The 72,089-nt window shown below is 43.8% G+C and overlaps 1 long non-coding RNA gene across 2 annotated transcripts; it reads left to right on the forward strand.

Moving 5' to 3' along the window:
* The first annotated feature begins 221 nt into the window (after positions 1 to 221).
* LOC123836879 (uncharacterized) lies at positions 222 to 48,162 on the forward strand. 2 transcript variants are annotated; one of them, XR_010413412.1, is made up of 6 exons: positions 25,439 to 25,566; positions 26,308 to 26,402; positions 34,051 to 34,184; positions 40,334 to 40,493; positions 46,411 to 46,484; positions 47,358 to 48,162. It is a non-coding gene; the product is annotated as an uncharacterized LOC123836879 (long non-coding RNA). The 2 variants fall into 2 exon arrangements; XR_006789100.2 differs by lacking the exons at positions 25,439 to 25,566; positions 26,308 to 26,402 and adding an exon at positions 222 to 297.
* The last annotated feature ends 23,927 nt before the right edge of the window (positions 48,163 to 72,089 follow it).

The raw sequence follows: 72,089 nt of genomic DNA on the forward strand, positions 1-72,089 counted from the left end.
AAAGTGAAATACAGGGCACCTGGGGGGCTCAGTTGGTCGAGCATCTGACTCTTGATCTCACCTCAAAGTGAAATACAGAATTGGAATCCTGTTAAAGAACATGCCGTTTGGTAAATCCAAGAGCTAGCCCTCCCCAGAGAGAATCCAGGAAATGGGGAAATATTGTATTACTCAATGTTTTCTAAGTCTTGGCCTGGGTGTCATTTTCTCCATGAAGCATTTCTTGAATCCACACTCTCTCCCCAAGAATTGGACAACACTTCCTCCTTTGTGCCCAGGAAAGACCTGTACACATAGGTATGAGTGTCTCTGATTTTATTTTTATTTTTATTTTATTGCAACTGCTTATTAACCCATTTACTTTCATAAGAACTCTCTCCCACCACCGAGCTTCTAGAATACGGGAATGGTGCCCCATTCATCTGTATGTCCATAGCACTCAGCATCTTTTCTGGCAAGATGTTCTTTGTGAAATGGCCCCAAAGAGTAATTCTTTCAGGACAAAATGAAATACTTAATAGTTTTAAATCAGGTCTCATCTGACTCATATGACTGTGAGGATAGGTGGACTTGGACCCCGATGTTTAAGAATAATCTAATTGATGGCTAAATGTAGTATTGATACAATTCTGTCGCTGATTGAGCTTTTTTCCTGGAGAGTGAGAAAGATTGTCATTATTCAAATTTTTTTTTTTAAGGATCTTATTTATTTATTTATTTGAGATAGAGTGAGAGAGAGAGAGAGCACAGACAGGGCGGAGGGGCAGAGTGAGAGAGAGATGTAGACTCCCACTGAGCAGGGAGCCCAATGCGGGCTCGATCCCAGGATCCCCGGGATCATGACCTGAACCAAAGGCAGATGCTTAACCAACTGATCCACCCAGGTGCCCCATCATTGTTCAATTTTAACAGCAGGCCATCTTCTGAAACATTATGCTATTATGATATTACATTTGGGAAGTGTTGTCTTTTTTTTTTTATTTAAAGATTTTATTTATTTATTTGAGAGAGAGAATGAGATAGAGCATGAGAGAGGGGAGGGCCAGAGGGAGAAGCAGACTCCCCGCTGAGCAGGGAGCCCGATGCGGGACTCGATCCCGGGACTCCAGGATCATGACCTGAGCCGAAGGCAGTCGCTTAACCAACTGAGCCACCCAGGCGCCCTGGGAAGTGTTGTCTTAACAAATCAGTATTCTTCTATAAGTAATATTCTGACCTTAAAAGTAATAAAAACAAGGATGACATTTGTGTATCATTCTACTGCTTCCAGGGGCTATCCTATCTATTCTATGATCTGACCCTGAAAAGCACGGTCAGAGGCAATTATTGTAATTATGACCATTTAAATGATGATGCAAGAGAGAATGAGTGAGGTTGTTCCAACTCACATATCTAGCAAGGAGAAGAATTGGGACATAGGCCTACAGACCCAGGCTCAAAAACAACAGGTGCTGTTCTGAGTGCGCGGGCGTGCATGTGCGTGCATGTGTGCATATATGTATGTAAGGGGTCTCCCAGCGGCCGGAGAAGGGGACTGCTGATATCAGGAGGCCCTTCCCAAGTGGCTGAGCTTCAGAGTGTTTCCGTAGTTCTAATGAACCTGTGAGAGTACGTGCAGACCCAAGGAGTCTGGCGGGGATGCGAGGCAGGGCCAGAAGGTGGAGTCGAGCTTGTCTTCACTGTGATTCAATCTGCACCCGTCGTGATGCGTCCTTGCTGATCTGTGGTCTCTGGTGGACCATGATGGTTAAGGCTAAGACCCAGAGAAGGGGAGGAATTAGACCACATGCTAGACCCCTCTCTCCAGCTGACTTGGCTCGTTTCCCTTGCCCCAGGCTGGTGATTTTACCTGCCCCGACAAAGATTTTTCAACGACCATAACCAGGCCGAGCCCAGTAGAGCTCAAGCGAAGAATAAACGCAGCCCCAGAGAACGCGGTCATTAAAAACACCTGTGGCAGGATTGTAGCAACCACTGGCCCACTGTGCCACATCCAAAATCCTCGGGGCCAAATGGGTTTCAGGACACAGAATATTACCTAACACCCCTCGCCGAGAGTCTTGCGGCATTGTGTAATCAGGCATCTTATTAAATCTGCGGCCAAAAGGATGGATTGCACACTGAATGAGGTAAAGGCTATTCATAGGCTCACATCAGTCCTAGTCAGCCCTTGACAGCCAGTGGGTTACGAATTAACTCGTGGTTTGGGGAGCTTCTTGAATTTCAGAAATGTGGATGAGGAATGACAGACCTGTGTCCTATTTTTTTTTTTTTTTTTAAGAAGGCTCCACGCCCAACACCCAATGCAGGGCTTGAACTCACAACCCTGAGATCAAGACCCCCCCAGCCAAAATCGAGTTGGATGCTCAACCCACGGAGCCGCCCAGGCGCCCCAGATCTGTGTCCTCTTTTTTTTTTTTTTTTTAAAGATTTTTATTTATTTGAGAGAGAGAGCATGAGAGGAGAGAGGGTCAGAGAGAGAAGCAGACTCCCCGCTGAGCAGGGAGCCCAATGTGGGACTCGATCCCGGGACTCCGGGATCATGACCTGAGCCGAAGGCAGTCACTTAACCAACTGAGCCACCCAGGCGCCCAGATCTGTATCCTCTTTATGCCATCGCCACCCCCCTTTCTCCTTGTCATTCATCTCAAAGACAAACATATTCTTTGGCTTCCTGGGGTTGACAATGGTCGACATGAGTCTCCTTGGAAAGATACTACAGCACCAACCTCCAGATACACCTTGACGTGTGAAGGCCAATTTTTTGAGCCTGAAGAATAGCCTTTAGATGTTAATAGCGAAAGGTGGTTTTATGGAAGTTTGGCAAATGAGCGGCTTCCCCAAGAATGGTTGGACTTCTGTAGCTGGAGGAGGTCTTGGGGGGTGTCCTCCATGTGAGTGTGCCAGCAAGAACCTGTGGGCAGGAGTGTGGCTCTCCATGGAAGGTACAGACAGGGGACATGAAGGCTGCAAGTGCAAGCTTTGTGTTGGGAAGAAGTTGTTGGAGCTGGATAACTGAGGGCTGGGATTCAAAATGAAGGCTTGGGGTTGTAGGTCTTAAATAATGAGAAGTTGGTGAAGGTTTTGAGCAGAGACTGACAGGATGGAAACGAGGCCCAAAGAATGAAGGGCTCCTTGTTTGCTGCACTTGTCAACTTCTTCCAGCATCTGGAGCTCGGCTCCTGTTCTGTCCTTTGCCTGAAATGCCCTTCCCGGGCTCCTTCCTGCCTGGGCACGCTCCCACTCATCTTTCAGGACCCAGCTCAAATGTCACCTGCTCCGTGGAAGCCTCTCCCTGACCCTGGGGAGCATTAAGGTTCCTTTCTCTGTGACCCCATAGGCCTTTGTGTGCACCTGATGGCACTTGTCTCATTGACTGTGATTGTCCTGAGTCTTTCACCCTGAGCTGACCCACAGCTCCCCTAGGGAAGGCACTACATCTGTTTTTGGGCTGGCACCTGGTATAGTGCTTGACCCACAAGAGTTCTAAGCAATTGTTAATTGGAAAAACAATTCTTCTATGTCTTCTGCCATCCTATAATACTTTCTCCATTCCCGTTTTCCTTTTTCTTAAAAAAAAAAAAATTGATAACGGGGGCCTGGGTGGCTCAGTCCATTAAGCATCTGCCTTTGGCTCAGGTCATGATCCCAGGGTCCTGGAATAGAGCCCCACATCGGATTCTCTGCTCAGTGGGGAGCTTGCTTCTCCCTCTCTCTCTGATGCTCCCCCTGCTTGTGCTCTCTCTGTCAAATAAATAAATAAAATCTTATTTTTATTTATTTATTTTTTTAAAGATTTTATTTATTTATTTGACACAGAGAGACACAGCGAGAGAGCGAACACAAACAGGGAGAGTGGGAGAGGAAGAAGCAGGCTTCCTGCTGAGCAGGGAGCCCGATGCAGGGCTCGATCCCAGGACCCTGTGATCATGACCTGAGCTGAAGGCAGACGCTTAACCACTGAGCCACCCAGGTGACCCTAAATAAAATATTTTTTTAAAAATTGATAACATCTATGTAATTGCGGTAACAGATTTTCCATAGTCTAAATTTTGGGATGTAAGAGTTACCACCATCCTCCGGTGAAGGACTGTGGGATTGTGGGGAAAATAAGACTCATGAAATAGTCAAGGGTGGAGGTCATTGGAAGTTGCAGGGGGTTGTCCCCCCAAAGATGTGTCTGAGTCCTAAACCCCAGTACCCGTGAATGTGATCTTATTTGGCAAAAGGGTCTTTGCAGATGTCATGGAGGTAAGGATCCCATGATGAGATGGTCCTGAATTGGCTGGGCCCTAAATCCCATGACAGGGTTCCTTATAAGAGGCAGAGACACAGAGACACAGAGTCACATGTGAAGAGGGCAGAGACTGGAGATATGGGCAGAGGAACACGGAGGATTGTCAGCAGCCATGGGGGCCTAGGGGACAGAGCCTCCAGAGGGAACCAACCCCACAGACACTTTGGTTTTGAACTTCTTGCCTTCTGAACCATGAAAGAATAAATTTCAAGGTTGTGGTAATTGTGGCAACAACATGGGGAATTTAATACAGATGCCACTGAGGATTTCAAACAGAGTCACCTAATGGCTGGTCACCCATTCTGGAGGGCTCCGTCCCATCCCCTAAGGGGATGCTGAGGAGCCATGTCGCATTATGGTTAGACACTCAGGATTGGTATTAGGCGGTCTGGGTGTCGTCCTAGCTTTACCCTTAGCGCCTCAATTCCTTTGTCTGAAAAATGGGGATGATGACATATATTAGTACCTTATCAGTGCCTACCATACAAGGCTCTGGCAGGGAAGGGATGGGTAATTGAGACAATAGATGAAAAGTACTTAGGGACGCCTGGCTGGCCCAAGCAATAGAGCATGTGACACTTGATCTTGGCGTTGTAAATCTGAGTCCTGTGTTGGATGTAGAGATTGCTTAAAAATAAAATCTTAAAAAAAAAAAGTATTTAGTATGCACATAGGAGACACCCAGTAAATGTTATAAATGCCAGATGAAGACAAGAGAATAGTTTAGTGGCCTGCAAATGTTACCTGCACAACAATGGCAGTGTATTTGAAAGTGGTATTCAACTTTCAAAACTGCTGAAAACCAAAAGCATCCCAGTTTTCCACTTTCTCATAGGTGTACAGCCTGCTTCCTTTAGGTCCCATCTTTGTGCCGATTTCCAGGCATCTGTTAAGTTATCAGAATAATTTAACTTTAGAGTTTATCAGTCATCAGGTGAAATGTTTTCTACCCAGGATGTCTGGAGGGCTCCCGTCCTTAAGTGTGGTAATGGGAGTCCTGAAGCTCTTTTCAATCTGTCAGGAAGTCTAACAGAAACTGCATCATTTATCTGGGGGAGGAGGGCACAGCATAACTGAAATGCTAAGGGTTTGTTTTGTGTGCGTGTGTGTTTTTAGCTCTTACTGGAATGATATTTGCTAAGTGTGGTAACACTGGTTATCTTATGGGAAAATGAGTTTACATATGAAGTTTGTTTCAGATAAAAGTTTACAAAATATGGGGAACACAGGGGAAATAATAAAAGTGTCTTTCTAATATTTGCCAACCACTTAATGTTATGTTTTATGTTCTGTTCTCTTCCATTATGTTATGTTTGTTATGGTCTCTCTAGGACAAAATAGAGGCCCTGAGAGGTTCAGCAAATTGTGTATGGTCACAGTTGTGTAGTAGTGGAGACAAAATGGTTACACAGGATTTGACTTCCATTCCCAGACTCTTTCTCAAAAAACCTCCTATTTTGCATGTCTTCTAAGGATTCTCAGATGTTTGGTCTTTATTGCATATCCATTTGTTTGGCATACAAGTGTGAATGGGACCACCCCACTCCACCCCCCATTCACAGAGCTCATAGTCCAGGTGGAGACACACCATAGGAATCCTTGGGCAACAAGTAGCAGAAAACCAGCTTTAGTAAGAATGGGGATTTATAGTGAAGATCTTGGGGGTACCTTGTGTCATCCTGTAGTAGGATGGGGGACAGTTACCAGGAGCACCAGAACCAGGGACTCCCACTGTCACAGCTTTTCTCTGTCCCTGGCCTCTGACCTCCGTGTGGCTGCTTCATTCTCTACCCTCTACTCTCCCAAAATTGGTTTTCTCTAGCTCCCAGGTTCACATGGTAAATATATAGCTGATGCCAGCAACAAGGTGACCTCAAAAAAGGTAAAAAATTTTTTTTCTTTTTAAAGATTTTTTATTTATTTATTTGACAGAGAGAGAGAGACAGCGAGAGCAGGAACACAAGCAGGGGGAGTGGGAGAGGGAGAAGCAGGCTTCCTGCCGAACAGGGAGCCTGATGTGGGGGCTTGATCCCAGAACCCTGGGATCATGACCTGAGCCGAAGGCAGACGCTTAACGACTGAGCCACCCAGGTGCCCCAATTTTTTTTTTCTTAAGTAGATTCCAAGCCCAGTGTGGAGCCCAACACAGGGCTTGAACTCACAACCCTGAGATCAAGACCTGAGCTGAGATTAAGAGTTGGATGCTTAACCAACTGAACCACCCAGGCACCCCTGATTTTTTTTTTTTTTTTTTTAATGGGGACTATATGGAATGCTATTTAGAGAACCAGAAAAGGGCAATTAACTTAGATTTGCCCTGAGATCTGATGTTTGGGTCAGGGATTTATACTGTGTATTTTGTAATTATGTTCCTGTGGAAGAAAATATTGGGCCACATCCAATTACCGTTCAGACCCTGTTGCGTGTTGAAGGCAAGAACCTACTAGCCCATTGCAGGCAGGGACTCCAGGCCTGGGGTGAACCAACCAACCCTGCTGCTTTCTCCTGAAATACTTTTGGTGCTGATTAATCAACAGGGAGACTTGCCCTCTTTGGAAGTGAGGGAAAGGCCTTCATGCTACACAGTATCTGCCATTCTTCTGGGATGCTAGCTGTCACCAGGGAGGGCTGATTCTAGTCTTTTGAATTTGTCAGTTTGATTCTCCATGTCCAGACAAAGGTGATCCAACTGGACCTGGTTATTCCTTCCTTCTTTTCTGACCTATTACATCATTCAGTCAAATCAGCCTATGGTATACTATTCTTCAGGAACTCCAGCTGATTTACAGTTCTGGCAATGGTCCTATGACATCACTGTCCCCTTGAGGGTGGCAAATACTGGAAAATGTATTTGAATTTTCCAATTATTATGAGAAATATTTTTCAAAGCCATTCATTCAAATCTTTTTTAAAAATAAATTTTATTTATTTATTTGTTAGAGAGTGAGAGAGCTAGAGCACAAGCAATGGGAGGGGCAGAGGGAGAAGCAGGCTCCCTGCTGAGCAGGGAGCCCGATGTGGGGCTCAATCCCAGGACCCTGGGATCACGACCTGAGCTGAAAGCAGATGCTTAACCAACTGAGCCACCAAGGTGTCCCCATTCATTAAAATCTTAAGTGCATAGTAAGAGCTTTGTGTTTTTTATTTTTAAGATTTATTTATTTAATTGAGGGGAGGGGCAATGGGAGAGGCAGTGAAGCAGGCTCCTCACTAAGGGTGGAGCCCAATGTGGGACTTGATGCGGGCCTCGATGCGGGGCTCCATCTCATGACCCTGAGATCATGACCTGAGCAGAAATCAAGAGTTGGATGCTTAACTAACTGAGCCGCCCAGGCACCCCTTGATGTGATTTTAAAGGAGCATTTGTAAGGCCTTTCTGTTAAAGCTATTTTCCAGGGCGCCTGGGTGGCTCAGTCGTTAAGCGTCTGCCTTCGGCTCAGGTCATGATCCCGGGATCCTGGGATCGAGTCCCATATCAGGCTACCTGCTCGGCGGGAGGCCTGCTTCTCCCTCCCCCACTCCCCCTGCTTGTGTTCCCTCTCTCGCTGTGTCTCTCTCTGTCAAATAGATAAATAAAATATTTAAAAAAAAAAAAAAAAGCTATTTTCCACACTGGACAAAATTCCCATGTTAGGATTCTTTTTAGGCACCGAGAGCCACCATGAAAATGCAGTTTACACCTTAGAAGAACAATCCATCCCATCATCTGCCATTATCATCTAGGTTAAATATGGTTATGGGCTTGGTCCCCATCCCCTTTGAGCAGTCTGGCTACCCCCATGTCCCCGTTCCAGGCTGCAGTCATCCTTTCATTTCTGGTTGGTACAAGAATCTCTTCCCTTTTTCCTAGGGCCTCCGATTTGCTCCCTCAGGTGAGAAGGGTAAGGCTTCAGTTCACCTGGGGGGAAGAAAGGCATCTGCCCTGTAGTTTAGCAAGCTCCAACTGATAGCCCAGGCCCAGCAAGAAGTGCTTCTTCTAGTCTTCAGAGCCTTGGCCAGGTCCTCTGCAGACCAGCCCCTGTCACAATGCAGGCCCCAGTGAGGCAGGATCCTGGAGACGTTGCTTGGAAAGGGGGAGTGTCAGGAAGAAGGAAACGGGGCCACCCCAGGCCTAGCCTAAAGTCACGGAGCATGTTTGAGTCAGCAGAGCCCATATCAGAACAAATGGGGCAGGCAGGGGATGTAGGGAGGTGGAGAGGCAGGGGCAACTCTCCCTTTCTCTGTGATTTTGTCCAGTGCCTGCCCTGCATCATGTACAGTGTGGATTCATCCTGCCCATTCTTTTCCTAACTGGAATCCAAGGCGGGGGGCTGTCTTATGTTTGGAACCATACACAGTTGTACACCACATAGATCAGAAGTGTCCTTGGAGACTGAAGTGTTCTGTCATCCCAGGTGGACATGATTCTACAAGCAATTTATGAGGTTTCAATGTCCCTTTCTCTTGGCCTACCCCCGCCTCAATGCCACTCACATTTCTTTACACCGTGTTTTATATGATAATCCCTTGAGTGTTTAACACTATATATGTTTTTGAAGCCCGAAGCAAAACACATTTTTCTCTCCCCTTCATTTCTAGTTGTCAAAGCAGTGAGGCATTTGATTCAAAAGCAAAACAAAAAGCAAACACACAAGGCCAAATTATGCTCTCCCTGGACAGGCCCCGTGTGCGTGTGGATTAAAGAATTGACTTGGTTCACAGAGAGAAAATGACATGGATTTTTTAGAACAGACAGAAGAGAAAAGTAGGTCAAATTTTTCAACCTCTCAACCCTGTCATTGTCCCTTTAAAGCTCTTACTGTAGTGTTGGGGGAAGTCAGGGCAAAGCCACGGGCTGTTGAACTCACGCTCCAGTCAAATAAGGAGCTTAGTGTTGGAGGAAGTGAGCGGGAGTCCTGGGTCTCCAAAAAGACATGGTACCGGAGAGTCAATTACTTTTTTAGTTGTGATTTCAAATCACGGCTGTGGGGTCAGCAACGCACATTTTGCTGTTTTGGTTGCCTTATCATACATAGTGGGAAGAAGAATTCAAATTCAGTCGTAAGAAACTCGGGCTTAGACAAGTATTTTAATGAGATATCCTCTCTTTCTGAATGAGAGCTAAGAGAGCCAAGGACATAGTCATTCAAACACCACCAAACAACCCACCCACCTGGCCCCACCAAATATTGCATACCTACTATGTGTCTATTCGTTTCCTATGTGTGCTGTAACGATTTACCACGAACTCCGTGGCTTAAAATAACAGAAATGTTTTCTCTCACAGTGCTGGAGGCCAGAAGTCCAAAGTCAGTGTCAGTGGGGTGACATTCTCTTGGGAGGCTCTAGGGGAGAATCCTTCCTCGCCTCCTCCAGCTTCTCATGACTCCAGGCTTTCCTTGGCTTGTGGTGGCCCCACGCCAGTCTCTGTCTCTGTGGTCACGTGCCCTTCTTCCCTATGTCCCTGCCCTCTTCTCTTCTGTCTCTTATAAGGACACTTGTTATTGGCTTTAGAGCCCACCCCAATATTCCAGGAGAATCTTGTATCAAGATCCTTAACTTAATTACATCTGCAAAGACCCTTTTTCCATATAAGGTCACACTCACAGAATCTGGACATGGACCCCTCTCTTCGGGGGTCACTGTCTAGCCCACGACTATGTCTGGTAGAGTGGAAGGCAGCTGCGTTCTGCAGCGTCTTATTTGGTCATGTAGTCAGAGCAGGGAGACACGACTGTAAGTGTGTGCTTGGCGTTGGAGACAGATATAAATGTGTCTACATTTAGAAGCGGGCGATGACATTTCTGGATGGGCTTTTCTCAGCAGAATTTATAGGAAGGACATCACCTGATCTGGGCCTTCAGTAGGATTTTTGTTTTGTTTTTATTTCATAAGAAATGTGTATTCCCCAGGGGCACCTGGGTGGCTCAGTCAGTTAGGCGTCTGCCTTCAGCTCAGGTCATGATCTCAGGATCCTGGGATCAAGCCCCACGTTGGGCTCCCTGCTCAGTGGGGAGCCTGCTTCTCCCTCTCCTTCTGCCTCCCCCCCCCCCGCACACCCCTCCCCCACCCCGGGCTCGTGCTCTCTGGCTCTCTCTATCTCTCTGTCAAGCAAATAAATAAAATCTTAAAAAAAAAGAAAGAAAGAAAGAAAGAAATGTGCATCCAATGCAGAAATTTAGAAGTTACACATAAGCAAACAAGAAGCAAAATTCAGTCACTAATATTCTCACCACTTTGAAATAACTTCTATAAAATCCTTCCAGAGTTTTTCTCTTTATGCAAATATATTTAAAAATGCAATTTCCAATTAACAAAACCAGAATATAACACACCATTTTGTGACCCAGTGTTTTGACTTGTCAATATGGCAAGAACACGTTTCCATATTAATACCTTTATAATATGTATTCCAATATTCAGTTGCTAGTTAGGGTCCCGCTAATGGCTGTATATAACAACTATTTAACCAATCTCTTATTGGTTATGTAAGTCGCTTTCAGACTTTTGCTATTTTGAAGAATGTGGCAATGAATATTCTGTAACATCATCTTTGTGTGCTTGTATGGCTATTTTCCACAGGGTAAATCACTGGAAGTGGGGTTGCTGGGTGCAAAGGTATATACTTCTATAGTTTTTTTTTTTAAGATTTTATTTATTTATTTGAGAGAGAGAGAGAGAGGGAGAGGGAGAAGCATATTCCCTGCTGAGCAGACAGCCCGATGTGGGGCTCAATCCCAGGACCCCGAGATCATGACCTGAGCTGAAGGCAGACACCTAACCAACTGAGCTACCCAGGCGCCCCCACTTCTATAGCTTTTGATAGTTATTTTCAAAGGGTAATCTGAAAGGTTATAACTAGGGAAGCCAATTACATTTTGTTTTTGTTGTTTTTGTTTTCATTTTTTATTTTTTTGTGAGGTGTGACAGCCATTAAGCCTCTTCCAGCTTTAAAACTCTGTGACTCCTGGATTTAGGAATGTTGGAAGGTCTCAAAGGGAAAGTTGTTGGCTTGGAAGAATTCTAACACTTGCAGAGGCTGCATATCCACGTGGACCTTGACTTTGCCCAAGATAACACTAAGAAGACAGACCAGAGAGCAGTACTCTGACCGAGGGGTTAAATTCCTTAATTAGCGTTTGGGGCTGATCTGGGGTTCAGTAGGGACCAAAGAGGAAGAGGGGGATTGGTGGGAAACACTCTGCTTGGTCCTGATGTCTGCCTCAGGGGTTCTGCTCACAGGATGGCCTATCTCTGTATTGTTTGGTCAGTTTCCAGTGCCAGGGGATTCTCTCTGTGTCGTTGGTTCATATTCTCTGACTCGAAGAAGATGGTTGCATTAGCCAAGCACAGACTAGCCTAGAGCCTCCTGCTCTGCAGGAAACTTCTCTGGTTGCTGACTAGCCTGTGAACAGTTGCTTCTGAATCCAATGCCCTTCTCCCCTGACCCCGGTCAGTTGTGCTCAGAACCCACCGGGCACCAAGCATATTAACTCTTGTGTGAAGAACCTATAGGAAGAGGCGGGATGTGGCAGACATTTAGAAACTTAGAAATGTGGGGGAATTCCTGGTGGGTTCTTTGAATTCCCAGTGACAAGAGATTAGTTAGGAAGAACTGACATAAAGCAGCCACGTGGTACCTGATGGAGCTGAAATAGGGTGAGGTAGTAGGAATGGAAAATCGGAAGACGATCGTAATAATGATAGTGGGCATTTATGGAGTGCTTTCAGTGTGCTGGGCCCTGTTCTCAGCACTTGACATGTATAGTAAAACCAAGTGATAAATCAATATCCCATAAAACACAATGGCTAATTATCCCCTGTCCTCTGCCTGCCGCCATTCTCATATGGAAGCTGAACAATATTCTCTTCTTTTCGGGAGGAGAACCCTTTATAATCCACAGTCCCGACCTTAACCTTGATCTTAGTCCCTCTCTTTTCCTGGCCCTTCCCCTTTCCACTTTGCGCCAACCTTCAAACCAGCTCTCCTGCAGCTGCCTTGTCAGACTGCCCCGCACAGAGTCACTTCCTCCCCCTTCTTGCCCTCCCTGCACCCCTCCCCCTCTCCCCTCCCCCTCTCCCCTCCCCCTTTCCCCTCCTGCACCTCTCCCCTCTCCCCTGCCCCGGGCACTCAAGGAACCATTTTTGGTCAGTCGAATGCAGCACATGCTTTATCAGCTTCACATTCATGCTTTTGGTGATAAGGCAGACCCCCTGAAAATACTGTTTTTCATTCACTTCACCGTAACAGAAACCCTCATTTTACACCACTGAATATTTTGGGTGGTTCTTCTCACCTGTGTGTTATGGGGGGGATGGTTGTCGTGTGTTCACTCATTTGCTCCTTACAGCAACATGTGAGGTAGGCATTGCATTCCCCGCTCCCTGCCCCCCCATCTGATAGAGGAGTTAACTGAGGCGAAGTGAAGCCATTAGGTCAAGGTTCTACAGCTGATAGTGGAATCATTGGGACTCAAAGCAGGCGGGCGGACTCTAGCTTGCATGACGACCACGCGCCGTGCCCTGGTCCCACCTCCCAGGGACAACCGCTACACCGGAGAACATTCACTTTTCACCGCTCTGATTGGAGTTTTCTTTTCTTCCCAACGCATTTATTCCAGGAGCGACTCCTATTTCTTGGCCCGCTTACTTTCCTCCTCTGCCATTAGCATCTTTCTTGTTCTCCTTCCTTTTCCGACACAGCCTATGGCTGCTCATGGAGGCTCATGTCCACCGTTTCTCAGGTATGAGTTTTCAAACCAGAGTTTTTTGTTTTTGTTTTTTTTAAAAGATTTTTATTTATTTGTCAGAGAGAGAGAGCACAAGCAGGGGGAGAGGCAGAGGCAGAGGGAGAAGAAGGCTCACCGCCGAGCAGGGAGCCGGATGCGGAATTCAATCCCAGGACCCTGAGATCATGACCAGAGCCAAAGGCAGATGCTTAACCGACTGAGCCCCCAGGTTTCTCTGGGTATGGTTTTATAGAAGAAGATTCTTGTTTGTTGGAATTATGTACAAAGTATTTCAGGGGTGAAGTGCCTCAATGTCTGCAATTTACTTTCAGGGTGTTGAACAAAAAAGAAATTATAGATGAAGGAAATCTGAAAAATGTGAACAAATGGTAGAACTTCTGTGGTGGGGATATGGATGCTCACTGGACAACTCTTTCTATTTTTTTTTTTAAGATCTGAAAGCTTTCAAAATAAAAAGTTGAAATTAAAAGTGTACTTCCTCTTGCCAACATAAATGGAAAACTTCTATTGCTTGCCATACTGAGAAGATAACTCTAGAAATAAATGTATTGAAAATAAAACAGCATCTTTACATTCTAACTAAGCGGACCTGCCTGATCAAGGCTCTGTGCCTATTCTCTTAGCAAATAAAGGGGATTAGTGAGTATTAGCGAAGTGTTAAAGAAATTGAGTCGCAACCTAAGAATTCTCCCTAAATGATTAAAAGAGAATCGAGAAGGGAAAAACTCCTTTGTTACATATTTCGATATTACTGAATGCCACGCCCTTGTACCTCTTAAGTCACCAGAGATATTCATGCTATAGCTGGGAAAATACTGTTCAAACTGCATTTTCTCCCCTTCCTTCTATTAAACTTACCCTGAAAAAAAAAAACAAAACTAATCCAATATCCGTCCAGCTATTCAGTCTCATCATCTTAGGCTGTTTGGGCACCAGAGGAAACACACATATTAATAAGGGCTTGATGGTGGGAGACAGAAGACATTGGAGAGATTTCTAGCAGAAATGGATTTAATGCAAGGAGTTGGGTACTGACAAAACTGTGAAGATGGGAAGGTGTGGAGGTCGGGGCTGCTTCGGATTCATAGTCACACCTGGAATTTTGGATTCACTTGGAATTTTGGAATTCAGTTGGAAGGAATTGTTAACTCTGTTGCCAATGTCCACCACTGCCTTACCCATGGCAGGCTGGTGACCAGGTGATGGAATGCACTGGAAATGCCCACATCTGCTGAGCTTGCCAATCTCCTGCTGGGTCCTCCAGCTTCCCAGTATCACAAAGGGGCCACCTCACTGCACAGCTTATGAACAAGTCACATTGAGATTTCTACTTGCAAGGGAGTCTGAGGAATGAGGCTTTTACTCTTCCGGCCCCTGGAATGGGGCGGGGGGGGGGGGGCGGGCAAGTAGAAGGAAGAGGAAATGGGTGCTGGGACTCAGTTGGTTAAGCATCCTACTCTTGATTTCGACTCAGGTCATGATCTCAGGGTTGTGAGATCAAGCCCGACATGGGGCTCTGCACTGGGTGTAGAGCCTGCTTAAGATTCTCTCTCTCCCTCTCCCTCTGCTCCTCCCCCTCCACCCCCCCCAGCATACCCTCTCTCTAAAAATACATGAGTAAGTAAATAAATAAATAAATCCTGTCTCATTATTTTTTTTTTTTAGCCCTGCTTTGTAATGTTTAGCATTCGATCCTTTCATCTGAATTCAGCCACAAAAATTTGAGGACATTAAATAATAAACACATTCTAGCCATTATTATTACTTTATTCCTGATAGCTAGCACACAGAATGTATGTGTGTGGGTATATATATATTTTTTTGTTTAATGCATGTGACAGAATGTATATTTAAAGACAAATGGCCAAAGCAGAATTTGCAAATCCATTCAGTAAAATATCCATCAAAGACCTCTAGTTTCCCCAATGCATGGGAAATTACAAATCTTCACGTATGAAGAACAGAACAGTAACTTCTATGCAGTCAACTGCAGACAGGACTTAAATTTGGAGCCAATTGAGTGATGGCAGCAAGGAAGTCCAGAGGACTGGAAAGATGATTCTAGAGAACGTATTCCCCTGGCGAAAATAATCATTTGCCCTATGAAGAGACTTAGCACAATTATACTTTTAAACCCATCATTTAAGATAATCTCAACTTGCCCATTCTTTACCTTTGTTCTTCTGCCTTTATAGTTTGCCACGAACTCCAAGGGGGTGGATTTCCTGAGGAACTGAGTTAAGTACCACCTCCTTCCCTCCTTACGCTACGGAATCTTGCCATCTGGCCATGGAGGGAAGTCAAACAGATAATGTTTTAAGTGCCTTATCTACCCCTCCAAGGCTCTATGTGAAGTCTATCTTTGACTCATAGGTGGGAGGATAGAAAATGTGGGTAAGTTGTTACATTTTGTAAGAACAAGTTCTTTCCCCTTTACACTTGTAAATTATATGGCAATGCTGCAGAGAGTTATACCTTTGGTATCTCTTTAATGCCATCTAATCCCTGTAAGCAAAATTAATAACAGTAAGAAAAAAAATTCTTTAGGAGCTTGATGATGGCCTGTCCCTTACGAAAGGATTCCTTGCTATGAAGATGACAATTTTACGCAATCAGATTCAGTCTCTAGTTCCTCTCGGGCCAAACACCAGAAATAGAGAAGAGAATAGTTGAGGTAAAGAACATTATCATTACTTACTATAGTTAATGGATGGAAGGCTATAGAACCGACAGATAGTATGAATTTGAAATCCAGGCCCACGGAAGAAAATGTTAGCTTCTGGAAACGAGGCTCAGAGAATGGATGGAAGGAACTGGAATTCATCCCCCTCTGTGATTTGGAGATAGCCTACTTACGAAATTAAAGTGCCAGTAAGCAACAACCCTAAAATGTAACTAATGTCAGATAAGATGTAATCTAGGAAATTGTAATATGCCCATCATGAGGTAATGTTGTAATGGCAGCAGCTTTTGGTGGCTGATAAGGAATATTGGAAAAAGTGGCAAAGTGTGAGAATGACAGTTTTTAGTTTCTCCGGCAGGGACCCTGCATGCTGTGCCCTGACCGCCGACTCAAGTACACTTTCCTGGGTGGTGGGCATACTGCTGCTTTGTGGGCAAGAGCGGACCCAGCTATCAGCTGGAAGCTGTCCCGGGACCTCTTCCCACTCCTCCCCAGCCACACCTGTACTCCTCCAGTGGCTGAAAAATTTTAAGTGGATTTCCCAAGTTTTAATTCACCTGCGGGCAGGAGAAAGTGCTGAGCAGGCTGGGAGGCAGAAGCAGGAGTGGAAGGAGTGTGGTCAGAATTTGGGGGCAGATGGTCTTCAGTCCACTCTCCCAGTCTATTTTCCTCTCTCTATGAAGTGAAGATGACACTATGTTCCACATGGAGTCCTGTGGAATGTTCACCAGGTAATGCATTCAGAAAGCTCGCGGCCTCCCCCAGCTCCATCCACCTGAAGATGTCAGTTAGTTTGGCAGTGTTCTTTCTCTAGGCGGATGAAACGGTTCGCCCTCCGCTTTTGTTCATTCCTTCTTTTTCTCCTCCCTCACACATTGACACAGCAGACATTTAGTAAATGAGGCTCCTGTGAGTTTGGGCAGAGTGAATTGACCTTCCGGCCAGGGTAATACCACCCTTTTGACACACAACGAAGGCCTTTGGTCGCAGTGGTGGGCGTCGGAAGGCACGAGGCTCATGGGGTTGAGTTCCTTCTGGAAGCCTTTTCTGAGCATCTTGGCTCTTCCTCTGTGCCTTTCTGAGGCGTGTCAGGATAGAGGTGGAGAGCGTAGATTCTGGGGCCAGGTTGCCTGCATTTGAATCCTTGCCACTTCCTAGCAGGTGTTTACTCAGCTCTCTCTATAATGTGGGGAGAATAACAGTACCCACCTCTTGGGGTTGCTATGAGGATGAAGGGAGTTTGCGTGCAAAGAGCTCAGAGCCTTGCCTGGCACATAGGGGGTGCTGGGCACGAGTTAGCTAGTGTTACATTAGGTTGAACCATATGAAATTTCTGCTTTTGATGGGCAAAAACGACCCAATATTGGCAACTTCATTTGGTTCAACCTGATGCCTGGCACACTGCTGCGTGCTTAAAGCTTGTCTCCCATGTTGGGGCTGCTGGCTCCACGGAAGTGTCTGTATGCTTCTCTGCCTTACCCTGGTGACTTCCAAGGCAAGACCAAGGTCAGAGTCACTTTCACTCTGGCCAGTTTGGCGATAGAACAGGCAAGGAAGTTTCACAATGTCTTGCCCAGCATCATGTCACAGGGTGCAGGGTGGTGGTAATTCTGGTGCTTGGGGGGAGGGGAGGAGAGGGAGGTCCTGGATGGTTTAGCCACCAGAGAGCTTCGCCCTGGCAGGAGGCCAGGTCACCAAGCCAGGCTGTCATTTGAGTACCTAATCCTCCATCTGTGCTCCCTGTCAGCTGCCTCCTTGCCTCTCACTGGGGGCAGACCCTTATCCCCGGGCATTCGTCCTAACCTTGGAGCTGGGCACCTCCAACCTTATCACCAGAAATGTTAAAATATCCCTCTCAGACGGAAATCCAGTGCAATCTTTCCTCTGGCTCATGGCAAGAACAGTCCAGACCTACACCTCTCTGTCCAGAAGCAAATCAATGGACAGCCATACAATACAAATAAGGGGCGCCTGGCTGGCTCAGGCAGAAGAGCATGTGACTCTTGATCTCAGGGTCACGAGCTGAGCTCCTCATTGGGTGTAGATATTCCTGAACTAACTAAATAAATAACTTTAAAAAAATAAGTAAAGTTTAAATGAAAAACACACACGTGATAGGTCTTTATTTCGAGACACGGGGACCATAGCTATTCCACAATGTTTAGTCAGGGACAAGAAGAAACCCGACACTAGTCTGGTGGCTCAGCTGTCACATCCCTTGATGTCCCCATACTTGTTCCTTGGGGGCAGGAGTGTCTTAATCATGCTTTGTTTCTGTAGTGCCAACTCTAGTGTCTGGCATAACATATATGATCAATAAATATTTATTGAAAGACTGAAGAGCAGGTACTCCTGAAATGTTTGTTGGCTGATCCTCATGAACTCTGGTGTAACTACCTTCTCCCCTGACCTGAAGCCTGGCAACTTTTGGGTGTATGGCCAGGGGAACCAAAGGGTAATTAGGTTGTACTTCATCCCAATTCATGTATCAACATGCTCTGAGCATGAAGTGCTCTGAGCACGGACTTGGGGTTTCATGGCTCTTCTCCTCAGGCTGTGATGGCCACTCATTTTAGAAGGTTCTCTTCTTAGCTTTCAGAGAGATTGGGGGAGATGGAGGGAAGGGTCCATCTCAGCCTGCCTCCCCCCACTCAGGCCCTTCTCATGAACTTCCCTCCTCCTGACCCCATGTCTCCAAGAAAGGGGAGTCATTCGTTCTCACAACAAACATTTTTAAGCTTCTGGTATGTGCCAGACTCTGTAGGGGATTGAAAAGAAATGGCCTCTGTTCTCAGAGGGCTCAGCGTCTCAAATGTGGGAACATAGGATTTTGGGAAGTTAAGAGTTCCTGTAGAGTCATGAGTAAGGAGGCAAAGCAAAGCAAAACAGCCATTGTGAATACGAACCTACAATTGGAATAACAATGCACATAGTAAATTTATCCTGTGCTTTCAGTGCTCAGCTTTAGTACTTGTAAAACCACATCTGTTCCTAGACTTTAGCTCCAGAGGATATGCAACACAGTCCATATTTTGAGTCCAGAGCACGTAGGAGAATGTTATGGACTGAACAGTGTCTCTCCAAAGTTTGGGTGTTGAGGCCCTCACCCTCAATGGGACTGTACTTGGAGATGGGGCCTTGAAGGAAGGAATTACAGTTAAATGAGGTCATCAGGATGGGGCACTCACCCCATAGGACAGGTGTCCTCCTAAGAAGAGGGAGACACCAGATGTCTCTCCCTCCTGGTGAGCACACAGAATGAAGACCATGTGAGGAGAGCAAGAAGATGATCGTCTGCCAACCAGAAGGAGTCCTCCCCCAAAACCCAACTCTGCTGACATCTTGAGGTTGGGCATCCAGCCTCCAGAACTGTGAGAAAATATATGTCTGTTGTTTGAGCCCCCCAGTCTGTGGTATTTTGTTCTGGCCGCCAGAGCGGACTCATCTAGACCAGTTTTAACTTTTCCATCAGTGTAGATGCAGAAGTAGATAAATTTATGTCTTTTTCTCTGCAAAATTTGTTTAGATTGGAAAGCTATTTGCGAATATCTGAAAGGTCACTCACTCAGCTTAAGTTTTCAAATAAGGGATGCAGCTCAAAAACCTTTCTCTCCTTCGTCAAAAATGCTAACATCTTTCCCTGGTTCCCCCAATCTCTCTCTTTTTTTAATACATTTTTTAAAGTTTTTATTTATTTATTTGACAGAGAGAGACACAGCGAGAGAGGGAACACAAGCAGGGGGAGTGGGAAAGGGAGAAGGAGGCTTCCCACTGAGCAAGGAGCCCGATGCGGGGCTTGATCCCAGGACCCTGGGATCATGACCTGAGCCGAAGGCAGACGCTTAATGACTGAGCCACCCAGGCACCCCATCTCTCTCTCTCTCTTTTAAAAGATACTTTATTTTTTTAGTAATCTCTACACCCAACATGGGGCTCGAACTCACGACCCTGAGATCAAGAGTCACACACTCCTCCACCTGAGCCAGCCAGGCGCCACTTCCCCCAATCTCTTTAAGCTTTAAGATGCTTTCATAACAAATGTGTTTGGAAATAAAGATGCAATTCCTGCATCTTATATGTATTTTCGGTGGCATGTAATGCATGTTGATTTAATGCATGAGCACAGGTTTTATTTATCCACTGCACTGTGAGATCAGGGATGGGCACAGGGGAGCGCTAGGTGAATAATGTGATGGTACTCAAATAACATCTGTTCCCCAAAGTCAGACAGCCCAGTCCCAAGGCAGGCATTGATGGGGGCCACCGGCGGGACACACTGCCTAATCCTGACCAGCTTCTCTTCATTTTGTTCTTGCACGTATTGATACATATTTATACAATACTATGTATATACAATCAGAATTTGTTGAATTGAATTATGTAAATGTGCACTTGCCCATAGTATAAAAATGATACTACCAGGATAGGCACTCTCCAATCCCACAGTAGGTCTTATTTATACACCTCATAAAGAATGCTAAGCTCTGAGGTATCTGTAGAATCACAGCTTTCATTTATTGCAGGGGGAAAAATATTTACAAGCAGAGATGTGGAATTTCATTTGTTTTGACACGTTGTGGGAGGTGTTCTCAGAAAGGTGCTTTGAGAAAGCACCATGTTATCTACCATTGATCTTATTTGGGGATCACCAGACTGTGCAGGGAAAATGAACAGCCTGTCTTTGAGGACCCCTCTGCAGCGAGGCGGTGGCCCTTCCCTCTGCTGCACGGATCGTCCTGGTCTTTCCTCACCTTCTTTCCTTTATCTCTTGTCTTTCCTTCTTCTTCATTCTCCCTTTTTTTTTTCTCTCTTTTTAAAACCTTTTTATTTGTCTTTTGTAAAATAGGAAATTGTTGGGTTGTTGGTCAAGCTCAGGGGTGAAGGTGTAGTCATGTTTTTGGGAGGCAACTGTGTGCTAGGAACAACCTAGGAAGTAGGAAGAATGAAAAAATGAAAGTATGAGTATACATAACTCTACACGTGTATGTTCCCGACATGAAACTCTGTATACGTGTTTCCTCTGAACTTTTGGGGAAGATTCTGTTTCTTGCTGCTGGCCTAGTTGCTCCCCATCCAGGCTGATAACTAGAGGAAGCCTTGACTGATTTATTCCTGAAAGAGCTTCAAAAGGGGGAGAAAAAGAACAGCTCCTGGGGGATCCTGGGGCAAAGGCCCAGAAGGGGAGAGGAAAGAGGATTTGAATAGGTTGCTTTCCTTCCCTTTAGCTTTTATTTTTCTGCTTATTTATTTATTTTTAAAGATTTTATTTTTTAAAAGGTTTTATTTATTTATTTATTTTAGAGAGAGAGCATGTGTGTGAGCAAGCTTGAGCAGGGGGAAGGAAAGAGGGGATGGAAAGGGACAAGCAGACTCTGCCTGAGTGCGGAGCCTGTCATGGGGCTTGTTCCCACGAGCCTGAGATCATGACCTGAGCCTAAACCTAGAGTTGAATGATTAACCAACTGAGTCACCCAGGCTCCCCTAAAGATTTAATTAATTAATTAATTAATTAATTTTTAAAAGATTTTATTTATTTATTTGAGAGGGAGATAGCAAGAGAGAGAGAGAGCACAAGCCGGGGAGAAAGGGAGAAGGAGACTCCCTCGATCCCAGGACCATGAAATCATGACCTGAGCCGAAGGCAGATGCTTAACCAACTGAGCTACCCAGGTGCCCCTATTTTTTTGAGTAATGTCTATAGGGCGCCTGGGTGGCTCAGCCAGTTAAGTGTCCAACTCTTGGTTTAGGCTCAGGTCGTGATCTCAGGGTTGTGGGACTGAGCCTGCCTGGGGCTCTGTGCTCAGCATGGAGTCTGCTTGAGGTTCTCTCTCTTCCTGTCCCCCTGCTCCTCCCTGCACCTGCCCTCCCTCTCTCAAATAAATAAAGTTTAATTAAAAAAAAAACTAAACACAAAACACAACCCACCCCCACCCCAAACCATGGGACTCAAATGATATGGAACCTAGAGACTGTGTGGTTTTTTAGAGAGAAAGAGAAGCAGGCCCTGTAACATAGTGCTAAACCTGGACTCTGAGAGTTGTTTAGAATTTGCTGTGCAGGGCGCCTGGCTGGCTCAGTAATGTTAAGCGTCTGCCTTCATGCTCTCTCTCTCTCTGACAAATAAATAAATAAAATCTTAAAAAAAAAATTTTTTTTCTGGCCATAGGTCCCTTGGTTTTCCCAAAGCCTTCTCAAGGTCAAGTGATAAACGTGAAGGCAGGCCTGGCCCATTTTGGGGTCAAGAGGAAGTAGGAGAAGCTGGTCTGAAGGTGGCTAGAAGAGCAATGGGTTTGAGCCAGATGCTGGTTGGTGGCAAGTGACAGCCAAGGTGGATTTGTAGAACTTCTTTGCAATCCCTGGTGTTGTCAGATGCCCAGAAAGGGGAACTTGATAAATAATTGAACCTAGGATGGGCAGACAAGTTAGGTGGGCAGTGGAGGGAAATGTAATCTCACAGGGTTGGAAATCATGACTGTAAGAATGATTGTCAGAGTAACATTAATTCCCATTTAATGAACACTCACTGTGTCTGTGGTACAGTGCTTTGTCTGAGTGAACTCATTTAATCCACCTTGACACCTTGGGAGGTCTCTTACCCACTGTACAGATGAGGGAACTGAGGGTCAGAGAGGTTATGTAGCTTGCTTAAGATCACACAGATGGTAAATGTTGGAGCTAGGATTTGAACACCATTGGTTTGACTCTGAAACCCTCATTCTGGGCCATAAGGCCACGACTCCCAGCCCTGCTGGTACAGGACCACTAGGGAATTAGCAATTCCTGGTGGCACAAATCATGTCTCAGTTGTCATTTGCCTTTGATCCTTGCACAGTTCCAAGTACATAGCAGGTGCCTAATAAATGATTGTTGACTCAGTTCCTTTGCTCAAGGGGATTATATTCTTGTTGGAAGAAAAAGGCTATCATGCCTGAGAAAGAAAACAGTTTAGGACAAAATACCCGATGCCAAAAAACCATGGGAGGGTCATAATGGAAGAAAACATATAATCATTTAGCAGATTGGGCCCCATTAGCTCCTTCTCTTACAGTGAGGAAACCATCAAAAATCAAATTAAGATCAGAAGGTTGCTTGATGAATACAGAACCAAGCAAAGGAAATTGGATTTCCTAGAGGGTATATTTTCATCACATGGTAACTGCCCCAGTGAAAAGTCCTCCTTCAGCAAGGATTATGTTTGCCCAGTGGACTGGATGTTTGTGTTGGCTAGCTGTGTTCTGTCCTGGTCAGTGCTGGAAAAACACCTACTGTCTCACCCTCCAGCTCTTTCTAGACTCCATGGTAACTCCCCACTTTCTGTTTGCACTTGTCATTACGACATCTCCCTCTTTGGTTTCCATACTCTTTTCACATTACAATTTCCATGTCTACAGTTTATTTTACATGGATTAGAGTGCCTGCTCTTGAGAACAGTGGGCAGCTTGTGTCCTGATCACCTTGTAGGGGTGTCTCCTGTAAACGGGTATTTATTAGCCTTAATCAAGGAGCTAGCCCATTCTGGGCTTGCATTGTGTTTACCTTTTCCTATATCTACATATATTTTTACTTATTTAAATAATATCATTATATAATTGATATATTTTATAATAATACTATAATTATAACATAGTTTATTTAAATAAATAACTTTTATTCTTTTTTTTTTAAAGATTTTATTTATTTATTTCACAGAGAGATAGCGAGAGCAGGAACACAAGCAGGGGGAGTGGGAGAGGGAGAAGCAGGCTTCCCGCAGAGCAGGGAGCCCAATGTGGGGCTCGACCCCAGGACCCTGGATCATGACCTGAGCTGAAGGCAGACGCTTAACGACTGAGCCACCCAGGTGCCCCTAAATAACTTTTATTCTGAGATCATTGTAGATTTATACACAGTCATAAGAAATAATACAGGGGCACCTGGGTGGCTCAGTCAGTTGGGCATCTGCCTTCGGCTCAGGTCATGATCCCAGGGTCCTGGGATCGAGCCCTGCATTGGTCTCCCTGCTCAGTGGGGAGCGTGCTTCTCCCTCTTCCTCTGCTGCTCTCCCTGCTTGTGATCTCTCTCTCTGACAAATAAATAGATAAAATCTTAAAAAAAAAAAAAAAGAAAGAAAGAATACAGAAAGATCCTCTGTACCTTTTATCTAATTTCCCCCTATGGTAGCGCCTTGTAAATCTATAGTATAATATCACAGCCAGGATTTTGACATTTAGACAGTCAGGATAGAGGACATTTCCATCAAGAATCCCTAATGTTGCCCTTTTTTTTTAGCCATACCTGTTTCTCTGCTGTCTCTTACCCCTAATCTGTCCTCCATTTCTATAATTTTTTTATTGAAGAATGTTTTAGAAATGGAATCATACAGTAGCAACCTTTTGGGATTGGTTTTTGTTGCCCAGCATATTCTTTGAAGATCATCCAGGTTGTTGCCTGTATTGATAGTTTGCTATTTTATTTTAAATTTTTTTTTAGGTAATCATTTAAAGAAATTTTTAAAGATTTTTTTTTTTTAATTTATTTTTTGACAGAGAGAAAGAGACAATGAGAGAGGGAACACAAGCAGGAGGAGTGGGAGAGGCTTCCCACAGGGGCTTCCTACAGAGCAGGGAGCCCCATGAGGGGCTGGATCCCAGGACCCTGGGATCATGACCTGAGCCAAAGGCAGGTGCTTAACAACTGAGCCACCCAGGCGCCCCTAAAGAAAATTTTAAAGATAATTTTTAATTAATTAATTAATTTTTAGATAATTGAAAAAGATAGTTTGATATTTCATTGCTGAGTACTATTCCATGGAAGTGATATACCGCAGTTTGTTTAACCATTCATCCATTGAAGGACATCTGGGTGCTTCCAGTTTGGGGCTATTACAAATACAGCTGCTATATACATTCATGCACAGGTCTTTGTGTGAACATAAATCTTCAATTCTCTGGGATAAATGAGTAAGAGTGTAACTGCTGGGTCTATGGTAAGTGTGTGTTTAGTTTTTTAGGAAACTGTCAAACTATTTTCCAGATTGACTGTACCATTTTACATTCCCACCAGCAATGTATGAATGATCCAGTTTCTTCACATCCCCATGAGAATTTAGTGTTGTCACTATTTTTCAGTTTAGTTATTCTGGTAGACAAGTAGCAGTATCTCACTGTGGTCTTAATTTGCATTTCCCTAATGGCTAGTGATGTTGAACATCTTTTCCTCTGCTTATTTGCCATCTGTATATTCTCTTTATGTCTATATGTCTCTTCATGTCTTTTGCCCATGCTGTAATTGGATTTGTTTTTTTACTCCTGAGTTTTGAGTGTTCTTTATATATTCTAGACACTAGTCCTTTACCAGATATGTGATTTGCAAATATTTTTTTCCACTGTCTAACTTGTCTTTTCAATTTCTTAAGAGGGTCTTTCATAGAGGAGAAGTTTTCAATTTTGATGAAGTCCAATTTATCAATTTTTCCTTTTATGAATCATGCTTTTGGTATCAAGTCTAAGAACTCTCTGTATAGCCCTAGATCCTGAAGATTTTCTCCTATTATTTTCTAAAAGTTTATAGCTTTAAATTTAACATTTAAGACCATGGTACATTTTGAGTTAAGTTTTGTATAAGGTGTGAGAATTAGATGGAGATTTTTATTTCATTTTATTATATATATATGTTTTAAATATATATTTTATATATATTTTAAAGATTTTATTTATTTATTTGACAGAGAGAGAGAGAGAACACAATCAGGGGGAGCTACAGGCAGAGGGAGAAGTAGGCTCTCCACGGAGCAGGGAGCCTGATCTGGGGCCCGATTCCAAGACCCTGAGATCATGACCTGAGCCAAAGTTAGATGCCCAGCCAACTGAGTCACCCAGGTGCCCCAATTTTATATATTTTTTAATGTCTAATTTCTCTAGCACCATTTGTAAAAAGACTATTTTTCCTATCTGTAGGGTATATTTGCATGAGTCTATTTCTGGATCACTATTCTGTTCCACGCTCTATATGTCTATCCCTCTGCCAATTCTGCACAGTTTTGATTACTATAGCTGTATAATATATCTCAAAATCAAGTAGACTGATTTTTCTCTTTATTCTTTTTCAAAATTGTTTTAGTATTCTAGTTCCTTTACCTTTCCATATAAATTTTAGAATAATCTTATCTATAGTTACAAAAATATCTGAGATTTTAATAAGAATTTCATTAAACCTATATATCAGTTTTGGGAGAATTAGCATCATTACTATGTTGAGTCAATCCATGCCTCTCCACTGATTTAGATCTTCTTTGATTTTTTAAAAAAAATCAGCATTGTTTAGTTTTTATCACACAAGTCCATGTTTTGTTAGATCTATACCTAATGAGTAAATGTAAATGACATTATATTAAAAAATTTTTTTTGTGCCCACATGTTCCTTGCTAGTATATAGAAATACAATAGATTTTTGTATATTTATTTTATATCCTGCAACCTTGCTGTATTATTATTTCTTTTCTTTTCCTTTTTTGGTAGATTCCTACAGAGACAATCCTGTCATTTGCAAATAAGGACAGTTTTATTTCTTATGTTCTGATATGTATGCCTTGTATTTCTTTTTCTTGCCTTCTTGCATAGGCTAGAACTTCCAGCACTATGTTGCATAAGACTGCTGAGAACAGACATCCCTGCCTTGTTCCTAATATTAGGGGAAAACATTCAGCCTTTCACCCGTAAGTAAAATGTTAGCTGTAGGCTTTTTTGTGGATGTTCTTTTTCATGTTGAGGAAGTTTTTTTCTATTCCTATTATTTTCAAGATTTTAAAAATCATGAATGGACATTAAATTTTGTCAAATGCATTTTTGCATGGAATATGATCATGTGACTTTTTCTGTCAATATTGTGGGTTATATTAATTGACTTTCAAATACTGAACCAGCTTCTTATCCATGAAATAAACCCACTTGGTCATGGTAAATAATTTTTCTCATATATTGCTGAATTCTATTTGCTAATATCTTGCTAAGGATTTTTTTTGCATCTATACTCATGAGGGATACTGGCATGTAGTTTTCATTTTTTGGATTATCTTTGTCTAGTTTTGGTATTAAGGTAATACCAGCTTCATAAAATGGATTGGGATGTGTTGCCTCCTCTTCTGTTTTTCTGTTAGAGATTGTGTAGAATTGCTGTTAATTCTTCTTTAAACATTTGGTAGAATTTGCCAGTGAAATTGTGTGGGCCTGCCTCTTTTCCCCCTTCCTCACAATTTAAAAATGTACCTTTAAAAGTATTAAAATACAGATCTATATCTATATATAATTAGTGCATCAACTCATGATTAATTACTTTTAAAGGACAGAAATCAAGTTTCCCGAATGAAACATACTTTTGAAGTTCTGTTTACAAAATACAAAATTGCCGGGGTGCCTGGGTGGTTCAGTCCTTAGGCGTCTGCCTTTGGCTCAGGTCATGATCCCAGGGTCCTGGGATTGAGTCCCGAATCGAGCCCTGTATCGGGCTCCCTGCCCTGCAGGGAGGCTGTTTCTCCCTCTCCCACTCCTTCTGCTTGTGTTCCCTCTCTCGCTATGTCTCTCTCTGTCAAATAAATAAATAAAATCTTAAAAAAAAATACAAAATTGCCCTTCACAATTTGGGGGTGAAACTTAATGGTCAAAGTTTCACGTCCCCTTTAGTCCCTTCTCTGTTTGCATAGCAATCTGGTGGGAATGTAAGTAGTATCTGTGTATGGCAAGTTTTAGACCAAACTGTGAATGTCAGCCAGATTGCCTCCTGCCTCGCACATACATCTATGGCTCAGGTTATCCTAGTCTCACACTTACTGTGTGACCTTGGCAAATTATTTATCCCCTTCCGTTTAGTTTTGATAATTGGATAACCACTTGCCTTACAGGGTTGTTAGGAGCAAAGTAAGTTCCCAATAATTCCTAGTTGTTATTCTGTCAAAAGTGAAGGGAATGACTTCTTTTAACTGGTCCCTTTAAACTGGGGCAGAGAAAGTCACTATGTCCCTTTCTTTAGATGCTTATTGGCCCATAGCAGGGTTTCTCGATCTTGGCACCACTGACATTGTGGGCCAGATAATTCTTTTTTTGGGGGGGCCATCCTGTGCATTGTAGTATGTTTAGCAGCCTTGTCTCTATCTACATGTGGCACTCCCACCCCACAGTTTTGACAATAAAATCTCCAGACATTGCCAGATGTCTCCCGGGGGTACAAAATCACCCCTGGTTGAGAACCACTGGCCATAGTTATGTGAACTCTCACTCAAAATTTTTTTCAAATTAATACATACTTGGGGGGAAAGTATGGAAAACACTTATAGTAAAGGTAAAATACTAATTTAAACCACAGGGTACTGAGGCTGTTTGTAACCCTCGGGGATTGGCTGAATTCCTCTCCGGAGTAAATAGCCTTTTGTTTCACAAAATACCTGGACAGGACACTTCAAGGGTGAAATGCAAGCAGGGCCTTCGCCCAGGCCTGGTAGAGGGAGGCAGGGAGACACAGCGGTAGTTCAACTGCTCCGATTCGAGGGTGGAGAGGAGGAAGATGGGAGCTGTGAGCCGAGCAGGGGGATGCACATGAGGGTGGGGGATGGGTTGAGCAGTGGTGTGGCAGGTGGTGGCCAGGGGCTGTGCAGATGTGGGCGGGGGAGGAATTCTCTGGCGTGGGGGTGGCTGGAGGAATTTTAAGTGCTGTGATGAAATGGGCATCCTTCTCTGCCCCACCCCTCAACAATTTCCCACACCTTCTGTGGAGTCTGTTACACCTACAGCCTTGGTGTTTTAAGAAATGGGCGTGGGGGGGCGCGCGGGGGAAGGGCAGGGAGAAGAAAAGAACTGAGGGAGGGGAGATGTCCGTGGGACTGAGACTGAAGGGGGACAGGAAATGGGAGAAGCAGATTTGAGAAGCCAAGCCCTCCGGAATTCTTGGAGACGGGGGGAGGAGCTCAGACTTCCTTCTGGATGGTGGGGGCGGGCATTGAATGAGGTTTATGTAAATCTCAAAGGAAGCAATGATTTAGGCTGCTATCTCCATAGGAAAGAAAACCTTTTGCTCTATTTCCTTCCAGTATTTTTTTTCTTTACAGTTAATCTTGGTGTATATGGCCATTTTTCTTGTGGGCCATACCGGACCCCAGAGGAGGCGGAAGCTATTTCTGTGGCTGCCCAAGCCGCCATTTAGAGCCAGTGCCGGGCGGAGACCAAGCTGCTGGAATTGCACCCTCCTGGTGCACCTGGAGCTGTTGGGTCCCTGCAGGGAAGGGCTGTCTTGAACTGCCCCAACCCTGTGGGTGTGGGTGTGTGTGTTGGGGGGAGTGGAGGGTGTTGGTCCTCTCTCCCTTCCCACCTGTATGATACTCTTATCCCCAAACAGGGTTCCCAGGGTCGCTGAGAATTTAGTAAAAAGGTCTTTTGTTTTCTCATTCTTAACTTCTCTTCCTGTGACTTGGGCAGAAGTCCTCGAGGACTAGGTTTGAGAGTTATCTGGAGATGGGGACCAGGAGGCAGTGCCTGGGGATGAAGTACCAGACCTCCCCCAAATAGACTCCTGGCAGGGCTGCCCCGCGCGGGACCACCAGATGGGTTGAATACTGGGAAGAACACGGCTTAAATTAAGGTTTAAGTTCAAACTGTAGGGAAGGAAAAAGAATTTTCCTTCTACCTTCGATGGGTAGCCTAGAAGGTTCTGTGGCTGAGATCCCCTGCAATAAAAGATGAACGATAGGAAAAGCAAACAAATTAAAAACATGTATCCCTAGAAGATACCCAGGAAAATTTAATAAAATTCCCTGAAATGGCCCCCAACTCACCACCTTAAATACAATCTTCAGCTAAAGACAAAAGAAAGATGCTGGGGGGATGAGGAGGCCAGTTGAGGGAGGTTACACGGAAAAGCAAGGTAAACAAGGAAGGAGAAGGTTGTTATGCAGATTAAGTCTGAGTCTTCTCCATTGATAAGAGTTTATTGGTGATTGAGAGTCCTCCTTCTCTTCCTGGCAAAGGGAGGAAGACACTTACAAATGAGGAATTCCTTTGTAAATGTAAATGTCCCTTACAAAAGGCTAAATTCCACTCCGTTTTCAGAGATTCTCCTGCAGTTTCTCAGGAATTATCATCTCAAAACAATCCTACACCCAAGAAACAGATTTTGGGGTTGCCCATCTGCTACCCTTCAAAGCTGTGACAACCTTTTCTCAACCTTTGCTACCACTCCCTAACTCACGCAGGCTCACACAAATATGCATTGACCCATGGAAAAGACAGTCCTTTCAAGATCAAAATGGAAAGCTAATAAGGTTGGAGGTGGTGGAGACCCCAGGTAAAACTGTGAGGGAGGAAGTGAGGCATGCTGCCATCTTGGTCACTGTTCATCAGCCCCCACCCTTCCCCTTCTCTCGTTGTGGACACAACTCTGTCCCTAGCTTGCCTTGTTCATTCTTCAAAGGTAGTGCAAGGGTTTTGGTTAACCGAGGAAGCTTGAAGACTGCTACGGACTGAATCGTGTCTCTGCCTACCCCCACACCCGACTCCCAACCCAAATTCATAAATTGAAGCCTGTAGGGGAGAAAAAAATTTTCCTCTACTCTCTTTGGTTCTGCAAAATGGGGCCTTCGAAGTAAGCTGACAAAAGACAGACTGACGGAAAAGCTTTCGTTGCAGGCATACGGATCTAACAAAAGGAGTAGCTGGTTGGTTAAATGGTTAAAGTTTGAGGTTTATATCCCTAATTTAGTAGGGGAAAGGGAGTGGGGGAAGAAAAGGCTTTTATGGAAAGAACAAATAGATTTCTTTAGGAGTGACAAGTGGGTTTTTAAGAGAACAAATGAGAATTAAGAAAGTTTGTGATAATGTTCATCTATAAGCGAGTGTTCTTTCCCTCTCCTTCAGGGCCGTTGACCTCCCACGGAGAAGGGATTTGGGGTTTTCCCTTCTGGGAGTCAATTCACCCTGAAGAGGAAATTTATGGCAACCTTATTTCACAGAACTTGCTGCTTTTCAGTCAGATAAGGGAAGATCTGAGAAAGCTGCTTTCCGCATTTGTTGATTCCCAGTGGACTTTAGCTCAATATAATCCTTATGCTAACGTGGTCTATTTTGGGATGGTGCATCCTTTAAGCCCTCACCCCCAATAGGACCGTATTTGGAGATAGGGTTTGTAAGGAGGTAATAAAGGTTAAATGAGACCTGGGTTAAATGAGACCTTAAGGGTGTGTTCCCAAGATGGTGGCTGCCTACAGCCCAGAGGGAAAGCTCTCATCAAACACCAACCCTGTGGACACCTTGATCTAGGATTTCCAGCCTCCAAAACTGAGAAAATAAATTTCTGTTGTTTAAGCCCCCCTCCCCCGTCTATGATATTTTGTTATGGCAGTTCAAGGAGACTAAGACAAAGACTACAGCTGTCTTCAAGAACCAAAAAGCTAAGTTTAAAAAATGGTAGAATTGTAGGTTGGGTGTGATATTAGGCATTCTACAAACATACAGGGCCCACCCTGGTGAGGTAGCTCCATTTTTGTCAGAAGTTGAAAAAACTAGGAGACACTGGGAAATTACATGTGTGTTTCTAAAAGACAGGAGTTGCATTTCTTGGAGTCCTACCCTCTGCTGATGTCCTTTTTGTCAGAAACCACCTGGGCCCCATTCAAAGCCCAGTGTTACCTGCTGATGGGTCCACATGTCAGACTCCAGCCTCGGAGCCTCCTGCTCGTTCCCCATTTCTCAGGGCCTGATGGAGGGGAGAGCCACCAGAGAAACCTAATCAGATGCATGCTATCATCTGGAAATGATTAATCCTAAGGACAGATAGAAGCCATGTTGATAGCATTGATTGGTTCCTTATTTCTGAGTTGGGCCTGTTTCATTGTTTAAGATTCCACTCTAATTTGTTGGGATTTTCTCTTCGGCATTGTAAAAAGCAAACTTATTTTGCTGGATGAGAACAGAACCTTTTAAACTGGGCTTTGAAGTTTGCAGCTTTGTAACGTGTCAGCCATCCGAAAACCTCTGCTCTCTTGCCAGCCCGAACCAACCCACAGCTGCGATTAGCATATCAAAGAGCGGGGGGGGGGTGTCCTGGTGGGGGCTGCCGGAGTGGCGCTGGGCCCACGTTTAGGATGTGAAAAGATACAGGGCCTCTCTACACGCGACCTGCTGCCGGGTGGCTACTCATTTCACCTTTAATTCCATTTCCTGTCTTCTTCCGGCTGAGCACTTTTGACAATTAAGAACACACACAGACACACACACACACACACACACACACACCCCTCTCCCTCTGAAAGAACAAAAGGAATTAGAAATGGAAAAAGAAAGAAAAAGGAAGGTTGGCGTCTTAGAGGGTGTAAAACCCAATTTTCCTCTCAACCCTCTCAAAAATCCAAACCTCTCCCACAAATACCCGAACGATTCAATAGTTATTTTAGTGCCTTCGTTTTGACTAATTGCTGGGTTAGAAAAGAAACTTCAGAAAGGTTGGCGGAAGCAATTCAAAGTAAAATTTTGCCGTTGCCCTGAGGTGACATCCGAAATAATTGCAACCCTTAATAGCCAAGCTGAGCGGGGTGGTGGATGGCCTGGTTACTCTATCCTAACGAGAGACTCAGGCCCTGCCGAGGAAATCGTCCCCGGGAGAGCCTGGCCTTTGAGGCCTGACCAGCAGCTGTAGTAAGTCTTGCCCCCCCCCCCCCCCCGAGTAGGCAGGCCGAAACGGGTGACCCTGAATACAGATGGGGAGTGAGGAGAGAAAATGGACAGAAACTAAAGACTCCCAAGATAAACACGTCATGGGAATAAACAGAAGGCAGCAATAAGGACAAGAGAGAGAAGAGAAAGATCCCTATAATGAACTGATTTTGAAAGAAAATCATTTGGATGCTTTTCATGTTACAAGATATACACATGGATATCGTGGGTGAAGGTGGTCAAAAGGTCCGAACTCCCAGTTGTAAGATAAAAGGTCCTGGGGATGTCGTGGAGAGCGTGGTGACCCTAGTTAATGATACCGAATTCTATATGTGAAAGTCGCTTAAGGGAGTAGATCTTAAAAGTTCTCATCACAAGAAAAAAATTGTAGCTGTGTGTGGTGATGGATGCTAGTTAGACTTGTGGAAATCATTTTGCCATACATATATGTATAAAATCATTATGCTGTAATATTGTTACTCGTGTAACCTAACACACAACCTGTTATGTTAAGCATGTAACATAACATACAACAAGGTTATATGTTATGTCAATTGTATGTTCTATGCCGATTTTATCTCAATAAAAAAAAGTAACAGAAAAAAAAGCATACATAATATAGAACTGTCTTCTTTTGGGGGGGAACTAAATTGCATGAATTTTATTGTTTTGAAATCCCTCGTATATGTAAGGGAGGATATAGTAATGTATTAAGTGCTTCCCAAAGTTTCAACTGATCCTTGAGCTAAAAAAAAAATCAGGAAGGAAACTAATCAAAGTATTAATAGTAGATATGCTTGGGTAGATTGTAGATTGTTTTATTTATTTATTTTTAATGATTTTATGTTTAAGTAATCTCTCTACCCAAAGTGAGGCTTGAACTCACAACCCTGAGATCAAGAATCCCATGCTCGGGGCACCTGGGTGGCTCAGTCATTAGGTGTCTGCCTTCGGCTCGGGTCATGATTCCAGGGTCCTGGAATCGAGCCCCACGTCGGGGCTCCCTGCTCAGCAGGAAGCCTGCTTCTCCCTCTCCCACTCCCCCTGCTTGTGTTCCCTCTTTCCCTCTATCTCTGTCAATGAATAAATCTAAAAAAAAAAAAACAAAAAAACTCAAGAATCCCATGCTCTACTGAGTGAGCTAGCTAGGAAACCCTGTTTTATTTTGTTTTTAGAGTTTTTTGTATTTTTCAAATTTTCTACAATGGGCATGTACTAATTTTACATAAATAAATATCATGGACTACATTTGAAATTGGGGGAATGGTTGTCTTTCCTCTGGTATGCAAGTTATGGACACAATAGAATTTCAACTAGAAAGAACTTGGAGTGATTATTTCTGCCCCTCAATTTAAAGGGGAGGGAACTTAGGAACAGGGAGGTTAAATCCAAGGTTGTGTAGCTGGTTCCCCAAAGGTCAGAATCTAGAGCAGAGCTGTTTAGTTCAGTAGCCCCCAGACACATGTGGCTACTGAGCACTTGAAATGGCGCTAGTCCTAATTGGGATGTGCTGTGAATATAAATATACTTGGATTTTGAAAAATCTTTTTCTCCATGCATGAAAAAGATAGAAAATATCTCAATAATTATACTCACTACATGCAGAAATGATGAATTTTGGATACAATGGGCTAAAATTAGTTTAATCTGTTTCTTTTTATTTTATTGCAGCTACCAGAAAATTGAAAATTACGTATATGGTTCCCAGTATATGTTCCTATTGGACAACACTGATGTAGAAAATAAGTCTTGATTCTCAGCCTAGTGTTCTCTACGTCCTACATTGAAAGGGAGGATGTCAAAAGGTAAGGGCACATTTACTTCTTCTTTTCTAGAATTAGGTAGTGAAACATTACTCAAAGTGACAATATTATTATTGATTTTGTAATTTCTTGTTTTGTTGAAGATATATAGTTTGTATCTTCCATAGATAATGGAAGATTGTTTATTGCATAATTGCACATAGATATTCATGCCTGAGGTGTTTCCTTGGAGTTATTTTTTTGCTGTTATGCATCATTACCACTATGGGTCAAGTTGTTCTTTTTGCCTCCTCCTCAAAAAGACTCAGAACAAAAAAATAAATATGCATTCAAACTAAACTTCAAGAATTGAAGGAAGTTAGTTTTAAATAATGGTTTACAACTCCTTTTATTATTATTTTTTTAAGAGAGAGAGAGAGAGAGAGAGCACAGGGGTGGGGGGATAGGTAGGGAGGTGGGGTGGGCAGAGGGAGAGAAAGAATCTTAAGCAGGCTCCACATCCAGTGTGGAGCCTGACACGAGGCTTAATCTCACGACTCTAAGATCATGACCTGAGCCGAAATCAAGAGTCAGATGCTCAACCGACTGAGCCACCCAGGCGCCCCTGGTTTACAATGCTCCATGCAGTTATGTGAACATTTCCTAAATCTGTTGACAAACCTGTTGTCTTGCCTAATCTTCTGTCACTCCCAGTTCCCCTCATCCCAAAGTATGCCATCCCACAATATTGCTACTTTGGCATAAAGATTATTTTGAGTTGAAGGCAATTAACTCTCTTCCCCTTTCTGTCTCAAAGCTGGGTATAAATTTTGCTTTGTAAATGTAACATACATTTTCATTTGTAAGGGTGTCTCCTCCCGTATTTGCAAGAGGACAATGACTCTCAGTCACTAGAGAAGATTCTCATCATTGGAGAAGGCACTACTTGAGTCTGCATAACAAACCTTACTAAATAATTCTTATCTTCCAGTAGTTTCCACTATATATTTACCTTCCCACAATTTACCACCCCTAGAAGCTCCAATTTGTCCATCCTTCTCTTGTGTAATTACTTCTCCACAATTTATTGTCCTTGTTAAAATGGTGTGTAAGTGTCCAGGGCTAACTGCTCCTTTGAAATTTCCATTTCTTTTCTGTGGGACCTCCTGTGTGCATATAAAACAAACCTTTTCTTTTGTTAATCTGTCTTTTGTCAGTTTAATTTTTAGGTCCCAGGCACAGAACCTAAGAGGGTAGAGGAAATTTTTCCTTTCCTACACATAGTACTAGACATATAAAAGCTTAAAAAAAAAAAAAATCAGTTGACAGTGCCACTGATTAAGTATAAAATATTCATTGGATTTTTTGGGGGAAAATTCAATACAGATGTTCTTTTAAACATGTATATTTAACCGTATCCCATAAATTATACTTCCAATAGAAGTTATTTTGGCATATTGAATTAGATATACTTTTAAGAAAGCAGGAATTTATAGACACAGCTCCAGTGAACAGATTGCTGTACCACCCTGGCACGAAGAAGACATGTTTCACATCACACCCAAAGATTCAAGAAGCTAAGGAGTGTGATTCTTGGGCAAATACTATGTGCTAGGTCCTATGAGGTGGGAGGGGGTGAGGGGACAAATGAAGATGGCCTTGACCAATAGGGGGCCGTAATCCAGCTAGGAAACAAGATTAAATCTCAATCTGCATTTAAAAAAAGCAGTGTGGCTGGCTCAGTGGGTGGAGCATGCAACTCTTGATCTCAGGGTTGTGAGTTCAAGCCCCACGTTGGGTGTGCAACCTACTTAAAAAATTTTTTTTTTAAAGAAAAAAGAAAGAAGAAAGCAGTGTAACTTAGCACTGAATGATGTGGGGTAGGCTCCAGGTACCAGGACTGTTAGGGAAAGGAAAACTCAGAGCAAGATCAGAGGAACTTGAAGAACAGTAAGGAGGAGCTCGGACTTGAGCTGGACCCTAAACAGATGGGTTACTATTTGAATGGGAAGGAGAGGCAAGGAGGAACTTTCAGGCAGTATGGTCAGAGGCACAGAGATGAGAATTGATAAATTGTATGAGCCCTGAAAGAAGGCTAATAGAAGACAAGCATTGCGAAAGGAAGTACCTCATTTCTTTTGTTTACTGCTGTACCCCAAGTGCCTAGAACCCTGCCTGGCATGGTGAGGGCACCTGCTATTACTTGCAGGACTGAATGAATAGACTGCTACTTTTTCAAAATATATGAAGAGCAGAGAAGGAACGTCTCAGGGCCTCTGTCTCTAGATGAAAGAGAGGAAACTCCTGGGGTATGCTCCAGGGGTCCCAGAGATGAGGTCTGGGGTATTAGGTGACAGATGCCAAACATGTTCTAAGTGGGTGGCAGACTGTCCAGAGTTGTTTGCCTGAGGCTTTGTTTTGGAGAGTGACCTGGCCTGGGCTCAAAGAATTGAAAGAGGAAAGGGGGGGAGGCAGGAAATTGAGATGGAGTTTGACTCCCTTTCCTACCCATATCCATATGTTTTGGGTGCTGGGGTTCTCTTTAAGGTTTTAAATAATTTACAAGCCACTCCAGTGAGGTGGAGGAAGGAGAAGACATCACATTTATTGAGCATCACCTGTGTGCCGGGCATTTTTACTTTTATCATTTAATTCTCTCAAAGATTAAATGAAGTGAGCATTTTTTTCTACCCTGGTAGAAACTACATAACATAAAATTTACCATTTTGACCATTTCTAAATGCACAGTTCAGTAGTGTTAAGTGTATTTATATTGTGAAACAGATCTCCAGAACTTTTTCTTCTTGCAAAACTTTTCCTCCTCCCCCCACCCCCCAGTCCTTGGCAACCACTACTCTACTCTTCAACTCTATGAATTTGACTATTCTAGGTACCTCATAAAAGTAGAGTCATACATTATTTGTTCTATTTTTTTTTTTTTAACGTGTATGTGTGAGAGAGAGAGCACACAAGCAGGGGGAGCTGCAGGCAGAAGGAGAATCAGGTTCCCCATTGAGCAGGGAGCCTGATGTGGGACTCGATCCCAGGACTCTGGGATCATGACCTGAGCCGAAGGCAGATGTTTAACCAACCAAGCCACTTAGCCATTCCACTGTTTGTCCTTTGTGACTGCCTTGTTTCACTTAGCATAATGTCCTCAAGTTTCATCCTATAGCACGTGACAGGATTTCCTTCCTTTTTAAGGCTGAGTTATATTCCATTATACCGCCACACCACATTTTGCTCATCCATTCATCCATTGATGGACCTTTGGGTGCTTCCACCTCTTAGCTATTGTGAATAGTGCTGCTATGATCATGGGTATCCATATGTTCGAGACCTACTTTCAGTTCTTTTGAGTATATGCCCAGAAGTGGGATTGTTGGATTAGATATGCATTTTTCTCCTTACTTTATGAGTGAGGACACTGAGGCTCAGAACTCCTGAAACTTGCCCCAGTTCCCATGAGCAGAAGGTTGCAGAGCAAGGTCTGACCCTAGACTACCCTGTGCCCATTTCCATCCCAGTCTGAGAATCAGCCTTACCTGTGTGATTGAAGTATACCCCCAACTTTAAGTTGGAAAATTGGGGATTACATTTATGGATACTCTTGGGAGCTGCTGATTTTGTGGTTTACACAATTGGAAATGGAAGATGGCTCAGAGCTCTGTTTTTTCCAAGGCTCGAGTTGCATAAGTGCTTGACAATAATAAATTGGCTGAATTCTTTTCTGGACACCAGATTCCAACATTGTTCTGCATTTGTTGCCGTTTTGCAATGATTAAATGCTAACAGAAGTCCGGGGTGGATTGTTTTAGAATTAGCTGACCGAGGACCTACTTATAATTCCTTAACCTTGGGCACATCAATATTCAAAGGCAATTTTAACCCGAGCTGTTTAACTATGAAGTTGTAATGTATGCCAGTCACCACATTGCCAAATAGTTTTAAATCCATATTAAGATTTTAAATGGAATTTAGTGAGTCTGATTTTGCAGTGGTTCTAAGATTAAGATGCATGGGGAGAGAAGAAATAAATGATTTCTTTATTTCCTTTCTAACTTTATTGTCCTTTATTCTGTTTTATTTTTTTAAGATTTACTTATTTATTTTGGAGAGAGCGGGAGCCAGCAGGGGAGAGGGGCAGAGGGAGGAAAGAAATCCCCAAGCAGACTCCCTGCTGAGCACGAAGCCTGGCCCAGGGCTTGATCCCTTGACTCTGAGATCATAAACTGATGCTCAACCAAGAGTCAGTTGCTCAACCAACTGAGCCACCCAGACGCCCTTGTCCTTTATTCTTGATCATCAGTTGAGCTGACACTTGGGATTTGTGTGGTATGGATGATGGGAATGGAGTGTGCATGGAAGGAGAAGAAGTAGTAACAGGGAATGGAGGGGGGAAGGTCAGGGAAGATGGAGGAGATCCCTGGGACGATGTTATATCTAGGCAGATCCTGGGGACCATCTAGGCCCTTCGTTTCATCAAGGGGAAGGTCAAGGTGCAGAGAAGTTGAGTGGCTAGTCCTGCCATGTGGGGGGTGAGGGTTCTGCTGGAACTCCTGCAAGTCACATTACTGTCATTCCAAGGGCACTCAGGACTTCCATATACCTATTTGCACCTGCTCAAAAGTTATTGGGGAGCCCAGGCAGGAAAAGAAAGGCATGTTCCAACTGGGTCACGTAAGGATAGTTTTGTAAAGGAATTGCAGGATAAGATGAAGGGGAACTCTTAGGGACAGTGCAGTATGCCAGGGTAGATAACCTGTGGGGAGCTTCTGTGACTCCTGGGATGGGAAGAGTGAGATACAGGAGTGGTTGCCAGAACCTGGACTGAGACAGCTCTGGGGAGAGGGCTGCCTGACAGGAGCTGCGAACTTTGGTGATTAGGTGGTGGCCTATGTCAATTATCACTTCTTCTGGAGAGAGAATGGTTCACATTGCAGTATGGCCACTTTTCCTGTGCAATTATGCACCTTAATTTTAATGGGGTTCATGCTCATCAGTATAATGAATTATGGTAGATCCTGTAGAACTTCATTTCACTTGGGCATTGAAACCATCCATGAGGGAATGCCTGGGTGGCTCAGTCACTAAGCGTCTGCCTTCAGCTCAGGTCATGATCCCGGGGTCCTGGGATCGAGCCCCATGTCGGGCTCCTCATTCAGCAGGGAGTCTGCCTCTCCTTCTCCCTCTGCCCCTCTCCCTGCTCATGCTCTCTCTCTCTTGCTCTTTCTCAAATATATAAATAATCTTCAAAAAAAAAAAAGGAAGAAAAGAAACCATACATGAGACTGGATGTGACCCGGATTGGTAAAAAGGCTTTGTGCATAGTCATGCATTCCTTTGGAGGGGGACATAGGGGCTAGCTGGGTTGGAGTTGCCTCCTGAAAAGTCATTTTGAACCCTGGTATGGGAGGAGAGTTGACTTTCATCATTAAGTGCTGTTCTTTTTTTTTTTTTTAAAAGATTTTATTTATTTATTTGAGAGAGAGAGAATGAGAGACAGAGAGCATGAGAGGGAGGAGGGTCGGAGGGAGAAGCAGACTCCCCGCCGAGCAGGGAGCCTGATGCGGGACTCGATCCCGGGACTCCAGGATCATGACCTGAGCCAAAGGCAGTCGCCCAACCAACTGAGCCACCCAGGCGCCCTAAGTGCTGTTCTTTACATCAGTTTCATTAACTTATGCAGCAGATAAATTATATGCTTCATTATTCAGCAATCCATAGTCTTAGTGCAGTGGATTAATAGGGAGTCTACTTTCTGTCACTTATGTGATTTTATAGCATTGTGTGGGAGCTAAATAAAAGCGAATGGACAAACATTGTGTCTTTCTTTCTTAATCGGTAAACTAAAGCCTATGTGGGTCCTGAGAAGTATGAGTTTCTGAAGTCAAATTACGTGATTTGAATTCTGGACCTCTATTTGCCTAGCTGTTGGGCTTTAGACAAGCTACCCTCAGCCTCAATTCTCTTATATGTAAGAATGAGTAAAGGTATATCAGTTAGGATTAGGTTCAAGGGTACAAACCAAAACATCCCAAATAATAGTGTCATAGTCACCTATGAGTTTATCTTTCTCTTGTATAAAATAAGTCTGGTGGTAGACAGGCATAGGCTAGGATGATAGCTCCATGATTTTACCAGAGACCTAGGTTTCTTTCATCTTCATCCTCTACCATCTTTAATCTGTGGTTCCCATACATAAATGACAGGATGAAAGTTGGTGCTCCAGCCATCTCACCCAAATTCCTGACCGAGGGAGAAATGGAAAAGGACAAAGGGGTACATGCCATCAACCTGTCCCCCTTCCTTTCTGCAAGCTTCACTTACCAACTTCTGTTTTTCATCCCATTGGCCGCTGCTAATTGCAAGGTAAGCTGGTAAATTAGTGCTTTCATTGGGCATGTGAAGTTTCACATAACATAGGGGCTTTCTTCTAAGGAAGAAAGGGAGGTGGATGTTGGGTAGGCAACTTTCAGATTCTGCCAGAGTGGGTGGAGACAGACCTTTTCAACCTTCATGAAGTTGAGATGATAAATCCACATAAAAGTGGTTAGCAAATGGGCCAGCCCTTGAGAAGCACTCTTTTCCTACAACATGTAATTATCTAATTCTAAAGCAACAGGATTTATAAGTAATCAAATTAGACAGAACAACATATATATGCTTTTGCCTTCCAAAGTAGTCACTTTGGAAGGCAACATAATACTTCCATTAATTTTGCAGTCAGAAATCGTTCAGAGCCATTTTACTATTTATACAAAAACAGCAGCTTTGTTGGGCACATCTTACCACCATCAGCTTCATCATCCATTGTATTCAATAAAATTAGCTTTGAATGGCATTCAAGGGATGACGATTGTTGATGGGTAAGAGTATTTATTTTTAAAATGTTCAGCAGGCTCTATAGGGAATTCTGGCTCAGTTATCTCCTATTTCCAGAAGCCAGACTTCCATACCTTCCACACTAATGGGAGATATTTATATGAACATAACTGAGGAAAGTATATGTAAAACATATTTGAACTAACCATGAAGATCAGTGCAGCCTAAAGTACTTAATATGCTTTGTGTTGACCTTTGGTGAGGTATTTGTGGTAATTTATGCTTATATCTGAAATTGGATGGCGATCCATTAGAATTACACAGATATTCCCATTTCTTTATTGACGGTAGCTGGAAATTTGTATAGGAAAAATGGATCTCTATATCTTTAAACTTATAAGTAGAATTGGTAAATATTTCTATAAGATTAAAACTTTATGAACACGTGAGACTCATTTACGTACTAAATCGTGCAATGATTTTTATAAAGTGGACCCATTTTGTATATTCCATTTAATACCAAAAACTTGTCATGATGTGAGTTCTGGTCATTTGTTGGTCAACTTGAGGATATATGTTATATTACATGGTCTACCCTGTCATATTGTCTACTCTGACATCATCAAGTGTAAAGTCTAGAGGTGACCTCAGATATCACCTGGCCCCATTTTTAATTTTATAGGTGAGGGAGCTGAGACTCAGGATTTAAATGACTTGCCCGAGATCTCCTAGCTAATATATGACAGAGTAGTTACCAGAACTCAGCTCATCTGGGTCCTGCTATCAGGCCTCTCTCCTTATACCAGAGTCCTTCTCACTCAATTCAGGGTTGACATTCCTCTGTAAAGTTTTCCCTAACTAGGGCAGAGGAGACAAAACACTAGGTCTGAGAATTGTAAAGCTTGGTCTCTGAAGTGTAGTGAGACAATGACCACTACTTCTCTGCCAATATTCATTCTTCTCTTCCTTCCACAACTCCCAAGTTTTTGCTGGGCATTAAGCTACCTGAGCGGACTACATTTTCCAGCACCCCCTTGCAGTGTGGTACTGCCGAGTGGCTGTTCTGGCCAATGGGGTGTGAGAGAAAGTGAGGGGGTACCACTTTGGTATTGTGCCCCATTTTCCATTCCTTTCCCACTGGTTGGGAAGGTGGTACTGACAGAGACACTTCTCATCACAAGGAGGAAACCACATATTGAGGATAGCAGAGCTGCTCTAACTAACTCTAGACTGTTACCACATGCAACAAAAAGCAACATTCTGTCTTTGTTTACACCACTGTTTGTTGGGCCCCCTTGTTACAGCAACTGTGAGGGTACCCTGACTGACACACTTGATGTCAGTTATATAGTCCTGTGATACAGTGGGAAGCAAAGGAAGGTCCAAGTTGTAATTCACTGAGGTCAGTTTTGCTTCGGTGCAGATTTTAAATTTATGCCCTTGGTTTATGTCAGATTAAGAGCATTCGTGCTACCAGGCAAAGTGGTTCACTAGAAGGAGCATTGATGGGAGAGCTGGGTGGAGGCTTCTCACATTAGCCTGCTACTGACTTCCAAAGAGCCTCCATGGCTCATTGCTTCCTTACTTGCAGAATGGAGATAGGTTGTTCAGTGACCTCCCAGAAAAAATGGTTGTAAAGTATTTGGCAAATGCAAATGCAAGCTTTCTGCCTACAAAACTGAACAAATACAGTAGCTTTCTTGTATCATCCTAATGATTTATAGATTGGCCTTTTTACTGAAGGCACGTTGGCATGACCCCCCGGAGCTGATGAATTCTCTCTGCCTTAACCTTTAGGACTTAGTGCAAGTACGATCCTTTCCTCTATATCCTTGTTAATAGCAGCATGATGAAGAAGGCACCTGAGCTATGGAGGGGGGGATTTGGAGACCCCCAGTTGACCATTCTAGTCTTTTTTTTTTTCCAGAAATGGTGTTTGTGTCCATGTTCTGCTGTTTGTTTGAACCTAGAAGTGTTAAGGAGACTTGCTTCTTTTTTTAAAAAAGATTTTATTTATTTATTTGAGAGAGAGCACGAGCAGGGTGAGGGGCAGAGGGAGAAGTAGACTCCCTGATAAGCAGGGACCCCGACGTGGGGCTCGATCCCAAGACCCTGAGATCATGAGCTGAGCTGAAGGCAGACACTTAACCGACTGAGCTACCCAGGCACCCCAAGGAGACTTGCTTCAGAAACCTTTCTGATGTGACCAACATCATGTTTGTAAAAATCACCAAGTTGGAATCATGCTTTCGGCACTCATTCCCATGTTAAATCCCTGTCTTATACATATCATAGCTCATTGTGATGGCTGAACCAGACTCCCAATATTTTGCCTTGGAGACCTTTCTTTAAGTAAATGACTCCTAACCCTTTTATTTCAGCACTTTCTGGACTTTGCCAGAAAGTGCTTGCTTGTGCCTGGCAGTCCTTAACATTTCCCTCTGGGCAACCTCAGTTCCTTAGTTAAGTTACTTTTGACCATTAATCCTTCTTTTATCCTAAGCATCTCTATAAGGGATAGACCTGGAACACTTTCAAGACCAGACTCCTTTTTCAAAGGAAGATAAATTGTTCGAGCGTCGTAACAGTATGCAAGAACACAGTCCAAGCACATTTTGAAAGCGAACTACAAAAACTGGTGTCAGGACAATGAGTGGACAGCATTGTCACCATAATAGCCCGGCATGGAAATGATTGGTTGTTATCAAAACCCACTTACCATGTTGGAATACGGTTGGATGAAATGACAAGGCTCTGTGATGCGGATAGAAGGGAGGAAGGTAAAGATGTGAGGTAGGAGAGGGGAAAGAGTGGAAGGGTCTGGAATTCACAGCTGCTATATGCTACAATTGTTGTATCATTTTCTATTTTATTTTATTTTTTAAAGATTTTATTTATTTATTTGAGAGAGAGAATGAGATAGAGAGAGAGAGAATGAGATAGAGAGAGAGAGCATGAGAGGGGGGAGGGTCAGAGGGAGAAGCAGACTCCCCACTGAGCAGGGAGCCCGATGTGGGACTCGATCCCGGGACTCCAGGATCATGACCTGAGCCGAAGGCAGTCGCTTAACCAACTGAGCCACCCAGGCGCCCCTGTTGTATCATTTTTTAAAGAAGATTTATTTATTTATTTACTTGAGAGAGAGAGTTGAGGGAGGAGCAGAAGGAGAAGGAGAGAGAATCTCAAGTAGACTCCGTGCTGAGCACAGAGTGACATGGGGCTCGATCTCATGACCTTGAGATCATACCCTAAGCTGAAACCAAGAGTTGGATGCTTAACCAACTGAGCCACCCAGGCACCCCTGTTGTATCACTTAATCTCATGAATATCGTGTCACTTAATTCTCCCCACAGCCCTGTGTGGTAGGTAGCATCCCAAATGTATAGAGGAGGAAGTTGGGATTCAGAGAGGCTAAGTAACATTCAGTTAAAAAGTGTTGGAGAGGGGTGCCTGTCTGCTCAGTTTGTGGAGCATGTGACTCTTGATCTTGGGGTTGTGAGCTCAAGCCCCACGTTGGACTTAAAGCTTACTTAAAAAAAAAAGTGTTGGAGAGAAAATCTGAATCTACATTTGCCTGACTCCTAAGTCCTTACTCTTGCCATGATACCATATTTGCTTCCTGGTGAATGGAAAGCATGCCAGAGGAAGGAAAAAAAAACAGATAGCAAAGTCTGTTATCCCAGCCAGTTTAAACAGATGCCAACAGAAGAATATCACTTGGAACACACTCAACTTAGGAAAAGTAGAGAGAATGAGGAGCTACCTTGCAGCATCCTTGGAGAAAACCAGATGTAGGAATAAGAAGTATAGCAAGAATGCTTGCATTACGGAAAGGAGTCAAGCACGCAGGGTATGTGATGTCAGCTTGGAAAATGCAAGAAAGCTGTAGCTGAATACTTAGATCCACAAAGAAACAAGATTTACTTCTTCTTCTTCTTCTTTTTTAAAGATTTCTCTTAACTTGTTTGAGAGACAGAGAGAGAGAGCAAGCACCAGTGGGGGGAGGGACAGAAGGAGAGGGAGAAGCAGACTTCCCGCTTAGCAGGGAGCCCAACCCAGGGCTCATTCCCAGGACGCTGAGATCGTGACCAGAGCCGAAGGCAGATGCTTAACTGACTGAGTCACCCAGACACCCCCAAGGTTTGCTTTTATTAAAAAACCACTAATGATTTAGTGGGTTGAGACCCTTTGGAACCTTGGTGGGGTGTGAATGTCATTTGCAATTGGGAAGGATGTGAATCTTTCAGGGCCAAAGGGCACAATCTTAGGACAGCTCTCTAAGATTTTGGCCCTTGGTATATACACACCATTTCCCAATTATTCACTCAAACACTAGTCTAGGTAATCCTGTGAAAAGATTTTGCAGATAACTAAGGTGCCATATCAGTTGACTTTAAGATAGGGAGGTTTCCAGGGGGACTGACCTAATTATACAAGTCCTTTTTTTTTTTTTAAAGATTTTATTTATTTATTCATGAGAGACAGAGAGAGAGAGAGAGAGAGAGGCAGAGGGAGAAGCAGGCTCCCAAGGAGCAGGGAGCCCGATGCGGGACTCGATCCCAGGACCCTGGGATCATGACCTGAGCTGAAGGCAGACGCTTAACCATCTGAGCCACCCAGGCGCCCCTTATACAAGTCCTTTTAAAGCAGACTTCTTTCTGGCTAGTTGTAGAAGAGGAAGAAACAAACATCCCTGTTCTGACCCTCCACCCCCCACCCCTGCCCATGACATTGATGCCGGCCAACGGGGCCTCATGGCAAGGAATTGTGGACAACCTCCAGTGCCTGACAGTGGTCCTGGGCTGACAGCTGGGAGGAAAATAGGGACCTTAGTCCTACACTCACAAGGAAATGAATTACTGCTAATAACCTGTGAGCTTGGAAGAGAACCAAGCCCTAGATGAGAACGCAGCCCTAGCTGACACCTCAATTTCAGCCCAGTGAGACCCTGAGTAGAGGATCTAGTTACTCTGTGTCCAGACTTCTGGCCTCTAGAAATGATGGGATTATAAATGGATGATGTTTTAAGCCAGAAAATTATGGTGTCTTGTTATGCAGCAATAGAAAATACACACATTCCATTTTGCTGGCTCCTTCTAGAAGCCTATGAAGAAGCTATGGCAGGTCTTTCGATCTCCATTTGTTATTGAGGAAATTGATGCACAAATGAGCTTACATACCTTGCTCAAGTTCATTTAACTCATTGATCATAGAGCTGGGAGTAGACTGGTTCTTTTGGCCCTAATAGTAAATAAAGTACTTTTAGCTCTACCATTGCTTGCACATCCTAACATGATCATGCATGCTCTCATTACCAGGGCGATGCATTTGGTCATGTTTTGGTTCAATGAGACAGGTGGTAATAAGGGGAAGGAATGTTGCAGGGGAAGGAGTCAGGAGAGGGGCGATGGGGGGGGCCCACCCACCTCTTCATGTGATTCCTAGACTCTGCGTGTTCTCTTAGGTATATGTCTATGGAGGGAGCCTGCTCCAACCTCTTGGCCACAGTCTTGGGTCTCATCTACAGTATCTTCTGATGTAAGGTTCCATAGTCTTTATCTTTTTTTTTTCTTAAATGAAAAACTTATGACTAACTATGTATTACATTTGTGTGTGTGCCTGTGCATATGGATATATCAAATTCTCCAGTGGTTTCCTGGGAAGCCCTTTAAAATCTGTGGCTGCCTCAGATAGGATGAGAGGAAGGGGAGGGTTCCTGCCTCCTGGCAGAGATGGCCAGTTTCCATCTCCTACCCACCTCCCTTTCTTCTTAGCTGTGTTCATGGCTGTCCTGAATAAAGACCATGTTCCAGCTTCCTTGTAGCCAGGTACTGTCATGTGGCCAAGTTCTGACCAATGGGGTTTGGGGAGAAATGATGTGTGCAGTTTCAGGCAGCACTGTTTTTTTATTTTTATTTTTTTAAAATTTTGAAAAAGATTTTATTTATTTATTTGATAGAGACAGCGAGAGAGCGAATACAAGCAGGGGGAGTGGGAGAGGGAGAAGCAGACTCCCCACTGAGCAGGGAGCCCGATGCGGGACTCGATCCCAGGACCCTGAGATCATGACCTGATCTGAAGGCAGACGCTTAACGACTGAGCCACCCAGGCGCTCTTGTTTTTTTTTTTTTTAAGAATTTATTTATTTATTTTGACAGAGAAAGAGAGAGCACAGTCGGTGGGGGGAGGAGAGGAACAGAGCCGAGGGAGAAGCTGGCTCCCCGCTGAGCAGGGAGCCCGTCGCGGGGCTCGGTCCCATAACCCATGAGATCATGACCTGAGCCCAAGGCAGATGCCTAACCGACTGAGCCACCTGGGCCCCCAGGCAGCACTGTTAATACAAGGGAATGTTGCATCCTCTTCTTTGTCTGCCCCTGTCTCCCCCAACCACTACCCTGCCCTTCTCTCCAGCTGGAATTGAGATATGGAGGTGCTCCACTTTGGACCAGATGGCTGAGGACAACATCAAAGGGATGGTGGAGCAGCAAATCAGAAGGACTGTTGTCATCGGGCGGGTAGCTGCCAGATAGCTTTGGATGGCTCCAGCCTGGACTGTGACGTGAGAAAGAATACAATTCTACCTGCTTAAGCCCCTCTTACTTCAGATCTTTGTTGTATCAGCCACACGAAGTACCTAAGTCCTAATGAATGCATTTGCTTACCAAAGCATCTGGAAACAGTGTGTGCATTATTCAAATGTAACAATGTGTGTAAGAGCTGTACAAATGTAGCTTTACCTGTTACTGTCAGGGATTTGGATGATGACTTGCTGCTTTGCTCTCTTCCAGTTTTCTCTGACTTACTTACTTCTCCTTTTGAAGAACCTAGCGCCGGCGTTATCCACGTTGGTCCCTCTGGTTCATTCGGCGTCCTCCCTTGTGTGGTCTTGGGAGTCCTGGTGCATGGCTCTGCAGTGGTACCCGGCCTCCTGTGTTGAGATGTCTTCCATCTTGGGTCTACCCATCCTGGATGGAAATGGCCCAAGTCCTGAGTTCCCTTCCCACACAGGATTGTGAACTCCCTTAGGGCAGGGCTGACTCCTGTCCTGCTAGCAAGCCTGTTGCATATTCAGTCCACAATACATATTTGTGTTAAGTGATCCTATGTGTGAATGAAAGACAACATGGGGGAATGGATCATAAAGTGGAGTGTTTACAATGGTTATCTCCTTGTTACTGCAGCAAACTCACTTCTTTACGTCTGATGTCGGCGCACTCGGGACTTTGCAATATGATTGTCTGATATAAAACGGGGTTTTATTTGGGAGGGACACACTACACATTTAACATTAAATGCCCTTTATTTTTTGTACAATTGGAGCTTTCAAATCAAGTCAGAGTCATAATAACTTTTCATCTTGTTTCTCTCTTGTTCTCCTTGTCTATTTCCTTCCACCCTCCCGAAATCCCCCTATCTCTATCCCTTTTTTTTCAAGAAGCAATCGTGTAGTAGATCCCATCCCACTGAGTCAAATTTAGGTCATCTTTTATTTGGTCAAAATATAGTCTTCCTGGCAAGTGGTATAAGTATTATTCAGGAACACACATATTGTTTTACTTATGGCTCTGTAGTATTTTATGTTCGCATATAAATGTTATGCCTGGATTATAGCTGAAGCAAACTGGACTCCATTTATTTGAAAAAATAATGGAAAACCAGGTTTATTCTATCCACCTTCCTGACAGTTTCCCATTTCTCCAAGGGGCCCTTGCATGAGCTGTGTGGTGTTGATCTGCAAACAGGCTCTCCCCTGATTCTCCGGTCCGGTTTTCCTGTCTGCCCGCCACAACCCTCAGCCAGGAGAGGGGACAGGGCCACGGGGCAGACAGGGAGGGCAAGCTGCTTTGTTGAGCTCCTGGGAGGGACAGTGGCGGACAGAACTGTCAGGTTCTCTCGGGTTAAGATCTTGGAAGGGAGTCAGAAAAAGGGTGACCCTTTCTCTGGGCAAGGTGTTCACAGATGGAAGCCTCCAGTCCCGATTGTGGATTTGTGCAACCTCATTGCCACTATCTTGTTGTCAGGGAGGGACTGTTTAGGGGCGTGTGTGCGTGTGTGCGTGTGTTGTGTTGTGTGTGTGTGTGTGTGTGTGTGTGATTATTTCGCCTGAGCTTCCCCTCACTAGCAAATGGTGAAGCCAGAAGAGCAGTCTGGCCCCACAATCCAGGCTCTGTCTGACATACTTCTCACTTTCCCTAAACACACGATTGCCTATTCCACGTCTCTATTTACAACACGTTACCTTGTACTTATACATGTATATACATATGTATATACACATATTGCTATTTTTGTGGGGCTGTGTGCAGGAACATAGTTCTGGAACTTCTTTCGCAGAATGACACAAATAGGAACGGCATTCTGGAACCTTGTTGTTGACAGAACTCAGTTGCCTGCGTAATGAGACACGTGCTACGTACAGATGAGACGGAACGTTCAAGGCAAAGAGGAAAAGGTGCCCATGGATGCCCAGCGGCTCTTCCGCTTCGGAGGCAGCAGGAACGTGTTTTGGTCAGGTGCCTTCCTTGAGGGGTTGGGCCTTCTCGGGGATCTGAAGTGAGGCCAGCCTGTCCCGCAGGCAAGCACCCCGGGGAACTACCAGGAGAGAAGCAGCAGGTGGGGCAGCAGTAGATGGAGGGTTTACTGGATTACGACACCATGTGATGAAGTGATAACTTGAGCTCATCATTGTCCTCAGCTCCCCTGGTCTGGGGTATGGTGACTTTACACTCAGGCTCCCATCAGACCGTCCACATGGACACACAGAGGAAGCAAGGGACAGAGGGTATGGTTTCAGGCAGCAGAGTTGGGGCGCTAAGAGTACATGCTGGTACCAATTGGCTTGGGTTCAAAGCCTGGGTCCGCTCCTTGCGTGACCTTGCGCAAATTACAATAATCCTCAGTGCCTCCATGTTATGCTCGTGTCGTAGGGTTGGTGCGAGAACTCAGTGGGATAAAAATAAGAATACTACCTGGAACGGAGTCAGCGTCCAGTGAATATTAGCCAATATTATCATTAAAACATGGTCAGAATGTATTGTTTCTCATGGATTATTCTTTTTACCAGTGTCTGATAAATCGTCTTTTACAAAATGTTTATACATTTTGAAGGCATAGCACTAGACATTAAATGTTATCATTTATTAAAATTCTGATTTGTGGGCGCCTGGGTGGCTCAGTCGTTAAGTGTCTGCCTTCGGCTCAGGTCATGATCCCAGGGTCCTGGGATCGAGTCCCACATCGGGTTCCCTCCTCAGCGGGAAGCCTGCTCTCCCTCTCCCACTCCCGCTGCTTGTGTTCCTGCTCTCGCTGTCTCTGTCTCTGTCAAATAAATAAATAAAATCTTTAAAAAAAAAAATTCTGATTTGTTGAGTTAAAAAAGTAAACAGCAAACCTCCAGTAATTTTTGCTTAAACTGTCCCATTTAAGAGTATTGCTAAGGAATCATGGTGGATTCACAAAACGTAGGTATAGGGTTTTATGTAAGTGCATATCTAAATGCACCCACTTATATTTAATTGCGGTAAAAAGCACGTAACATAACCACCATCTGAACCGTTTTTAAGTGTACAGTTCAGTAATGCTACTATATTTACATTGTTGTGTGATCTCTAGAATTTTTTATCTTGCAAAACTGAAACTTTATACTCATTGAACAACTCCCCATTTCCCCCTCCTCCCAGCCCCTGGCAACCACCATTCTGCTTTCTGTTTCTATAAGTATGACTACTCTAGATACCTCATATAAATGAAATCATACAGTATTTGTCCTTTTGCATTTGGCATATTTTACTTAGCATAATGTCCATAAAGTTCATTTTTGTTGTAGCATGTGACAGGATTTCTTTCCTTTTTAAAGGCAGAATAGTATTCCATTGTATGAATATACCACATTTTCTTTATCCATTCATCATCAGTAGACATTAGGATTGTTTCTGCCTCTTGGCTATTGTGAATAATGCTGAAATGAACTTGGATGTGCAAATACCTTTTTGAGATCCTGCTTTCAAATTTTCTGGATATATACCCAGAAATGGGATTGCTGGATCATAAGGTAATCCTATTTTTTTTTTAAGATTTATTTATTTGAGAGAGAGAGAGGGCGTGAGCAGTGGCAGAGGGAGAGGAAGAGAGAGAATCTTAAGCAGGCTCCCCCCTGAGCATGGAGCCTAACACGGAGTTCAATCCCAAGACCCTGAGATCATGATCTGAACTGAAATCAAGAATTGGCCGATCAACTGACTGAGCCATTCAGGAGCCCCCAGTAATTCTATTTTTAGTTTTTGGAAGAACCTCCACACTGTTTTCCATAGTGGTTACACTTTATGCATTGTACACTCCCACCAACAGGGCAGGAGTGCTCTATTTCCTCTACATCCTCACTAACACTGTGATTTTCTGTTTTTTAGATAGTAGCCATCATAATGAGATGTAAGGTGTATCTCATTTCGGTTTTCATTTGCATTTCTCTGATGACTAGTGATATTGAGCATCTCTTCATGGGTTTGTTGGCATATCTTCTTCAGAGAAATCTCTATTCAAGTCCTCTGCTCGTTTTTTTTTTTTTTTTTTTTTTAATGAGTTACTTGGTTTTTTTTAAATTTTATTTTATTGTTGTTGAGTTGCAAGAATTCTTTATATATTCTGGCTATTAACCCCATATCAGATATGTGATTTGCAATTATTTTCTCCCATTAGGTGGGCTGCCTTTTCACTCTGTTGATGGTTTCCTTTGTTGTGTAAAAGTTTTTCAGTTTGAAACAGTTCTATTTATCCATTTTTGCTTTTGCTGCCTGTGCTTCTGGGCGCCTGGGTGGCTCAGTTGGTTGAGCCTCAGAAATGGCCAAATCCAATGTCATGAAGCTTTTTCCCTTTTGTTTTCGTATAGCAGTTTCATGGTTTTAGGTATAATGCTTGATGTTTAAATCTTTAATCCATTTTGAACTAATTTTTGTATATCGTGTAAGGCTTCATTCTTTTGTATGTGAATATCCAGTTTTTCCAACATCTTTTGTTGGAGAAACTAACCTTTCCCCATTGGGTGGTCTTGGCTCTCTTGTTGAAAATCATTTGACCGTATACTCGAGGTCTGGCTCTCTATTTTCCTCTATTGGTCTCTGTGTTGTCTAGGCCAGGGCCATACTATTTTATTACTGTAGCTTTGTAATGTTTTGCAGTTAAGAAGTGTGAGGCCTCTAACTTTATTCTTCTTTATCAAGATTGGTTTTGTAGTTCAGAGTCCCTTGATTCCATAGCAATTTTAAGGGTTTTTTTTCTATTTCTGCAAAAAAATGTCATTGGGGTTTTGATAAGGATTGTATTGAATCTATACATGCATATATATATATACACATATACACATATGTATGTGTGTGTGTATATATATATAGTAGGTTCCACGCCCAGCATGGAGCCCAGTGCAGAGCTTGAACTCACAATCCTGAGATCAAGACCTGAGATGAGATCAAGAGTCAGATGCTTAACTGACTGAGCCACCCAGGCGCCCCTATATGTGTATATATTTTTAAACAAAGGATTACAATAACAACACGAATACTTATTGAATGCTTTCTACGTGTATTAGCTTTCCCAGCGCTTCCATAACAAAATACCACAAACCAGGTGGCTTAAAATAACAGAAATGTAGTCTCTCATAGTTCTGGTCTGGAAAAGTGCTGGTGGGGCTGTGCTCCCTCCTCCTAGCTTCTGATGGTTTGCTGGCAAGCCCTGGGGGCTCCTTGGCTTACAGTCACAGCATTTCCAATTCTGCCTGTATAATCACCAGGCTGTCCTCCCCCTGTGTGTTTCTCTCCGCTCTTTATAAGGACACCAGTCATATTAAGGATTTAGGGCCCACCCTGCTCTAGTACGAACTTGTTTTAACCATTACATCTGGAAAGACCCCATTTCCAAATAAGGTCACATTCTGAGGCACCAGGGACTAGGACTTCAGCCTATGTGTTTTGGGAGGGACACAATTCAACTCATCACAGTATGTGTCAGGCACTCTGCTAGAATTTAGACATCTCCTTTACTCCTTATGATGACCTTATGAAATTAGTAGTTATTACCTTCATTACGTGGAGGAGGACATTGAGCTTTGGAGGAACCCCACGACTTGCTTGGGTTTTCCAGCTGGGGAGACTGTCCTCCAACCAGTTCCCTTTGCAAGTAACCGGGCACTTTGATTTAGAGGAGAGACTTTGCTTCTAGGATCCTCTCATATGTTAGCCTTTTAGCAATGGTTTTTATTGTGCTTCTGTTTGATCCAAAGATTTTTCAGATGGTCAGCTTACCTGGGCCAGAAAAGAAGTTTCCCAGAAGCTGGAGCAGACCTGTCTGGTCATATTTTTTTTCCCATTTTTGGACATGGGTACAATGTTGACCTTTCCAGGTACAGAAAGGTCTAGAATCCAGGACTTGAAGAAAACTCAGAGAAGATTGAAGACACACATGGTGATTTCCTGGTCTCATGGATGATATATATATAGCAATATATATGCAGTGATAGATAAGACCCAAGATGAACACATGGGTAATTGTCCTTCACAGAGAAGAAAGAAAATGGGTTATCTGCTCCATCCCGCACCTTTCCTGATCTTCTTCATCACTAGCCTTCCAAACACTGATCAAATTGGGGAAATGGAGGCAATCTGGTGTTACTCTCCACCTTCACCTTAAAATTGCTTTAAGAAAAAAATAAGCCCATGAAACCTGAGTCTGCATGTCTAACTCTCCTCAGGAACATTCATTCTTAGCAGAATGCAAAGACAAAAGAATTGAACTAGATCAGTTCTTCTGACCACCTTTCTCAAAGCAAGACATTAAAAACTTCTTTAAAATTAAGATTTTTATGGAAATCCACAAAGAAATGTAGATCGAATGGGAGGCCCGTTGGCTGGAGGAGGGTTGGGAATCTTGGGGCGGTTCTGTTTGCTCCTCCTTACTGCTTGGGGCAGCCTGTGTGGACCACCCCCCCCAGCTCCTTGCAGAACACTTGGGGCCCTGGGGAGCCCAGTCACAAACCACTGGCCCAGATAACCTTTTAAATGTTTTGGGTAAAAAAAGATCCGTACAAGAAATAAAAGTGAGGGACAGAATAGCACATGTGGTTTGGTCCCAGTCCTCTCCTCAGTGTTTGGCAGGTCTCTATGTCTTATGTCTGTGTAAATGTCCAGAGAAAGAACCAGAGGAATCTACAATTCCTGTGAGAACAGACACTTCAAGGAAAGGCAGAGAAATCAGAGAGAGGAAACCAAAAGGGCTTTCAAATCTAAACTGTTTGCATTTTTTTTTCTTTTGCAGTGTTCATGCACTTAGATGTTATTTGCCTAATTAAAAATTGAAAAAATTGAAAAAGAATTGAAAATTGAAAAAGAATGAATTTTAAAAACCCTCTAAATGTCTATATGTCTATAATGGAAGAATTTCAGTTATCAACTCACATCATTTTATATTTATTTATTTATTATAAAAAAGATTTTATTTATTTATTTGAGAGAGAGAGAGAGCACTAGTGAGGAGTGAGGGTGAGGGTGGGTAGGGGCAGCGAGAGAGGGAGAAGTAGACTCCCCACTGAGCAGGGAACCCCACTCCTGGCTTGATTCCAGGACCCTGGGATCATGACCTGAGCCGAAGGCAGCCACTCAACCGACTGAGCCACCCTGGTGTCCCAACTCACATCATTTTAGGAGAATGTATTTGTTTGGGTCAAACAATAAGTTACTTCTTATTTATACACATCATGTTCACACTGGCATATCTTGGGTAGCTTGGAGATATTTGATTCATAGATTTCTGATTTATTTATAGGTATCGACAGTGTAATCCTTCACAGGACAAGCTGATACAAGACTGAAGTTGCCTTTCACGACATCCCCTTTGCTTCTTCCTTCGTTTTCCCAATAAGCAGTCACATTTTACCACAGGCAGACCCTGACCCATGGAGGTTTGGGGAGACTTTATAGAGAAAGGCATTCATCTCATGTTGAGAGAAGGCATTTTACTTTTTCACTTACCTCACTAGACAGGCCCAGGAGTGAGGATTTCCCTCAAGCCCGAAAGGAAACTGAGTGGACTATTGTTTTTAGAACGGTTTATAGCCTGCCCTAGCTTTTACCACCTGCTGCCTAGCGCAAGGTTTCTATTTCAAAGAAGGCAGGCAATCTCACTGCCTGTTGATTCCCAGTCTCTCGACGTGGCTTATTGTCAGTCAAAAGCTGCAATGGTTTATTGAATCTCTACTATGTGCCAGTTACAGTCGTAATTACAAGGGATGAAAAGATGATAGTAACATGGTCCACGAGCTTACAACCCCCAAGGAACCCAGAATCTAAACGTGTTGATATTGCTGAAGAATCACAGACCACGAATTCAGAGTCAAAAAGAAATCTAAAGGTATTACTGCCCACTTCTTAGAATGCTGGGCTTGTTCCAGTTAGTAAAGCTGAACAAGGCTAGCTAAATAGTCGATACAGATAGATCTATATCTGTTAAAAATTGATGCACCAGTATTATGTGTATATTTTGACAAACTATAAAGGATCCTTAAAAAAAAATTCTTGTTTCCTTTTTCTCATTTCTAGTGGCGTGTGAATTTCTTTTTTTTTTTTTAATTATTTTTTTTTTTCGTGTGAATTTCTTTTTTCTCATCTGATGTATTAGTGGATAGGGGAACATTAATTTATTTGAGTCGCAGACAACCGCACAACACACACACAAGTTTGGGAATGTCCTCTCTTAGAAAGAGCACTGGTCCAGCTAGAAAGGCCATTCTTGGGACACCTGGGGAAATTGAAATGTGGGCTGTACATTATGCAGCAGTATTGTGTTTGTGTTCACTTTCCTGGCATGATAATTACCGTATAGTTCTGTAGCAGGTTGTCCTCATTCTCAGGAGGGCTGAAGTTTTTGTGAGTGAAGTGTTATGATGTCTGCAAGAAACTCTTAAACGACTCAGATGTAAATAAAGAGATAACAATTTAAAATAAATAATAGCTAAAATTATTTAATTGGAGAGAGAGGGAGAGAAAGCAAATATGTGCTTGGTAACAATTGGTGCATCTGAGTAAGGACTATGTGGGTTTTGTTTTTTTTTAAGGATTTTATTTATTTGAGAGAGAGAGAGAGAGAGAGAGCACATGAGTGAGAGGCAGAGGGAGAAGGAGGCTCCCCACTGAGGAGGGGTCCTGAGATCATGAGCTGAGCCAAAGGCAGACGCTTACCCGGCTGAACCACCCAGGCACTGTTACGTGGGTGTTTGTTATACCATTTTTAGAGCTTTTCTGTAGGTTTAAAAGTTTTTTAAATTAAAAATCAGGAGTGGGTAGGATAAAAAGCCCAGGTCTCTGGCTTGGTTCCATCCTACAATGGAACTTTCTCCAAGTCCCTGGCACCACTTGGACCTTTCATTATTGTCCATATTGTGTTGAACCTCTAGCAAAAAAACTCAGGGGATATCATAGATTCTGGATCCATTGCTTTTCCTTCATTCTGACATGTTCTGGCGGTTCTGATCATTAAAACGACCAATGTCGACGTCACCATTGGAACTGTAGGGGTACCAGTTGGCTGTGGTTTATTCTGAATCATTATCCTTGTCCTATCTAAGCGCCACTGATTTATAGGATGCATCTTTTTTTTTAAAATTTATACCACGATGAAAGGAAAGAGTCTAAATTGTTAAATGCCATCAACCCCAAGATGCATGGTGATATCAGAGATGTGAAAAGTTGGAAAAAATTGCATCTGAGATTCGATGAGGTTTCGCGTATCACCAGGATTACAAGGAGGAGCAAAAACAAAATGTGGGTGAGGAGAGGCAGATCAATGAGTGCTAAAGAAATGAGCCTCCGGGAGCCAGTACTTCCGTGGGGGGTGGGGGGCAGGGTGTGGGGGCAGTGCCTGGGAGTATCCACCGCTGAAACGTAAAGAAACAACATGCTCCTAAATAAGAGTCAGCACTTATGCATCTTTATTTGGCCACTCCTCTTCCTTCAGGTGTCCCACAAGTCAGCCCTTTCCACGCACGATCTCCTTTTATCTTCACAACAACCTTGTAAGGAATTTATGATTATACCCTCTTTGCAGACAGAGAAAGCTGAGGGCTAGAGACATTACATGCCTTGCCCAGGGCCACACAGGAAGGAGGAGGCAGAGCTGTGTCTCACAAGCAAGCAGACCGCTCTCAAAATCCACACTCTGTTGTTCTGTACACTTTGGTCCAAATGCTAAAAAAAAAAAAAAAAAAAAAAAAAAAAGGCATGAGGAAAAGGGCTGTGGTTACATAAAAATTTAAAAATAAGAGCACACATAGAATGACATCTGGAAATCTGGGTCCTCTCGTCAGTGAGGTCTTCCCAGATCATCCTTTATTAAAAGGGCCCCACTTCCTGCTCCCACACACCCATCCCCCCTTCCTCTGCTTATTTTTTCTCCATGGTGCTTCCCACCATCACCATCCCCCCTACTGTCTATTGATTTGTGTAGTGCCTCTGCCCTCCCACTGTCTTTCATTCATTGCTGTTTCTCCAGCACCTACGACAGTGTCTCGCACAAAGCAGGTGCTCAGTGTTTGCTGAATGGGGTCTAGTCCTGTGTTTGTCACTTGGGAAGCCAGCAGTCTGATTCCAAAGCTCTTAGTCTGAACTGTCCTCTCAACGGCCGAGGACCCTCCTGCTCCCCGATCTGTGTCAGCCCTTCTGGGCTTCCTTCCTGTAGCTCTTTGCAATGGGACACTGTGCTTCTTTGTTTAGCATTTCGGTCTCTCCCTCCATTGTTACCTGGTCGAAATTAAAGTTAGCTTTCCTCTTTTGTCTCCAACAGCAATTCTCTTCCCTTCTCTCCTATTCGTTGTTGTATAGATGAATAACTCTTTAGATTAGCTCCTTGGCTAGGTGGGTAGAGCAAAGGAGGAGAGAGAAGGACACTAGGCCACCTGGGCTCAGGTGACGCACTGCCCACCGCTGAGTGTCTCCACGGATTGGGTCTCCAGTTGGGCCCTCGGGGCTGACCGGAATCCATCCTGGATTCTCTAGAGCATTTCTCCCAAGTTATGCGCCCCTTACACTCAGAAGATGCCCTGCTTCCTACTTCTCAGAGCGTGTAGGGGCCCCCCCGACCTCTGCCATCCAATTTAAGCGCTCCTCTGTATGCACCTCTCCCTGCTTCTTGCTACCTGTCCAGTGCGGCAGGAGTCCCCACTCCCACCTGAGGCCTGCTCCTCTGCTTCTCTCCAGAGGCTCTCCCCTGCCCGTTCACGCAGGCTTTGCTCTGTCAGTTGTCTGCTCTTTGCCCTATCTCCAATGTTTGCCTTTCTAGCATGTCATTTCCATCAGAATTTAAACCAACTTGAGTCTTCCATTGGAAAGGAAAAAAAAAATCACCTTCCAGTCAAACTTCAAAATTTACATACATACATACGTATGTGTGTGTATATATATGCGTGTGTGTAAATCTATATAATATATAGAAATATATAGTGTATTACATAAAAATGTTATGTATAAATATATGATATACATTTGTATGTGTATATGATTTTCCACAAATGCACAAATGTGATCATATCATCATATGGTGCCTGAATATTTCAATTTGCAAAGGGGATGCTATTTTTGCTAATAATAAGTGGAGGTGTCAAAATTTTCTTTCTTATGTCATGTGTTTTGGCCTGTAATTTCTGAGATGGGGCTCTGACAAACGTAGGGAAGGAAAGAAAGACCTGGCCTTTTACCTCTTTAGCAAGATAGTAGGTTTGACCAAGTAACCCAACCTCACTGGTTCCCTGCCCTGACCCACACCCACCACACTGCTGACAAAGGGACCATGCTAAAGGACCAATCTGATCACCTTTCGTAAAGCTTTTCAATGAATCATCATTGTCTTCAGGGTAAATCCCAAACATCTCAATGTCATTTACAAGACGCATCTTAACTGGGTTCTCCCCACCTCCCACCCCTTGGGGCAGACCGTGTTGTTGTTCTCCATGGTTTATGGCCCCTTCCTGGGGGAAAGATTATACCTCCCTTGCCCCACTGGTGGCAAGCTCGGCTAGTAAAATGTGAGCATGGAACCATGGCACTTCCAGGCAGAAGTTTAATAGCCAGTGCATGGTCCATTTTCCCTCCCTCATGAGACCAATAATGTTCCATATAGAGGTTGATTCTACCATCTACTAGTTCCTGGAGTGAATACAAAATAAGCAGAGCTCTCTCTGGTTCTCAATGGCCAGGTCACATTAGGAAGAAATTGACGCTTGTTATAAGCCATTGAGATTTGGGGGTCATTTGTCACTTCAGTATAACCTCTTCCGTCCTGACTGATGTACCTTTGCAACCTTATCCCTTGTCATTCCCTCTTGGCACCTTAAACTCGAATCCAGTCATGTTTCCGATGTTTTTGAGTCCGCCCACGGTAAGAAATATATTTTATGTCGTAACCTGGTACTTTCTTCACGGATATACATAGATACACACGTAAGTTGAACAAAAAGCTCTGTGGAAAGATCCTTATTGTGTGCAATTCACTCTGATCTATTCTATTCCATTTAAGTAAAAATGCTGGTCAGGACCCAGTAAGTTGATTTCATGACTCACTGATGAGTCACAATCCTGTTTGGAGAACACTGCTTGACCCTATTGAAAAGCTGCACTTCCGCTTACACACTCCCAAATGTTCTCCAGGGCTCTGCGAGAAAGGCACCTATTCTAGGAAAAAAATCTTCCTACTGTAGAGTGGCCTAAGTGGTCCTACAGCAGCCAGTAGTTCTCTGTTTTATATTCAGCTCTTCTTTTCTTTTTCTTTTTTTGTTTCAATTGTGGTAAAAAAAAAACAAAAAAAAACTAAAAACAAAAGAAACACATAAAATAAAATTTATCATATTAACTATTTCTTTTCTTCTTCTTCTTTTTTTTTTAGGTAGGCTTCACCCCCAGCATGGAGTCCAACACGGAGCCCAACATGTAGCTTGAACTCACAACCCTGAGTTCAAGAGTTGGACACTTAACCTACTGAGCCACCCAAGCACTCCTATCATCTTAACCATTTTCAAGAGTACAGTTCAGCAATGTTAAGCTGGAATATCCACTGTTGTCCAGAATGCCTTCCATCTTGCACATTGGAACTCTGTACCAGTCGAAAAATAACTCCCTTTCCCAGCCTTTCCCCAGCCAACCGTCATTCTACTTTCTGTCACTATGAGTTTGACTACTTCAGATACCTCATACAAGCAAAATTGTACAGTATTTGTCCTTTTTTTTTTTTTTTTAAGATTTTATTTATTTATTTGACAGAAAGAGAGATAGGGAGAGCAGGAACACAAGCAGGGGGAGTGGGAGAGGGAGAAGCAGGCTTCCCGCTGAGCAGGGAGCCCGATGTGGGGCTCGATCCCAGGACCCTGGGATCATGACCTGAGCTGAAGGCAGACGCTTAACGACTGAGCCACCCAGGCACCCTGTACTTTAAAAAAAAAAAAAAATTATTTTTAAATAACCTCTACACCCAACATGGGGCTCAAACTCACAACCCGGAGATCAAGAGTCACATGCTCTACCAACAGAGCTAACCAGCTGCCCCAGTATTTGTCCTTTGGTGACTAGCTTGTTTCACTCAGCATAATGTCCTCAAGGTTCATCCACGTTGTAGCATGTGTCAGAATTTCTGTCCTATTTAAAGCTGAATAACATTCCGTTATATGCCATTCCTTGTTTATTCATTCACCCATTGATAGACATTTGGGTTTCTTTCACCTCTTGATTATTTTGAGCAGTGCTGCTATGAACATAGAGGGGTGTGCAAATATCTCCTCAAGAGCCTGCTTTCTTTCTTTTTTTAAGATTTATTTATTTATTTATTTGAGAGAGAGAGAGAGAGCAGGAGCAGGGGAGAGGGGCAGAGGGAAAGGAAGAAGTGGACCCCTTGCTGAGCAGGGAGCCTGATGTGGGGCTCCATCCCACAACCTGAGCTGAAGGCAGATGCTTAACCAACTGAGCCACCCAGGCTCCCCCACCTTTTTTTTTTTTTAATTTATTTACTTATTAGAGAGAGAGAGAATAGTAGTCATCCGAATGACCTGTATGGGCCTTTGGGACAGGAATAATTATTATCCTTTGTGGCGCCTCCAGTCTTAACATGTTTGACAGACAGTGTGTACACAATAATGTGTATATCATGAAAACGGTGTTCCCAGTGGTAGTTTTAAACTATGTGTGCAAATTCTTTGTCACTCTTCCCTTTAAAAAGATAGTACTGATTACTCTCCTCTTCGATGTTGGTAAGGCTTACTGACTCTCTTCTAAGAAATAGGACATGGTGGAAGTTATGCTATGTGACTTCTGAGGCTGAGTCATTAAAAGATTAAGATTATAGCTTCTGTGTGGCTCTCTCTTGGATCACTAGCTCCAGGGCAAGCCAGCTGCCATGTTGTGAGGACATTCAAACAGGCCCATGAAGTAGCCCTCCCTACCAGCAGCCGGGGTCAGCCATCCTAGATGTGGTTCCTCGTCCTCCCACCCCAGTCAAGCCTTCAGATGACTGCAGGTCCAGCCAACATCTGTCTGCAATCCCTTGCACAACCCTGAGCCAGAACCACCCAGCTCTCTAATTTCTGACCTAGAGAAACTCCAAGAGCTAAAAAAATCTCGTGTTGGTTTAAGCTACTCAGTTTTGGGATAATTTATTACACTGCAATGGATAACTAATGTACTCCGACTTTATAGTTGATGCTTGTAGAAATGAAGTAAGCTGCTCTGGACCACACAACTAATAAGTGGAGGTACTGAATCTCAAATGCACGGAATCTCTAAACTTCTAGACTCCATGACTTTTAACAACATGCAATAGTTGGCTCTTGGTGAAGGCATGACGGCCCCTCCCTGTAAGAGTCCCTTTGGATGAAGCCATTCAGCAGTGCCACAGCTTCGTTACTCTGGGGTTCACATCTTGGGCTGGCTTGGGTCCCTTCTTCATTAGTAACCTTCAAAGAGTAATTTAGAAAAAAGAGTAATTGGAAATCTTATTCAACTCAAAAACCAAAAACCAACTAGCTTCTGCCTTTTCTCCTCGGCCCTTATCTTGTTTTCTGTCTTCTCTGGCGTCATCTTTATCCCACTCAGTCATTTGACAAATAACCTCTCATGGTCCTGGCTGGAACATGCCAACAGTTCTGTAGAACAATTAAGCTTCATTTCAGTTTGAGCTCATTTCGTGACAGCTTTCCACACTTGAGACCATCATCCGTATGGGATCAGAGTGATCAGGCTGCTCGGCTCTGTTTTGGAAGCCATCCCCAACAAGTGATCCACTTGTCTTCGTGCCCTGGAGTCTGGATCTCCCTGCCCACTTCTGTCTCCACCGAGGTTGGGTCACGGCTTTTGAGTCCTTTCCTCCTCTCTTTGCATTTTTTGCTCCTTGTTCCCTTGCTTTACTCACTGGCTCCTATTTCAGGTGACATTGTGTTCTTGGGAAGTCAGCCTTTTCTCCACATCTCAGCTCACTCAGCCAAGGAATGGCTGTAAGGGTATCTGCCTAGCAAGGTTGTTCTGCAAGCTTAATGACAGGACAGGTAAAGCCCCCAGCATGGCGTCCGGCACAGGGACCGTGTTCATAAATGAGAGCTTTTATCTAGCATTTCTCTTTCCATTATCAGCTCTGTTCCCTAATTCTCTCTCAGCCCATTACAGAGATCGGACCCTATTTGTCATGTGGTCTAAGATTGCTTCTTCCTTCTGTGTTTTTTCCTTTGTCACTGGAATAGCCACTGCCTTTCAGACCTGCCATTTGGGATTCAGCTCACTCTTCTGCTCCTCTCCTGGGCCACGTGGCACCAAACTACCCCCTCCCACCTTCTGGTTTTGTCTGTACTCGTTTAGCGTTTTATTGCCCTCCCCAAGGCTCCCAAAGCCCTCTGCCATCTGCCCTCACCTGGCCCAGCTGTTTTTAGGTCACCTAATCCTTTTATATTATTCCCTTCCCAGGTAACCAACAAATGACTCTATTTTCCAAGTAACTCCCATAGATGCTTCCTCCGTCTCTAAAAAATACTTGACACTGATGTTTCAATGTAACTCTGGCTCCTGCAGATTCCTCTTCCAGACTCCTAACCCTGCTCCCCTCTGCAGGGGAAAGGGGATATCCCTCACCAGCTCATGGAGGGGCACACCCTCCTGAAGACACACGGAATGCAGTCCTGTGCAATGATAGAATTTTCAAAGTTCTAATCTATCTAAGTTTTGGATTATAGAGATAAGAAGCCCTTAGAAGTCCTCAGGGGGCAGCCTGAAGGACCCATCTGACCCATTCTGAATCTTATCACTTTGCAAATTACCTGGAGACACGTTCCTTTCTATCCAATGGATTGGAGGAGCTCATCCATGTCCTGCTAACATTTAGGACTGACTTCAGGAATATATATATGTATATATTTTTTCATTTTCAATTCACTAGCCACAGAATTAGAAGTTAAGGATGACATTCTAGAGCACAAAATATTTAATTACTCTCCCATCCCTACCCCCCTGCATTCTAGTCAAGAGTCTTTCAAGCAAACACAGTAGTCCCAGAAGGAAATAGGGAAATAAAAGAAGCTGACTTTCTCTTTTGCTTTCTTGGCAGGAGTTTGCTCTGAGGGCACCAATAACCCAACGACCATATGTTGTATTGGCGTTTTGAAGTGACCAGAGTGGATTAGTGTGGATAGGAACCAGGGGTAGGGACGCAACGTTGTCATCGTCATGGAAAGACAGCTGAACAGGGCCAGACCTCCTTCATGACCTGCATCTGCCTTGCACTAGTTGTGTGATGTTGGGTGGGCCACTGAATTGGACCAAGTCTTAGACTTTTCCTCCGAGAGGATGATGATGAAACTCCCTTCACTGAGCTGTTGAGTTAGAATGATGTCACACACAGGGAGCTTCTGGAGCCTCCTGCGGGATGGGGGTGGGGGCCCAAGGGAGGGGGTACTGTGGTGGGCATGAGGGTAGGTCAACTCTGACTTCTCCTATGGAGTTTCCTGGGCTTTTCTGGTCATGGATGAACTGTGTTTGTTTGATCACTCTTGAACTGGGATAAATAGCGAATTTCAGGCAAGGTTATAAGATTCTGCCAGGCAAAGCCGAACAAAGCCCACTTTACTGCCCCCCCCCTTTTTTACAGCCTGTGACTTTTAATGGCTCCTTCAGTTGACAGTCCTCCCTAAAGCCAAAGTGAACTTGTTATCCTGTAGTTTATTTTGCATTTAAATAGCACTTTGCATTTCCAAGATGCTCAACGGTCATTAATTCATCCTCCCTCTGCTGGGTCCTACTCTTTTCCTCTCTTTATTTATTTATTTACTTTTTTTTTTTTTGCCAAGTGGGGAGCTGGCTGAAACTTGGAGATTTGCCCAAGGTCACACAGACCTGTTCTGGGAGGTGTGAGCCTGTTCTTTTTCACATCCTGGTTCTGTGCTAAGTTCGCTGTAACGTGTTATTTCTCACTGCTCAGGGGGGTCATCAGGTGAGATCAAAGGACTTTTGGGTCTTTGGGAATTCCCAAAGTAAGTGTCTGCTAGAACTTCTTTTCCTTCATTTTGGGAAGTTTGGGGGCAAATGTTCATGTACTGGCCCTCAAACCTTAGGATTTTGAGCCACCATATAGATTCTGAGGGCAGTTATCCCAGTTAGTTCAGATCCTCTGCCTGATGTCACTTTGAGTCATTTTGGCCATGGTTCAGAGATTAACCCAGGCACTTGGGCAAGATAGTCAGATCCGATTTTCCCCTTCTCACACAGAAGGAATCCATTTTATAAGAAACTCACTTTGTCACTTGGAAGCCAGAAATCATCCACCCCTTCTTCCCCAAATGTCTGTCGCTTCTACCACCCGTTCTCCCTTTCCTTTCTTCCAGGTCTGTGGCTCTGCTTTCTCCCATTTCTCAGAACCACACACAAATCTGCGTATGATTCCCTCCATTCTTTCCCCTGCCCTGCCCCCACCCACCCAAGGTATTCATCTCTACTTAAGACAAAATTTAATGTTCATGTCACAATCAAGTTATTTGCCAGGAGCAGTCCAGAGGCTAGTGTGTAGGTTCACCCATATACCACTGCTACCCAAAACATTTTAAGTATCTCTCTGTAGGTTCTGCTACTCAGTTCTCTTGAGTTAAGTTTTTCCTTTCCTACTCCTCTGGCTCATTCTTGTTTTATCTCCCCCACCCAAAAAAAGCATAGTTTAGAGACTTACTACTTCCATTTTAATAGCAAATCTTTAGTGAGTACTATATCTTGGTTCCTATGACAATCCGCTGCTGGTGGGGAGGGAGACAGAAGGAATCTAAGCCAGTCTCCCATTCCTCCAGGCCTATCAGCATAAATACCTAAAATACCTCAATGAAAGGCTCAGGCCACTCCTTGAATCTAGAGTTGTGTCTTAACCTTACCTTTGTCCCCATGGTGCCTTCCTAAGGTGCCCTGTTTATTTTTCCACTGATGAATTTATCTTCTGGAGATTATCCAGCTACGGGTAGGAGAGTTGAACATCACCCAGAACATCAAGGTCTTTGAATTGTTGTTTAGGTCTTATTTTTCCTTTCTGAAAAGCAGTTTCCTTTAAGCTACTCAAGAGCAAACACCAAGGACAAAGGTGGGTGGTCGGGGGATGACAGGTGAATGGTTGGGTAGCAAGATTAGCCAGAGAGATAAATGCGATTCTTGCTTTTTGCAAAAGCACAGAGACACAGTCACATCTTCCCTGAAAAGGGGATTAAATATGAGGTTACTTCCTGTAAAATATCCAGCATTTCTATGAGATTTAAAAAGAGTTGAGGATGTGAAAAATTTGGCTTACAAATTTGTAAGTTCCGGGCGCCTGGGTGGCTCAGTTGGTTAAGCAACTGCCTTTGGCTCAGGTCATGATCCTGGAGTCCTGGGATCGAGTCCCGCATCGGGCTCCCTGCTCGGCGAGGAGCCTGCTTCTCCCTCTGACCCTGCCCCCTCTCATGTACTCTCTCTCATTCTCGCTCTCTCAAATGAATAAATAAATCTTTAAAAAAAAAATTGTAAGTTCCCAGAGCTACGTTTAAAAGATAACTTTCATGTAGGCAAAATGAACTCAAGAACACGGGGGAGGCATTCAAATGAACAATCCATAAACTGATGAACATTTGTCAAGCAGCTACTATGAGTCCAGCATGGGGCAAACAGACTTCCTGCCCTCAAGTTCTCAAGTAAGGGATTATAGAGTGAGATGAAAAATCACGATAGAAATATGGATAAAGCACAGAGTAACTCTCCAGAAAGGGAGGACTAGGTAGTTTAAGTTCTGAATTAGGTCTTGAAGGAGAAACAGGAGGTCACGAGTCCAGCAAAGTAGGACCTTTATAGGCACAGAATTTCGTGTGGTGTTTAGGAGACCATAGGACTGGGCTGTACAATGGGAAGGGGGAGCTGAGAGCAGAGCCACACTAAGACTTTTGGGCTTGATTCCCTTAGGTGAAGGAGAATTAATGAAGCATTTAAAGTGATACGATGGCAATGGCTTTGCTTTAGTTTATAAAGCACCTTTATAGCAATGTTAGCAACAGAACTCACAGTTTTTTGTTTTTTTTTTTTTTAAGATTTTATTTATTTATTTGAGACAGAGAGCATGAGAGGGAGGAGGGTCAGAGGGAGAAGCAGACTCCCTGCCGAGCAGGGAGCCCGATGCGGGACTCGATCCCGGGACTCCAGGATCACGACCTGAGCCAAAGGCAGTCGCTTAACCAACTGAGCCACCCAGGCGCCCTCACTTACAGTTTTTGTCTGGTAGTTCCTCATTCTGCTTTGCGTGATGACAGCTCTGTTATTGCATATTCGAGTTGCTCTGTCTATGTGCATGCCTCTAACACCTTCATTATTCATGGACTGATTAAGGGCTTCGGGAGTTTCCTCAACTTTGCTGGTGTTTGGCTAATTCTTAGAATCATATAAAGGTGAAGTAAGTTACAGAATTTAGGCATTTAAGCTGTATGCTAGGCAATAAAGGAGGGAGAAAGGGGAACTCTTATTTATTGTACTACTAATAAGTACGTTTGGAGGCAACTCTGAGTAGGTTGTACAACCAAGAGGGTGGCGCATTCATTTTGTTGGATCTCTGAGATTAGAAATGCACCACTGCATTCTCAGTAGCTTGCATAAGAAGGTGGGCGCTGCTGAGAAGACAATTTCTTTTTTAAAAGAATTTCATTGAAGTTTATTACGGATCTCATAATCTAGAGGGTTAACCATTACCTGGGGTGTATTACAAAGGCACAGAATCAGAAGAATAGCATTACAAAGCCATCAATTGAAGACTACATCTATAAAAGGCTAAAAAGATCATGAAGCAAGTTCTAAACCATAGATAGAATGCCGAAATGCGCAGGAAAATGGACTGATAGCTTAGGTAAATTTCCCAGATTTTTCTTTGGTCAGATGCCAGGCAGTGGTACCTTTCAATAAAAATTGAAATAAAACCTGGGAAATGCTATTCCTATTTTGAAACGACTCAAAATCCCTCTCCTTTTCCTTGTCAAATAATAACAATAAGGCAAATCGCTCCTAAATTAGAGGAATAGAGACACGGGTGTGGCGGGCCCAGACTCTGGCCCCGTCCACCCCCTGCCGTGGACTCTAGCTGCCCCTGCAGATATGGGCTGCAGCATCCTCCCACACCTCCCCCACCTGCGTGCCTGCGCTGACCGGCTGGCTCCTGGGGCCCAGACCTCCGCCTCCACCACTCACCACCAAGGGCCTGTATTTTGTGGCTCCTGCCCTCCAGCCTCCTTCTGGAGACGGCTTTGTTACCTGCCTCTGGCCTCCAGGACTCCCACAGTGGGGAGCCTGCCTCATGGACCACCACTACCAGCACTTTGGACCTGGCAAGCCATTTAACCTCTCCAAGACTCAGGGTCCCAGCATGCAGTGTGGGGATGACAGGCCAGGCCTGTCCTATCTCTGAGGCTGTTCTGAGGACCATGTTGGGTGACCCGTATTGAAACCCCTTATACATCATAGAGCCCAACAATGAAAGAGACCACGAAGCATATATAGCTGGGCCTGGACAGACCTATGGATTCATCTCTGAATTGTTGCAAGCGCCAGGGAGCACAGACACTTAACTGGTCCAACACAGCACCTGGGAGAGGTGGTCATGTTCATGCCGCCGGCAACAATGAATGTGTTGGTGGAGATCACAGCTAATCTAACCTCACGCAACAGACAACAGCTTTGCTATCCCACCCAATCCATTCCCAAAGCTTCCCACCCGCCAATGGATCTGGAGCCATCTTATAGGACATCAAGGGCATCAGTTAGGCTGCTCTTTGAAAAATAGATCGTTGGGAGACAAACCGTGAGAGACTCTTAACTCTAGGAAACAAACTGAGGGTTGCTGGAGGGGAGAGGGGTGGGAGGATGGGGTAACTGGGTGACGGGCATGAAGGAGGGCACGTGATGTAATGAGCACTGGGTGTTATACGCAACTGATGCAATCACTGAACTCTACCTCTGAAACTAATAATAAAATGTATGTTAATTAATTGATTTAAATAAAAAGAAAAAACATAGGGGCACCTGGGTGGCTTATCGCTTAAGCGTCTGCCTTCCGTTCAGGTCATGATCCCAGGGTCCTGGGATCGAGCCCCACATCGGGCTCCCTGCTTGGTGGGGAGTCTGCTTCTCCAATTCCTTCTGCCCCTCCTCCTACTGGGGCTTTCTCTTGCACTCCCTCTTTCTCATAAATAAATACAATCTTTTAAAAATATATATATAAAAATAAAAACTACCTGAAAACAAAACAAACAACAAAAATGGATTGTTTTCTCCTGTTTATCACCAGATGAAATCGGACACACTCCCTCTGTAGTTTACAGCAACCCTGGCTTTGCTGGTCTTGGAGGCAGCTTCCTAATTTGCACAGCACTCCCGAGTGGTCCACTCCCACCTGCAGAGTGAAGCACCCCCCCCACCCCCCGCCCCCTTGGCAGAAAGGACACACTTGCCACGTGAGAACACAGCTCTCTTCTAACTGTGACAGCACGCGTGGGTGCGTGGGGAGGTGTATCTGCCGAAGAGGAAGGGGGTTAGAAGTAAGACAACGCACTTGTCAACTTTTCTAAGCCTCTCAGAGCCTGAGGAACAAATCATTCAACTTTCATATCCATTTCAATGACGCCAACTCAAATAACACATTTCCCCCACATTCCTTCTGTGATGAGAATGGGAAAGTAAAATTTCTTTGAAGTAAATCCTTTTGATTTTCAAACAAATCCTGTTGGCATCCTCAGAGTCAGTCCTGGCTTCTCTGTGTTGTTAATTGTCTTCATAACTGTCATTCATGACACACGTGTCTTGAGCAAACACTACACACCAGCCGCTATGTTAAGAGTTTGCGTTCGCATCTCATTTCATCTTCCTACTAACCCAATAAGGTATGTGTTGCGATCTCCACTTAACAGATGAGGAAACCGGTGCTCAGGGGAGTTGTAAGTTACCCAAGTTCACACAAATAACCGTATCTGCAGAGGCAGCTGGAGTCCACACAGAGGGCTGACGGGGCCAAAGTCTGGGCCCACCACGCCCTGGTCGTTTGGTGACCCATCCAGTTCTGCCTCCCTGGCATCCTGCTGTGGCCCCCACATAGGTCCATTGCCCTCTGCAGGACTTTTCCAGGCTTAGGGTCCCTACTGCATCAGTTAGCATGTTACTGGACACCATGTGTGGAATGGCTTGCCAACTATTCCTCGGACACCATACCTCACACGCCTGTGCTCCGCATCCTCTTGCAGCTCTTCGGATAAAACACGCACTCTTAACCTGCTCACCAGGCCCGCCCTGTGGTGCCCGCCCTCCCCGACCCATCCTCTCCGGCCCTCCTGGACTTTTAGTTCCTCATGGTCTTGCTCACTCTTCTTTTCACCTCTCAGTTTAGAAGTTCCTTGTTCAGAGAAGCTTCCCCGCTTCCCTGTGTGAGGAGGTCTGCCTTTTACTTTCTAAGAAATGGTGGTAAACTAGACATAGCCCAAAATTTACTATTTTGACTGTTCTTTTTTTTTTTTTAAGATTTTACTTATTTATTTGACAGAGAGAGAGAGAGAGAGAGAGAGAGGGCACAAGCAGGGGGAGCAGCAGAGGGAGAGGAAGAAGCAGGTTCCCCACCGAGCAGGGAGCCTGATGCGGGACTCGATCCCAGGACCCTGGGATCATGAACTACGCTCAACCGACTGAGCCACCCAGTCATCCCCATTTTGACTGTTCTTAAGTGCGCAGTGGGTGGTGTTAAGTATGTGTGCATTGTGTAACCTATCAACAGAGCCCTGCTTGTTTTGCAATACTGAAACCACGTGCCCATTGAACAATAACTCTGCCATCCTTCCTCCCCCTTAACCCTTGGCAGCCATGATTCTATTTTCTCTGAGAATTTGACTACTCTTAGTATCTCATGTTAAGTGGGATCATACAGTATTTGTCTTTTTGTGACTGGCCTATATCAGTTAGCTTAAAGTCCTCGAGGTTCATCCATGTTGTAGCCTGGGTCGGAATTTCCTTTCTTTTTAAGGCTGAATAATATTTCACTGTATGACTAGACCACGTTTTGTTTATATGTTCATCCCTTGATAGATACGTGGGTGCTTCCACCTCTTGGCTAATGTGAATAGTGTTTGCTCTGAACATGGGTGTGCAAATATCTCTTAAGATCCTGCCTTCAATTCTTAAACATGTTTTTTAAAATTATTATTATTATTTTTTAAAAGATTTATTTATTTATTTATTTATTTATTTATTTATTTGAGAGAGAGAGCACAAGCAGGGGGAGTGGCGGAGGGAGAAGCAGACTCCCCGCTGAGCAAGGAGCCCGATATGGGACTTGATCCCAGGACCCAGGGATCATGACCTGAGCCAAAGGCAGACATTTAACCAACTGAGCCACCCAGGAGTCCCAAACATGTTTGTTTGTTTGTTTTTTTAAGATTTATTTATTTGAGAGAGAGAGATCACGTGAGTGGGGGGGAGCGGCAGGGGGAGAGAGAATCTTCAGCAGACTCCCTGCTGAGCGCGGAGCCCAAGGCAGGACTCAATCTCCTGACCCTGAGACCATGATCAGAGCCAAAATCAAGATTCTGACACTTCACTGAGCCGCCTGGGCGCCCCTCCTCCTGCCTTCAGTTCTTTTGGGCATACCCAGAAGTGGGATTGCTGAGTCATACGGTAATTCTATGTTTAATTTTTGAGGAATGTCTTTACTGTTTTGCACAGTGGCTGCACCATTTTACATTCTCACCAGCAGATCATAGGAGTTCAGTTTTTCCACATAGGGTATCTGCCTTTTCCTCCTAAACTTTCCACACAGAAGGTCTTCTTTTCAGTTAAGTCTCGGGCACAGCTAGATTTCTACGCAGGAATGCACGCTCAGTCAAGGCCAGCCACCAGTGTGCAAGGTCAACCGACTTTCTCCTCAGGGCCTCACATTTAGGTGCCCCTAACATTTGCAGGGCCCAGGGCAAGTGTGTACACGGAGGGCCCAGGACCATGAACCTAAATATTTAAAAGTTACAGGCCATAACTAATAATCTGCTAAATAATAATTATTTTTTATCTCTGACCTTGTCAAATACACTGTCATTAACAATCAAATGTATAAAGCTGTGGTTTTTATATGACTGAAAGTTGGCTATATATCAAAGCCAACTGAATTTAATTATGATTGCTCATGTCAGAGTGTTCTACTGATGGGCTGGAGGTGTTTGGATCAGTGATAACACAAAGATGCACATAGTTCATAAACATTACGTAGCGATTCTCCAACATTTAATTTTTTCCTATCTTTGTTTCAGCAAAATCACTTATTCTGTTATATTCATGATCTTCACATAATTTGTGTCTTGTGGATGGTGATACTATTTTAACATTTTGAATGTATTTTCATCACATTAGCATTCATAATGCTAAAAATTCAAAAATTAAAATTATTTCTCCAACTTTCATCGTAAGTTTTCCCCCTAAAATTCCAAATTATTTAAGAGCAGAAGGCAAAAATACAAATTATTATAAAAGTGCCTACAGGTTTTGAACGTCAAAATAATTATTGAAATTATTATCAAAATTAAAATAAAAATTACTTACAATATCGGCAATTTCTTTTGTCAAAATC

Source organism: Mirounga angustirostris, unplaced genomic scaffold (assembly GCF_029215605.1).
Source record: "Mirounga angustirostris isolate CCGP_5_RB_7025 unplaced genomic scaffold, mMirAng1.0.hap1 SCAF_8, whole genome shotgun sequence".
NCBI lineage: Eukaryota > Metazoa > Chordata > Mammalia > Carnivora > Phocidae > Mirounga > Mirounga angustirostris.